The 72,089-nt window shown below is 37.5% G+C and overlaps 3 protein-coding genes across 3 annotated transcripts; 1 reads left to right on the forward strand and 2 right to left on the reverse strand.

Moving 5' to 3' along the window:
- Nucleotides 1-16,441: 16,441 nt before the first annotated feature.
- On the forward strand, nt 16,442-21,662 carry LOC139726136 (uncharacterized). The gene is made up of 4 exons (XM_071637214.1): nt 16,442-16,849; nt 18,331-18,523; nt 19,203-19,445; nt 21,256-21,662. The coding sequence occupies exons 1-4, from the start codon at nt 16,458-16,460 to the stop codon at nt 21,358-21,360; spliced, it is 933 nt and encodes a 310-aa protein (XP_071493315.1). The 5' UTR covers nt 16,442-16,457; the 3' UTR covers nt 21,361-21,662.
- Nucleotides 21,663-25,407: 3,745 nt separating this feature from the next.
- LOC139726138 (protein chibby homolog 1-like) lies at nt 25,408-27,862 on the reverse strand. Its single transcript, XM_071637215.1, has 3 exons — nt 27,673-27,862; nt 26,532-26,650; nt 25,408-25,640 (listed from the first exon to the last, which is right to left on the reverse strand). The coding sequence occupies exons 1-3, from the start codon at nt 27,860-27,862 to the stop codon at nt 25,539-25,541; spliced, it is 411 nt and encodes a 136-aa protein (XP_071493316.1). The 3' UTR covers nt 25,408-25,538.
- Nucleotides 27,863-39,050: 11,188 nt separating this feature from the next.
- Nucleotides 39,051-49,622, reverse strand: LOC139726168 (uncharacterized). The gene is made up of 4 exons (XM_071637245.1): nt 49,093-49,622; nt 47,210-47,339; nt 43,139-43,206; nt 39,051-42,292 (listed from the first exon to the last, which is right to left on the reverse strand). Exons 1-4 carry the CDS (start codon nt 49,430-49,432, stop codon nt 42,039-42,041), a joined length of 792 nt encoding a protein of 263 aa, XP_071493346.1. The 5' UTR covers nt 49,433-49,622; the 3' UTR covers nt 39,051-42,038.
- Nucleotides 49,623-72,089: the final 22,467 nt, after the last annotated feature.

Below are 72,089 nucleotides of genomic sequence, written 5' to 3' on the forward strand. Positions count from 1 at the left end.
ACTAGTAACTCATAATATACGTGATGAAGGTATACCACCACGGACATCTACTCTTACAGCCGCGAGGCCATGGGTTCTCTCCCATATATGTCGTGTATGTACCTTTTGAATTTGTCATATCTCTTTATGCGTCTTACATTCCTATAACAATGCATTACAATATTGTGCAAGCCATCAGAGAGAACACATCAATACGTCACTGCTGCAATTCAATTCAACTCAATTCATTTCAATTCAATCATGTCAATCCAACTCGCCAAATACGTTGTATAAGAACTTAATTAGGCAGGCATGCATTACAATACGTCACCTTGGCCTCTAACAGGTTGGCATAACGTAATTGAATTTGGATAATCATAAATTTGTTATACAGTATCATAATTAATAGCGTCAATATCGTCCTTTCCCTCTCTGTGTCCTTCAATTTCATTTGTTTTCATATTTGTATCAATTTGTATTAATTTGATAACACGAATCACTTTAAGTGATGAAATAAACTCGTGGAGGAATGCGCTATTGTCCTAGTCCACAGGCATGTGAAAGGCATTTCAAGGACATCTTCTGGTATACAGTATAACAAATACAGATAAATATGACTTCAAGGTGTACACAGTGCCTTCCTTGAAATTAATCACTTATTACTTCGAAGAGATTACGTGAAGCGAAAAACCGGAAATTAGATACATCCGTAGACACACTACTGAATGGATTACATTGCGTTTTCTTTTCTTCAATATTTTTGTAGGGCTTCTCGCAAATGGAAAGCGTATCCACTGAAGAGTCTGACTGCGTCTATTTTATTCATATTTTTTATTATTTGTGTGTATGGATATGACCTTATTGTGAAAAGAGTAGAATTAATTAATTATTTGAGGAGGTTTACTGAACCGAAACGGGCATTTATACCTTGGTTGGTACACTAAAATGAACAGACTTCACTGTGTTTGGCTTCGTTTAATATTTTGTTTGAAGAGCTTCTCTTTGATGGAAAACAAACCCTCTAAAGAACACGATAAACACGCTTTTTACTTTTTGGGTTCACTTCAGTTTTCTTTTTTTCCCCTTCCAACTGGATTTTTTTCTTTATATTTAAAGAGCTAACCTGATGCAAAAACTGGTATCAAAATATAAAATACAATTTTCCATCAATTCTTTTTTTCATTGATATGATTATATATAACAGTGCAATGTTTTGATAACTATTCATAGCCAGTAAAAGAGGGTATACACACACACACACACACACACATACACACACCCATTACATGTATCTGGTTCTTGTTCTCTCTCTCACACATACACATTATACATGTTATATATTATGTTACATATGTATATATATATATATATATATATATATATATGTATATGTAGTAAAAATGTCTGAAGGGCAAAGAGCTTTTAATGGGGAACGTTTTAATCTTTACACTTTTAAAACCAGCAAGCAAGCAAGCATGCAATCAAAGAAACAAATAGTTCATACATCCGGATACGTCCTATTCCTTCATGTAAGACGTTTCACATTATGCAGTATTCTTCATGGAGATCCATGTGCACATTCGTGCTTTTTTCCAGGATGGTACATACATCACTTGGTTACCATGAGCACCATGCATGCTGTACACGACATCAATAGCTGTACGTGGACAAGACGGTATATGGTGATGAATATTGTGTTAAAAAAACTAACGAGACCCTGCTCTTTATAGTACATTTTGCTTGTAAGCTCATGAAACCCGGAGATGGGCCCCCACTTTCGAAAATGCTCCGCCGGCGGTGTAGTAGATAATAAATATTTCGTATTAGTCGCTCTCTGTATAAATCGTGATTAGCATAATACTGTAACTTGTGCGGAATAAAATTAGGGACCGCCAGCACTTCCTCGCTACATCCAATACCTCGTTATGCGAGTGTCCATTATATCGCAATCACGCCAGGAACATCATGAAACTGTATATTGTCATGAACTTTATCCTGAAATAGGGCCTACACACTATGACAGCATAACAATAATAACATTTACAGCATAACAATGATAACATTTAGTGTATATCTAATGCAGAGAAATAATGAGATTTCATTTCTCTTTTTCCCTCTACAGAGCCTAATTTGGAAAACAGCGGTATGCTTCATTTTTACACAATCCTTATTGAAGCACAGTAAGTGAACTCATATTGGTGCCTAAACGGGCTCATCCCATCTAGACCGACACCCACGAGTTCGACATTGAAAACAGGTCCATGAATCATACAGCTCACCAGTCATACAGCCCATGAGTTCGACACTAGGCAAATAAAGCCCATGAGTTCGACACTAGGTAAAAACAGCCTACGAGTCCGACAGATACAACACGGGGCTAAATATGTCGGTCCCGTGGACCTTGTTAGCTCAGTGTCGAACTAATGGGCTGTATGACTCGTGAGCTGTATACACTGTAACTCATGTGCTGTATGACTTGTGAGCTGTATGACTCGTGGGCTGTATGACTCGTGGGTGTCGGTCTCGTGACGTGCACCCGCCTAAGTTACACGTGCATATTTTACAGCTTGACATGCTGGTCTGATGATGTTCCTTTTTTTAGTGTATATTCTTATATTTCGAAAAGATACACTTTCTCACTCACGCTGATGTTACTTCCATCATTTTACGTAACATGATATGAATACGAATATGAGAGCAAGATATGAATCATCTTAGTTTTTTTCATTGTTTACTCTCTGTAGAATTATTATGTTACATTTTTCGTGATGTCCATGCTACGAATCCTCAAGGGTTGACTGGGGAAGGGATATAGCATCACAAGCCACAGTATACATTCGTAGAATTAAACTGAGCTGAATAAAGGTAGAGAAGGACAATAGAAATGCCATTTTGATTGGTGCTTGATGTTTTGCACGTATAGAGGAATGCTCAATAATATAGCTAATTGATGAAAAATGATGATGAAAATACTGATTGCTATCAAATTTTGTTATGATACCATAGAGATGTGACAGGAGATGACATCAGTGAGAATTTTAAATGGAATTGTCTGTATTCCATCAGACAATCGTAGAGACTGTACTATCATAATCATTGATTTTATCAATTTGATCAGCTTACGCATCTAGTGGTGCCACCACTTCGTGCAGCAGTGGCTACGGGTTGAGCTACACTCTCCCGATATCAAAGCCGTGTCCATTGATGAGGGAACAAAATGGGCACCTCGTCCAGTCCATTCCGAAGCTCATACCTGTCCGAGTTTTACAGGGAGCAGGGAGGAGGCAGAGCAGTTCCGGTATCCCGATGGGGTATCGCACCTGTCAGTTACCGGGTAGGTTCCTCTTCAGATAATGGTCCCGCTTGATTTAATGATTGATTAGAAACGCGAACTGAATGCATACTGTTTAGTAAAGCATTACATTTATGTATGTATCTAAAAAATCTTTGGAATAGTTTGTGTATATTAATGTCATTTCTCTATTTCATGTATTTGGTAGGCCTATGAATGTGTATGTGTTTGGGAGTGTTTGTGTGTGTGTGTGTGTGTGTGTGTGTGTGTGTGTGTGACCGGAAGTGTGTGAGTGTGCGTGATGAAAAAAAGGTATCAAAAAAGTAAAAGGGGATCAGTTTATAATACCGTTAGAGCACTGAAAAATAAGAACAATCTTATTTTAGAATTCGAAGAAACAGGAAACATAACAAAGCCTGTTCTTGCCATGTCGTCAAACAATATTAGGGTGATGTGTGACGGCTCTTGGTATAACTTCTATTCGCCTGTCTGACATTTTCTCCTCACTTGAAGTTTGATATTCCATTCTGTAATGTGTAGAGGAGATAATTAAAAAATATATATACAATTTCACTACAATACATTCCTCTCTGACAACACCAATAATCATCCTGGAAAAATACAGGAGCTTTCGCTGTATTTGAACTTTTCTCAACATTGTTAATATCTTGTTGAGATATAACTTAATAGGCCATGCAAATATTTGACGATGACGGGCACACTGCGGTGTAGACAAGCTCCCTGATTGAGATAGTGTGTTGAGACTGTGAAGGCGTAATGCACAAGAGAGACTTAAAGGAAGATTTTATTTTTTATTCAGGCCTTCAAAGATGAAACGTATTAACATACTTTGACACACTGTCAGATACGGCTAAATGTGAGTGAATTGAAAAGATCAGCAAGATGTCAACATTCTCACCACAACTGTGTACTGGTCTCCGAGGGATCTTGGACATCCATGCTCAGCTTGTGGAACGACGTATCATTCTACGTCCACAGAATCCTTGGTACTCTGCATGACTCTCTTTATGAGGCGAAGTGTGAAAGGACACGCTACGAGAGGAAGATGGTCAAATCTAGTCTTCAAGTCCACAAAGACATCTACCGAGCTCTTCTGTCGAAGGAAAAGGTCGATTTCTATCGTGACAAGATTGATTCATGCACACAAAGTGGCCTGTTTAAGCTGGTGAGTGAGCTGTCGTCACCAACCAGAAGTAGGCCTACAGTCCTTCCTCACTTTGACTCTCGAGCACAGTTAGCAAATTGCTTTGTGGAGTACTATGAGCAAAAGATTCGAAAGTTGAAGGACAAACTGAAGCTTGATATCTGCCAAGAATTGTCTATTGATCTACGTGATCGTTGTCAATAAAAATTGCAGTTATTTCACGAGGTCAATAAGGATGACATAAGTCGTATTATTAGGTCATCATCCTCTGCATCCTGCGAACTTGATCCTCTCCCAGCACCACTTACCAAGAAATGTATCGGTGAACTGCTTCCTGTTCGTTCTTACAGATATGGTCATTGCAAGTCTCAGGTCTGGTGTTATGCCAGATTTGTTCAAAAGGGTTGTAGTTACTCCACTTCTCAAGAAAGTTGGTGCATCGCAGGAAGATTTTGAGAACTATCGCCCTATCTCAAATCTTAACTTCTTCGGGAAGATTATAGAGAAGGCAACCACAAGTCAAATCATGGACTATCTGATGGAAAACAGTTTGCATATTCCCACACAATCGGCATACAGACGACAGCATAGTGTGAAGACAGCACTAACACGTTTACATAACGACATCTTACTCTGTTTAGATCGGCGACATGGAGGCTATATTGGTATTGCTTGACTTCAGCTCAGCATGTGATACCATTGATCATGCCACCTTACTCGACCGGCTCACAAGGCGGTATGGATTTGAAGGTTCAGTTATAAATTGGTTCTCTTCAAAATTATCTGGATGTTCCCATACTGTGAAGATTGGAAATCATAATTCCCATCACAGATGACTGTGGGGTCCCACAAGGCAGCGTCATGGGGCCTCTTCTTTTCACCTTGTACAGTGCACCTGTATAAGATATCATCAAAGCGCATGGACTTCTTTCGATGATATATACAGATGATCTCCAAATATATTTGACATTTTTTTTTCCACCAAGAGACAGAGAGATGGCGATCACGCGCATAAACAGCTACATCAAAGACATCACATCTTGGTCGTTCAAGAACAAGTTGCTTGTCAACGCGTCAAAGACTGAAATTATACACTTTACATCTAGGTTTGCCTCATCTCCTCCGTTCCCTCCTGTCATCACCGTGGATGGTGTTGGTATCCCTGCAGTCAGCAAAGCACGCAATCTTGGTGTCATCATGGATAAACATCTGTTGATGTCCAAGCACGCAACCTTTGTGTCATCATGGATAAACATCTGTTGATGTCCGATCACATCACCAAACCTGTCAGTCAGCAATTATAGCCATTCGGAAAATTGGACAGATTCGGCAGTATCTCAACAGAAAGTTTATTGAAACTCTTGTGCACTCGTTAATTATGTCTCATGTCGATAATTGTAATATTCTGTTGTATGGCCTTCCAAAGAAAGATGTCAACCGGATTCAAAGAATTCAGAACACAGCAGCTAGATTGATTGTAGTGGGTGCACGCTCTAGGGACTCTATCACACCAATTCTGCATAAACTTCATTGGTTGTCAGTTGAGAAACATGTTGTATTTAAGATACTTATTATGCGTTTTAAAGCTCAGAACAATCTTTCTCCTTCTTACATTACAGAACTTATTCATCATATCATTCCATCGCGAACTCTTTGATTATCATCACAACATCTTTTGTCGATCTATCCTGTAAATACACAAACATATGGTAACCGATCCTTCACATCATCAGCTCTCACTCTTTAGAACCCATTACCTCTTTCAATCAGATGCATATCTTCCTTTGATTCTTTCAAGAAGGCACTTAAAACTTATCTGTTCAAGTATTCATGATTGTATATGTATATATATGTTATGTCATGATCGATTGATCGATTTTTTTTTAACCTATTGCTGAAGAAGAAATTATAGATATTATTAAGAATTTGAACGATAAAAAAAGTTCAGGATATGATGGAATTACAAATTTTCTTTTAAAAAATGTTTTAAACGAAATCATTACTCCTCTTACATACATTTTCAATCAATCCTTATTTAATGGCAAAATCCCCAATAAGATGAAGGTCGCAAAAGTTGTCCCTATCTTTAAGAAGGGACAGAAAGATTTGGTGAATAATTACCGACCAATTTCTTTGTTGACTTCAATCTCTAAAATTCTCGAAAGGGTGGTTTACACACGATTATTAAAATTTCTCACAAATCATAACATTCTGTCGGATTCTCAGTTTGGTTTTAGAAAACATTACAACACAACCCATGCTTTACTTACTTTTATAGACAAGGTAGCTCATGCTATAGATAGTTTTGAACATATAATTGGAGTTTTTCTTGATTTTTCTAAAGCTTTCGACACGATATATAGATCATGAAATCTTGTTTTATAAATTGTGTCACTATGGAATCCGCGGTACCCCCTTAGAATGGTTTAAGAGTTATTTAACAGAAAGAAAGCAATTTGTTAATATCAATAGCCATGATTCGCAATTAAAGCCTATTTCATGTGGAGTCCCGCAGGGCTCCCTCTTGGGCCCACTTTTATTTATAGTATACATAAACGATCTTCCAAAATCATCGCAAATTTTGTCATTCATTTGTTTCGCCGATGACACAAGCTTGTTTTTTTTTTTCACATCGAGACCCTAATGCATTAATAAATATGATGAATACTGAGCTCAGGTCCGTGCAATCCTGGATTTATGCGAACAAACTGTCCTTGAACATAGAAAAAACTCATTATATGGTATTTAGTAATTCTTTGAATGTTGTTCCATATGATATCAAAATAAATGATTTATGTTTAAAGCAGGTTAATAACACAAAGTTTTTAGGGCTTTGGATTGACCAAGAATTATCCTGGAAAACTCATGTTAATTTTGTAAGTAAAATTCTGTCTAGAAATATTGGGATTTTGAATAAGCTAAAACATTTTTATCCTGTTCATATTTTGCAGAGTATATATTCTTGTTTAATATCTCCACACCTCAATTATGGAATTTTGGCGTGGGGAAATGCAATTCACTCATTACTAGATTCCCTTCTCCGTATTCAAAAGCGTGCAATAAGAATCATAAACCACGCCGGATATTTTGCCCATACCAATTGTTTTTTCCATCAAAACAGAATTCTGAAAATTTCAGACTTATTTCATTATAATCTCGGAATTTTCATGTATAAACTAACAACTAATGAATTACCATCTGTTTTTATCCACATGTTCAAAAGGAATCGTTCTATCCACTGTTATCCCACTCGCCAGAGTGACGCCTATCACCTTCCCCGTACTCGCACTATTTTTGCAAAGAAGACAATTATTTACTGGACCCAGATATTGGAATGATCTCCCTCTAGATATCACTTCTTCCTTATCTTTATTCACCTTCAAACGCAAATTAAAACAGTTATTACTTAGTGGATACACACTACCAAGCCTTTAGCAACCTTTTTATGCTCCCAGTCTTTTGTCCTTGTCCGCAGCACCAAGTTACTTAAGTTATTTCATGGTACCGATACATCTTTTAATAATACAGCATTTTTGTTATTCAAACACTGCGAGATTTGTATGCAGTCTGGTTTGTGCGATATCTATGTGGTTCATTAGTTTATTACTCATCTATTTTTTTGTACTGGTGTAATTTTAGTTGGTCAAGACAAACATATCCGTTCTCCGTGTAAAATTATATGCCTATGAACTCGGGAACCTACAGTTTTACAAGCTTTAAAGCTTTTATGTAGGCCCCATCATATTTCTTATACTTACTAGTGACATTTTCATACGATGTGACCATGTACGATTGTATATGTTATGTCAAGCGCATAGAGAATTTTGTTAATTGTTATGCGCTTTATAAATGTGAATCATTATAATTATTATTATCATCTTCATCAATTAATCATTATTACGATTATCACTTCTTCTTTCTTATGTATTAAGATACAATGTCCCCGTCAGAAGTTTCCACCATAACATCCATGAATTTGGATTCCGCAATTCACATAGACTATATATTTTGTAAGTTAATCTTGGCATGTCCGGATCAAAACTGTACAAAGGTATTCTTGACCACTGAAAATCCGAACCCTCGGCTTGTCAAGAAGTACCTGCATCACCTTAATTGGTTCACCGTGGCGTCAAAGCAATTTTTTGTATTCCGTCATCCATCTTAGCATGTCTTCAGGTCCTAAATAATAAACGATTGGTAATGGTTATCAATTTCGCCCGGACAATCGAGTTGATATTACACACAAAATGAGACTTCGGTGAGTTTGAGTATTTCCCATTGTTTGGAATTGTTTTGTTTTGTTTTTTGTTTTTGCAACGTTTCTTGTTGTCTCTCGTTGTGTCCAAAGCTTGTCACGGCGAACCGTGCGGGGAAGGACGGTGCGAAGAAACGATGACGGGTTCTTACTGTCACTGCCCGCTGTCCTCTGCGGGAAGCCCCTGTAAATCGCGTAAGTTAGAGACTGTACTAATTCTCAACAACACACATTTTTTTTTTTTTTTTTGGGGGGGGGGGGGGGGGGAGCATACGCGATCGGGGGATGGGTAGGGGTGGTTGTGTCCCCTTTGATATTTTCTGGGTTGATAGTCTCCCCCCCCCCCCCGTCTCGATTTCAAAGTTTAATGTATTCATTTTTCTACTTTTTGATAAATTTTATTAGAATATGAGTCAAAGCTACAAATTTGTTTTATTTCTTCCAGTGCATCAAGCATGTCAAAGCATCTGATAAGTGATGACTTTATAAGCAAACTTTTAATTGTTTCTAACACTATAGGTGTGCCTACTTCGATACTTGAATATTATAGAACTCCATATTATTGTAAAAATGTCTTACACTACCTCTAGAAAGCATGATCACGTGGTAATCAAACTATATTTTCCTGAAATTTGTTTCATTTGATGAATTATTTATTGCTACAACTTATTCCTAGAATAAAAAAGTAACATTTTAAGATTTTAATCTCAATATTAACTTTGACAATCTATGTGGTGTACGACCTGCATCTGTGGTAAAGATGGAGGTTGAAAAAAAAATCAAAGAAGCAGATCGAAACTTGGGTTGAGGATTTATAGGGACTACTGAAACCAATATAAAACCGGGAAATGCAGATACAGGGGAAAATCAAAGACATTAAACAACAATAATTGTAAGGAATGAATATTAGCCTGTCTTGGACTTCTAGCCGGAAGAACGGATATACTTGAGCATCTATAATTGTTATTCATAATGTATGAAATTACGGAGAAGAGTTCTATTTGAGATTTTCTCTCGTAAACCTGCTGTCCCTAATTACGCAAACAGCGACCCAGACAACTGACTCACCAATCAGTGGCACATCAAACCGAACGCTCCAAACCGACGACACATCTGGTAGCAACACAATACCAAAAGTCGATGGCACAGCTGCGGTTACCATGGCAACTCCTACACCAACCTATGCGCGGGCCACAACCGAGGGTATGAAAAACGGAAACGGGGCGACTGCAAGCTTTCCGAGGTTTTCCGTTTCTGGTTCTCCACATCAAACTACGTATCAAAGTTACACGTCTGATGTGGGAAAGACGCCGCCAGATGCTGGCCAAACACCATACACTGAACACCAAGCGGCAAAAGCCAACGCAAACCTGGGTATTGTCCGTGAAGACATCACAACGACACAAGACGTTCCAACATCTGTGTTTCAGCAGACGATGTCGTTTGAAGCAGCTCCTCAAACTACAGGTAATTCCTGAGTCAATCATCTCGAGCCAGGATCATAGCCATGGATAGACTATGGAATTGAATAGCCTAAAAAGAGAAAACAGACAGACGAGAAATTTTTATTTTTATTTTCTATTTTATGTTTTGTAATTTATTTTATAATTATTTTTTTAGAGTACCCAATACTATAGGACATCTCGCGGAGGAGGGCTATACGCTGGATAGAAAGTTTTTTTTTTATCGTAAATTCATTCATCCATTCATTCATAATTTCGTTTCATGCTGAGAAGACAACTCCACGTATGTGAGAGAGCCACGTGCATGTCGTTGGCATAATATTTCTCTATAAAACAGATAACTCCATGCAGTAAGTCAGGAGTCGAAGGACCGAGTACAAAAAGTCCAATAGAAACTTCAATCTTCTAAGTTATCAAAAGGGATTTAAAGGTTTTGATCAAGAAATAAATTCACAATTAAAATTAAGAAAAAGGAGATGGTTCCTGTATCTCTTTGGAATATGACATGTGATTTCATAGCTGAAAATTGCAAGTTCAAGGGATAGGTAACAGAATTTCTGTCGTCATTTTCAGCCCCTGATGCATGTTCAACTTCTCCATGTGAGCACGGGGGCACCTGTGTACACCTGCATGCTGGCACCGTGTCCTGTATTTGCACTGACGAATGGACGGGAGACTATTGCCAAATAGGTGAGATACTCAAACTGATTGCACGTCTGTTATCTTTCTTAAAGGCACGAATCTAGCCCTTTCTTCACCCTGGAAATATTCTCCTAAACATAATCAATTTCTCATTTGAAAAAAAAAAAATTGAGGTCGACCATGAAGGTCAAAGCATAAATGTTCTGTGACAGAACAATTTTGCCGTCGACTTCATCATTCTCTTTAAATCACAATAACTACAATGAATTATATCGATGTTTGTATTGGTCATGACAGCTATTCTTGAAAATGTATACATGAGGTAAATTAAGTCACCATCAATCTTGTCAATCTTGCCTGGTTATTCATTTTTATAATGACAAATTTTTGCAATATGCAATGCCAGAGAAATCAAATGAAGACTACATGCATTGCGTCTGTAAAGAGTTATGACGTACATGTTTATAAAGTATGTTGTTGCAATTAAAGCGAATGACAAACCTATGTATTTCTTTGATGATATCGGTCATTGCCTTGTAGATGCAAAGCCATGTCTTGCCAACTATTATCTATGCGAATTGTCAGGATCCGATTGCATACAACTATGGCAACATGCAAAAATGATGGAAGACATTCTGATATGTGGCAGTAATCACCATACATGTCTAAAACTTTGATTCCTCTTGCGATCAAATTTTCGCAGCCGTTTGCCCAGAGGAATGGACATTTGGTGGGGGCAAGTGCTATCACGTCCTGTCCACTACTACCTCCTGGTCGTATGCTAAGGATTCGTGCAACGGCGCTCCGGCTGTCATGCTCGGAGGCAATCTGGGGCAGCGGCAGCCGTCGCTGCTGTTCCTCAATAGCGACGAGGAGGCCGACGTCCTCATGGCGCTGTTTGAGTTCAACGCGAACTGGGTTTGGATGAACTGTAACGACGAGCAGAAGGAGGATGAATGGATATGCGAGTCAGATGCCAGTGGGACTATCTCAAACTTCAGAAGTTCGTAGCTGAGTATTTGATAATTTATAGATATTGCCTATTATACGGGGACGTTGTTCGTCAGGCGTTGAATCTAGAGGGAAATTCCAAAGGAAAACCGCAAGAAGCGCGTTGAAAACGTGATTATCAACATGTTGGCTATAGGAGGGATCAGAATGATTGGCAACGGAGTGTAGGTTCACACCAACTGATGGCGTATTGAAAAATGGGTGGTGTAGGAATTCAAGTTCTTTTTAAATTTCAGTAGACTTTGTGCAAAGAACAGAATCCATCTTACATTACTTGAAATGAATAAGTTCTTGATAGAATGCACATATTGAGGTATACGCATTTTCTCCCCATAAATAAGTCCTACCTATACATTTATTTCCGGTCTCTGGTCTCTTTGTTGGTCAAAACTGGTCCCTATAAAAGGGCCTTACACACTTTATCTATTGCCTGTGGAACTGCAGCCAAATTGGGAAATTAAATATTTCGGAGACAGGATGATTTAACTCTTTAAAAAATTCCTTTAAACAAATTATGCATTGTTTGTTTGCGATAGGCCTAGATGTCTTGAGCTATTTCGATAGCCAGGAGCTTCACAATGTCTTACAATATGATATATTTCGTATGTAATCCTTAACAGGGTGCTGATTATTTTCAGACACTTTTCCACTAATCTCGTAAGAAATGGTTAAGATTGCTAGTGCAGAGAATGATGAAAAATGAATGTGGACAAGTATTCAAGAAGAAATAAAAATCCAACTCTTCTATCCAGTAATAACCACTGTGAATATTAATGTTACCTGTAAACTCAGGCACGTGTACCGAGAAAAAAACCAGCAACAACTATATGAACATTCCTAATGGTTGCCCATCTGTTTTTGCTTGGTTTGGTTTCTGCTTTTTGCTTTTGCACGTATACACAACTTTCAAAGTGGTGTTAGAAAAATAATTCTCCCTGTGTTCTTATACCTCGAGAAAGACAATATACACTGCAGCATTCATTGCAGGTATATAAACACAAGCTCAGTTACTGTTGGTGTTTCATTTCCCGCTTTTCCCTGTACATCATTGTTAATCCTGGCACAATTTGACAGTCGAGCTGTCCCTAATGATAAGGTGTGGTACCGCATGTATACAGGCTAAAATCTGTACCATTTCTCTCTTTGTTGTTAATCTTGCATAAAAACAGATTGGGCCACCAACCAACCAAATGACGGCCGGACTGGAAACTGTGTAATTGTGCGAGTGACCAACTTTGGAACTTACGTGCCCCGGAAATGGTATGATAGTGGCTACGGCTGCGGACAGAGGAGTGACATCAAAACGGTTTGCCAAATCATCGTGACGCCTTAGCTGGCCGGTATTCGACAGGACTATGATGGCAGCTGCGGCAGTGAGGGTTTATTGACATTGAGGGTGAATTAACATTGTGTTTGGTATTGATATTGATATTGATATTGATATGGATGTTGATACTGAAATTGAAATTGACATCTGTATTGATAATGATGTTGATATTAAAATTGGCATTGACATCACTATTGAAATTGATGTTAATTATCAAAATTGACATTGATATTGATTGATGCTGATTGTTGTTGAACTTTTGATGTCGACAACTGATATTGGTGTTAATCATTGTTATCGATATTAATGTTGATATTGATATTGATATAAACTCCAACTCCAAATTTTATTGTCCAAGATTGGAAATTCATTTTGCCCAATTGATCGTGGGCCCGGCAGCCACTGAGCAGCGCCAGATCGACGTTGCTCTAACCTTTTCAACTGTTGAACGGCAAACAAGGTAGCAGCAACTCCCATCTTTTAACGTCTTTTGGTATGACGCGGCCGGGGTTTGATGTTAATGTTTATATTGATATTGAATCTGAATATGATATTCATATTGATGATGTAGATATTGATATTGATGATAATGTTAATATTCATACTGAGGTTGCTTTTGGAATTGAACAAGTGTTGAAAATTGATATTAATGTTAATGTTTATATTGATATTGAATCTGAAATGATATGTTGATGATGTAGATATTGAAATTGATATTATCATTACTGGTTTCCGTTTACCAGTAAATCATATTATTTCATTAGAATCAGTGTTTTATTTTTGTAAGACTGAAAATAACATATCGTCTTGCAATTTAAATTATCGTCATAGAATGAAACAACCTCAAACTGATCTGAGTGTTGTTCACTTGAAAAGAAAAATGAATAGATTAAAAAAATGATATATAGAGGAATTTATTAATAAACGATAAGAACGGGAAAACAGACAGAGGAACACTCCTTCAACTTATTTCGATAGCCTGTCACGTCTAGAGAAAATGGCCCTTTGTGTAATTTGCAACGTATACTTACGTTTCTTTGGGATCTCACACCTTATGTTTTGTTCTCCGAAAACAAGATTTTCAAGATAACCGATCTTCATTGTAATCATCTTGGCCAATTTATGTACTAATTATGATCAGTAATGATTCCTTTCCTGCCACTGTAATCAGCATGTTTGCGAAAAGCTGCTCCTTCCATAAATGCCCAACACGTTACTGTAATGTGATTCTCATTTGCCTTTAAATAAGACTATTTTCACACAACCTATACTTACATTTTCTTTGGAATAAGCTCTGTGATAGTTTGAAAGCGTAACTAAGTTTAAGTTCTGTCAAGAATAATTTGAGGAATTGCTTTTTGGTTATCTACAAAAATTAATCTGAATCTCATCATCAAAGTTAGCTTTTTAGCTATGTTAACATTACGAAGTCGTAAAATTGTGCCGATCCTTTCTTTAATGGTAGAAAAAAAACATGCAGTCTATTTATATAGCAATTATTGCTCGGCGGCTCCAACCATCCACTAATTCTCGTCTTGTTATAGTTCTCTACCTTTCTATCTTCACACCACGTGATTCGTTTCTCTATCTCCCTCTCTCCCTCTCTCTCTTCCTTTCCTACTGCGTGACAGTGACTTAGTGTGGGGATTTGTCGGGTGTTTCTTTAGGGTCAGTTAGGATTCCATCTCTTTGTTTCGTAATCCGCTTTTTATGTATAACAGTTTATGATTATAGCAATCATAATGATTTGTTGTATAACGTGTGGGGGGAATGCACCCTACAAGTATTGCAATACACCCCATTTCCGTATACATATTATCTCTTAATATATTCTGCAAACTTATAAATTTCTTATATTGTACATCTAATGTAATTGATGCATTCAACCTGTCAAAAACTTTTGTTTCTGCTGAAATAAATAAATGAAAGAATGAATGAATATTTCTGCGAAGTGTATACCTAGTAATAAAACTCGTCTCATCCTTCAATCTTTACTTACATATAAATGGTTGAGAGACATAAATCTATAATGCAGTAGGCCCTAGGGAGATAACGATAGTATGTTACATGAATCAGTGGACGAAAACGCGAAGAGACAGCAAACATAAATCATGTGTGTTTTCGGGATTTCTCATGATCATTGCGCCTGGACCCTGTCCAAATTCCTGAACAAAAAAAAAAGAATAATGGTAAAAGTCGGCCATTTTCAATGAAAACAACATAAAAATACAGTGGACTTCGCGTTGGCATAATATAAGTTACGAAAAGTCTCTCCAGTGAAATGCAATTGTTTCGCCTCATTTCGGTTTTTTCCTTTTTAATCCATTCTTCATTTCATGTTAGTCAAAAATCGACATTTTGAAATTTATGAAATTGATATTACAATATGAAACATATTTGTGTTTCTTTAAACTAACATTTAGTAGATAGGTCCCATTTGGTACTATAAAATTTTTCATTTTAAAGATGTACTACACTAAGCATTTCCTAATTTTGTGTGATGATCACAGTCCTGACAATTATTTAACTCATTTACAGTCGGGCAGACTTATTCAGTTGATATTCCTAGTCTAAATTTGATACAATTAATGTGATACATATGAAGAGTATGATCGCACAATGAACGTACTCCATTCTTCTTAAGATGAAATATTTGCGATTAAAGCTGCTAAAAAATATATCTAAGAGGGGTCCACACTCTACAAGCATTGTCTGTTCAATGAGTCCTTTTTTTCACACAGCACATATTGAAAATTTAATATTTCACTTTCGTTACCTCAGCAACCTTTGCAGTGTATCGCTACTGTAAGTTTTCAATCATTGCTGTTTTCTGTTACTGAAGAAAGTGAGATTTATGTTTATAATATAATATAATATATTACTTTATGGTGAAAAAAAATAGATTTGAACTTGAACTTGAACCAACTTTGAAAATTCTTTCAATGCGGTCTTAAAACCTGCATATACCAGCAACCAATGTAGATTTTTTTTTGAACATAGCATAGTTTTGACATGAGCAGGTCCAACATTCCAATGTCCTCGGTTGATGGAATCTTACGCAAAGGGAACTACATCATGTACATTACTTTTGCGATAAAAATTTTTGTCCCTCGAAAAACATGCACTGCATGGACGTAGAGGGCGAGATTTTCATAGAAGGCTCTGGCCGTGTGTGTGTGTGTGTTGTGTGTGTTGCATGCTTGCGCAATTTACGCATCGTGGAGTACTGTACGGAATTTTTAGAAACACACTCACACGCTTCTCCGCATCAACGTGCATGTCATGCACACACGACGGAGCGAGGCAATTAATTAGCCACACCAATGCGAAAGAGTGGGACTGCACGCAGCAGCGACGAAATTTCTGCCAAGATGGAAGGTGGCGACAACCTGGAACAGGTAACAGAGACTGTTGGCGTAGATTTAGCCCCACCCTCTACCGACGAATCCAACACACAAGCAGTTGACGGCAAGAATGCAGAAACTGAAAATTCGATGTCTGAGTCGCTTTTAGATGATGATCTTGTAGTAATTCCTAACCAAAAGGAGCAAGCACAGGAACAGCATGGCGACATGACGACACAGCCCGATCTCGTTCCGCCTGCACCTGTGGCAGCGGCACAGGGGGAGCCTGCACCCGCAGCCGTACCAATACCCGAGGTGATGCAGCCAAATCTTGCGGATTCAACAAGCGTTACTTCTGGGACAAGTCCAAGGTATTGTCAGCGCTTCAGTAGAACCATTTCTCCCAAATGAATAAACGTATTGTAAATCAATTGATTTATAATAATTTACGCTAACTGGGAATGTAGATGTGCACTAAAAATCAGGATACAAGTTAAGCTGTTTGCCACTGTCACGACTGTCTGTAAGACTGTAACCCGTGTTAGTTTTAGTGGTTGTGCTGGCTGTTTGCACAACCCACATAAGAATAAAGTACAATTGATAATGATATCCAGAACGTAGGGTACAAATATGATACTAATTTTACAAAATTATGAGCCGCACACTCGTGAATGCTGTAAGTCGGAGCCGTAAAACGTGTTGCGCATGATTCAATTACTAGTAGTATAGTAGTAAATTTGCTATGAACTAGAGTCTAGTCATATTAAATTATTAGCAGTGGTAAAATCAAGAGACAAGTCAAGTTGGTATTGGTAGAGCTAGCCTGACCAGACGCAGTGTGAGTCGCAACACTTGTGTAATTGCTACAGCAGCAGGGCTGTGTATAGTTAAACAAATAGTAACTAGGGCCTCGGGTCTACATTGTGAAAGTAAGGGGCTTTTCATAGTTGATATACAGTGTACATTTGAACATGAAATTCAAGTCCATCAAAGATTCCTTTGTAGGAGGAGAAGCCTCCTTTAATTTATGAGACACATCTCCTTTCATCTGCAAGAATCTTCACTGACTTTCCCATCTAGGACTGTAGGAGTAAAGTAGGCAGATCAAGAAGAAGAAGAAACTGATGAAGATGCCAAAATGAATTTTTCGAACTGAGCTGAGCTGAAAAGTTCTAGACTATATGTTACTATTATGTAACAGATTGAGGTAATTAGTTGGAATTGTGTAGAATCATTTGGAGTGATTCTGGATAATTGCACATTTTTTTTTTCTTGCTTTCTTTGTATTGGTTGTCGCAGTGAATGAAACCTCAGACATCTTGATTATAATAAAAGTCAATTTGAACACCCATTCTGAGTGGCATTGCTTAAAATCTTGTCTAGTCTTTTAGAGGAAGCTGTAATTTGTACAGAATTTGTCTGCATTTTGTGTCTATTAAAAGCCAATTAATATTGGAACTGTGCACTCCCGTTATATAATGAACACGGTTATAACCAAATTCCGGTCACAACAAAGTAAAAATCCAAGCCCCAACATGATGCGCTCTGGTTTTTTATTGTTTATTTGTTCAGTTGTAACAAAATTTCTATATGACACAAAGAAGCTGCTGGTCCCAAGGACTTCATTATGATTTTTATGTTTGTTTGTTTTGTTTTTGTTTTTTAAAATCAAAACATGCAATTTATGCTCACTATTTACTGTAGATTAGACAACTTCTCGAAAAGAGTTTGTCAAGAATAGCTTCTTTTTGAAAACCAGGCATTTTTTCTTTGGGTTTTTTTTTCCTGCCAATTTGCGAACTTCAGTTGCTTTGAAATTTGATTGGCTTTGTCAATTGGAATTGCCCTTCAGCAAGTCAGTGCCACCTCCCGCTGGATCAGCCACAGCACCTGCATCCACCCCAGTCAAAACGACAGTGACAGAACCGAAGCCAGCAGGCCCCAGCAACCCTTCGGCTCACCAAAACCCAGCCCCTACGACGAGTCAACCGCCAAAAGCAGCAAAACCAATCACAGTTTCAGATCCAGCCGATGATGATGATGAGGTAACCTCAAGAATGAAAGATGTGGTGTCAGTTGATTGTGTGTTTCCTTGTTGGATCTCTTTTTATTTTATCTATTTACTTATGTATTTACTTATTTGTTTTATTTTATTTTATTTATTTATTTATTTATTTATTTATTATTATTATTATTATTTTTTTTTTTTGGGGGGGGGGGGAGATGTACAGGATACAAATCTAAGGTTTTAGTGACTGTGATTGGTTCCAGTTTGCTGAGAATAATATATGCCCAAATCATTCATCTTGTGTGTGAAGCAAGCATAAACTGTATTGATACTACACAATGACCGTAATGTGATGAATGACTGAATTAATTGATATAAATGATGTCTTTTTTTATGACTTCTCTCAACATTTATTGGGACTGTGTAACGGGGGGGGGGGGGGGGGTTGCTGAGCAGCCCTCCTCCCCCCCCCCCCCCATCCACTTTTTGGGCTTGTCAAATAAAAAAAAAAATAGAAATGGATAAAAAAATCAAGTAAAAATGCACAACACCTATCAATTATTTCCAAAGGTTCCTTTTTTAGATTCTTCCTGTCTAACTGGGATTTGGGGAGGGGGTTGCCTTTTGTATCAAGTATTAGTCCAAGTGAAGACAAAGCATCTGGAAAGCACCTCCATGCCAATGTGCTTTGCCATCCACTTTTCTTCTCATGGTAGGACTTTGAAGATGAGACCCTGGTCGAGAGGTTGTGGGGCCTGACAGAGATGTTTCCCTCGAGACTTCGCTCTGCGACTGGAACCACCGTCAGTCTCTCCTTTACCGGCCTGCACAAGCTCTTCAACTTCACGCGGAGCGCCCTCTGGATCGGCAGCACCTCCTTCATGGTCCTCATCCTGCCCATCGTGTTTGAGACAGAGATGGTGCACATGGAGCAGGCCCAGATTCAACGACAAAAGCAGGTACATAGACGGCATCGGATATATTAGCACCTTATCATATACGGTGTACATGTCCAGACATTAAAGGCATAATTTACCGTTTGCAGATGAAACAAAAACCCAGCATTAGTGCTTTAGAATAGTTCTAAAATGTGAGTCCAGGATAGAAACAACCACTGTAAAAGTTTGAATCCATATAACCGATGTTAAGTGTTGTTAAATACACAAAATGTGTACAATAGTTATGATACGAATGTTTCCAGACTAAACCGTCTACAGTTACGGTTTAGTGAGAAGAACACTGATATCTCTTCATATTTTAGGCTTTATTGCAAAAATTTTATATGGTTTGATGTTTGTGACACAACAGACTTACACATACAGTTTGTATGCATCAAATGTGATATCTTGAACATTTTTGATATCACTGCTCCCAAAGGTAAACAGGACCTTTCACAAGACAAAAACATCTTGATTTTATTTATTTATTTATTATTTTTTTTATAACTTTGCAATGTCATATTGGATGACAGCAGCAGCCATCTGCCATCTATCCTAAAGGTTAATCGCTGGTGAGGTGTATCGAATGCCAAATGATACCAACAGACACTCATTCATTTTAAATCTTGGTGTCATTTTTTATATACATTTTCTGAAAGTTGAAGGAAAATGAGCCCCAAATATGTATATGAATTGCAGGACTGCAGCAATATTAGTAGAACACATCATTGAGGTTTGAGGAAAATCAGACAATCTGTTAAAAAATGCAGCCATTGCTGGATGAGCAGACAACAACGCTTTGTGACATCACACACTGACAATGAAAAAAAGAAACTATAAGGAAAATTCAACATAATATTGCCACTTTCCTGAGCGCAATTAAAGCACACTTGACTTATTACCTCTTTCAGAAAGCATGGGGAATAATATTGACCATAATGTATATGAGTGACAATTTGAAGGCATGTGTACTTTTCATGAAAATTTCAACTTTATGGAGTTTTCTTTGTACAGTCTTTATATCCTTGTCTATGCATGTATGACATCATGAAGTAGATTTCTCATCCAGTGTAGTAGATGTCTCATCCAGTGATAGCTTCACCAAATTAAGATTTATGTTGTATCACTTTTCAACAGATTGTCTGAATTTCCTCAGTTTGATGATAATTGTTCTACTTACAGTGCTGCATTCACTCCCTCCACATTAATATTTGGGTTTCATTCCCCTTCAACACTTCATGGATTTAATTCTATCACTGTAAAGTATGTCCCCCAAAAAATTACAATCAGATTTTCGCATTGATAACACCCAATATGATTAAACTGTCTAAATGCTACTCCAGGGTCTTAAAATATAACTTTTTAGCTCTATTTTGCAGAAAACCCAATTTGATTTGGTTAAGCGGTCACAGAGAAATGTGGATTGGTGTACAGCATGTCATGAGTGTGATTTTTCCAAGTTAAACACTTCAATGATATTGTGTGTGAATACAATATAATACAATAGAACTTGGAGGGAAGAGATTCCCGACATCCTCTACAAAATTACTCATTTCTCTTTGACCACTAAAGCAAATCGAATGGGGTTTTCTGTAAGATGTGGGCAATGAGTTATAGCTTCATACCCTGAATTTGTATTTAGAATGATTCAATATTTTAAAGATATCATTGCAGAGGGTCCTGTTGTAATTTTTTTTTTTTTTTTTTTTGGGGGGGGGGGACATACGGTATTCTCCTGTGGTGCAGACTGTCTTGTGCGAGAGAACTACAAATAACATGTCTCTTTTAACTCATCAGTGAATGAACATTCTAATATCATCTGTCTCACCAGATACTGCTGGGACCCAATGCAGCGACAGCTGGAGGAATGCCAGGAGGTCTGACCCCGCCCATACCAGGAGTTGCTGTTGCCCCACCCCCAATGGAAAGTAGATAGTCATATAATATTATGTATCAAAGTCTTTGTATGGGAGGGCAGGGCAGATTTGTACAGTGCAGGCCTTGTGATTTCATGTGTTTTGGATGTACATTAGAGATGTTTTGTTTCCTTTGCTTCAGAGAAGATCCAACAGTTACTGAGAGTGCTGGACATGTAACTTTAAATTCATTTTGAGATATCTAATTGAATTTCATGGATGTCTATAGCCCTTGGTCACTTGCATATTGGATGTACAGGTCAGCTGATGTATTCTGGTCACTCTCAAAATATGCAGTGTCTACACTGTATTTAGAAGCAAAGAAACTGAACTCGATCTGAAAACTAGTGGATGCATATTGCAAACTGTGCCCCTTCTTATTCTTGAGATGAGAGATAATGAAATTGTCCATTCTATGTTTCATTCAGTGCTCTAGTTGAATTCTCACACAAAGCATTGATTTTACCTAGCAGATGTTTATTTCGTACATGTGTATGATTATGTCTTCTCTTCGAAACTTTGTGCTGCATGTCTTTTTCGTGCATACATCATGCAGCACATCATTGATCAGTGCAAGTGGTAACCGGGTAGTGTCCTTTTTTTACTAGGCTATTTAGGCATCTCCCCTTAATGGTGATATTCAAAGGTGTACACAGACCGAGACAGACTGATACCATGCTTTAATAGCTTTTGAAGTAATGAATGATAAATAACTGCAATCCAAGATTACAGATTGCAAAACTAGACAGTATAGCAAAAACCTAGCACATATCTTAACTTGTGCACTAATTGAATGAATGTATGAGAAAAACAGAGGTAAATGAATTGATATATGTGTACACACTGTGTATGAATGTACATGTAGAAACTGATTGGTTTTTATTTTGCTTTCCACAACAGTCTGCATATAAGCCATTTATACTTTCTGGTATGCTTGTGACCCTTGAAATTCCTTAAATCTTGAAGGTTCATGTTCAACATTAAAGGTATTTCGTGCAATTTTTTTCTTTATTTCTGTGACCTAGACGTCTTTTTTTTTTCATATTGATTTTGTTCTCTTCATCACATTGTAGGTTTAAGGAGTGATTGATAGTTAATGATGTCAAAATATGTTTTCATGTACATCTGATGCATGGGGAAAGTTATCCAGTTCTTTGCTGTTCACTTTCCTTCCTTCCATTTAACCTCCCCCATCCCCCCTCCCCCTGTAATCTGTATCCCTGGCATACTAATACATACATACCACAGTGGAACAGCATTTGTCTATTCCATGACGTGTAGGAAGCAGGTAAATGAAAGGCGCATAGGGGCATATTGATATGCTTATTGTTGATGGTGTATGTTTGAATGGTACTGCTCGTATTATACTGTACTACTGTACCACGTTATACTAAGTTGAAAGGGAATAAATTCAACACATTTTATTGCTATGTTTGTGTATTATTGTTACTTTGATATACAGTATTCATTGAAAGATATCGACACATGTAGAGACATGAAATATGCAAATGGAACAATACTATGTACGTAAGCCAAGACAGTGACACTATTTTTTTGTTTATAAAAACATATGTTTATTTACTCTCTCTCGACGTATATGTATATTTACACACACACACACACACACACACATTGCTCTATTCCATTTCATAGGCAGAAGTAGATATGTACCAGTATGTTTGTGGTCTTTTGATTTTGTAAAGCTTTTGGCCATTTTGGTTTGCTTTTTTTTCGTGTTTTTTATTTTTTCAAAGAAAAGTGCTGAAGCCGAGGCTAGCTGAAAGCTGGGAGAAGCAACGACCAATGTGAGGAATTTCTCACTTACACCTATTTCTCCCTACATGACAAGTTAAGCATAGTTTACACACAAACACACACACATAGACTATGTGTATATATATTTATATATCTATATCTATTATATATACACTGTATATATATATATATATATATATATATGTATACTTACAAGTTTAAATGCAAAAACCAATGTATATGCATTTTCATACATTAAGTTTGAATTTGCAGAAAAACAAAATGTAATTAAAACATGGTAATTCACTGTTCAAAAAATTTGCTGTTAAGTGCATAACGTACAAGTGAAATGATATTTTTTCCAATTCGATCATTACCTTGAAAAAATGTGAAAATGACATTTTGGTCTTTGCATTCAAACTTCATCTTTATCTATCCATCTATCTATCTATCTATCTATATATATATATATATATATATATATATATATATATATATATATATATATATATATATAAAGATATGTAATGCGTATCAGATCTGAAAAAGTGATTTTTTTCCTTGGTATTTCTATAAGCAATAATTGGTTTCTTGTTCTGATGTTGGATGTGATTTGTTCAACGCTAACAGTATTATGGTATGTGAGCTTGTATTGATAATTTCATCTAAATTAGTAATTCATTCTCTGGAGGACTGGTGGATATTTGAATTTATTTGGATGTAGGTTTGCCATTAATATATGACTTCAGATGTTATGCCATTTTTTTTCTTTGTCTTGTGCTGAAGAGATAATGAGGGAAACTATTTTAAGGTCATACAGCGTACAAATTGTACTTGAGCATTTGATGTTGCCACATTAAAAAAAAAAAAAAAAATTCTAATATAATCCTGTCAAAAATTGTCACGTTTCTCACACTCCTTGCAAAGAAAATAGGCAGTAAAATGTACTTATAAACGAATGTTGAACTCTCATAACTTTTTCCCAGTTCACAAATAGGATTTTATTTTCTTCAAAAAAGCACTCAAAAACGTCCAGGTCCACATGAATGGCAACAACATAGTTTTTCACATTGCTTCCATAGAATACATTGGTAACAAGCAATCTGGAATAATACATTTGCACTCCCAAAACATTCTGCATTTGAATACAATATCTACATACAGTATTTACGCATCAAATTTAACCATGGCTACTCTTATCTTGAAAAAGCACTGCGAAGGTTGATTTTCTTCCATCTAATTATTAGTGTTGGCAGAAAAAATCCCAGTGCTATTTACAAAACACATACACACATGTACACACACATTAAATAACACAATATACCTTGCAGATTAAATCAAGAGTAAAATCTTTTTCATAACACCATTAACCTATATTCTAAAGACTTAGCCTCACTTCATGACCAAGCAGGGAGACAACCTGCTCCTTTTTTTCAAGTTTTCTACTACCAGTATCTGCATCTGCATAGAGGGTGTACACCCTGGAGGCAGCACATCAATGTTTGCATGGCTCAGTGTAAGTGAGAATGTACACATGGTCCTGTTTGCACCTCTTACCTTCACTGTAGTACCATTCTCTTCAAGGAATTCATCTAATGTCAGTCAAACATCTAATTATAACATTTTTAGTGCTCAAAGTTTTAATCTTCATAGGAAATGACTACAGATAAAGCATGGAGGTGGAAGAAAATCTGTCTACTCATATGAATGTTGACTTACATGGAAGTGAACAACATAACAAAAGAAAAGAAAATTTCAGGACTTCTCCATTGTGTCAACCTACACAACTTTGTCAACTAATACCAACATCGATTAATGTGGAGGTTACTGTACAGTGTACCTCATCAAGTTTTGAGTAAGTACCTGATTATGGGTGCTTCTCAGTCTCAGTATGGTATTCTCATGCAACATAGACAACTAGATCAATCAACATGAAATTAAAAAAGAAAGTAATGTGGATCTTATAAATGTGCAGTTGCTCTTCACATACTTTTATTTCTTCTCTTTTTTTTCTCCACAAGGTTGGAGAGTGGCCATCAACTGAATATTCATCTTCTCCCTGTACATGTGTGTAAATTTCATATGCACCCTCACTTTTCTTGTTTCCTGTATTTTTCACTCCATTCATCTGCCCATATAACAGTGGGGTGGGATTTTACAATAGTGTACAAGACTAAATGCTTTGAGTCACGGATACAGATGCCATATACAGGCAAAGCGATGCACTGCCAGCAAAATTCTGACGGCTCGGCTCCAAAATCAATCGGTGAAAGCCCAAAGCTGTCCAGCAGCCAACCTCCTAGGAGGTGGATTTAATTGAGTCTGCGCTCGTAAAGACAATGTGATGTCTATCTCCTCGTTCTCTCCAGTGGATGGTGTAAGGATGGGGGAGGATCCATGCCAGTAGGGTGAGAAGGGGAGATAAAGTCCAGACTCATCTTCATCACCTCTTCTGGTTCTTACTCTTCTTCTTCTGGTTTGATGGAAAGCCATATTCTCCCAGATCCTTCTCCATGAGGTGCTTCTCGGCAGTGGTTTCTGCCAGCTATTCCAAAGAAAAGAAACAAGCACAAATCCACAAAGATGTTTACAAAAAATTAAAAAATGGACAATAAGACAAGCACACATCCACCAAGGTATTAAAAAAAGATATTATATACTGATGAAAAGAGCACAAAATATATTTTTTTAAAAGAGAGACAGAGAGAGAGAAAGAAAAAGTCCCAAGAATAATACTAAATTCACATTATTAGCTATGATCATGTGGCTCAAAAGTCAGAGACAATTCATCTCTTCACTATCCTTCAAATGGGTGTTGAATCAAAAGCCAAAATTTGTTGAAATATGGACACAGTGGACTTGTGAAACATATGTTCCATATTCTCACAGACATGTGTTCTGGGGGGCGTTTCATCAACGAGTTCGTCGGAGGCTTTCACCGACGAATTTGCTATCAGCCAATCAGACGCAAGGATTTACACTGACAACTGTTAAAAGCTAATGAAATCCTTGGTCTGATTGGCTGATAGCAAATTCGTCGGTGAAAACTCCGACGAACTCGTTGATGAAACGCCCCCCAGATGTCAGTTTATCAATGACACTAGTGGCCCATGGAAACCACGAGTTGACATATAATGAAGAGTTGCTTTAAGCCTGTCATGGTTAGAATATTTAAATTTTCCTATAGAGCCTTAATATCAACATCTAACACAGATTTGGTAAATGCACAAGATATGTCTTCTTCTTAACCGTTGATGATGAGTCCCGTGTATACTCGGGCAAGTGTCTATGGAAAATGAGTGTTGTAGCAAAATTAGTCCGTACTCAACAGGTTAACATGTATTCCAAATCAAGTAATCTTTTTTTACTCTCTCTCTCTCTCTCTCTTGCTCACTTTTGAAAGACAAGTAATGGTCAAAGGTAACATTTCACCTACCATATCGAGGAGAAGTTCAATCTTGAGTTTGAGGAGGTTGTTCTCTTCCGACAGGGACTGGTTCTGCTTTCTCAGCTTGATGAATTCCCGCTGACTGATGCCACCAGAGGGCCCAGATTCTGATGGCAAAATGACACCAAATACATTGTTGGGATAACCAGGCAGCACACTAAACCTACAGACTTTAATACCTAGTCTGGAATACTGAAAACCCTGCCAGTCGATGTCCAGTGTAATGTTCACACTGACACATGAGCAAATTTGTCAATAACATCAATATTCCTAGACTCTATGAAATGCTGACACACAAAACTAAAGAGAATATTCTCTAGTGAAAACAAAACAAAACAAAACAAAAAATCCCCTAACTTCTCAACCCAGAGAAAAAAATTCAAATGTGGCCATCCCCTACATCTCTGCATATAATTATTACTGATCAAATACCAAAGCAGATTGTGTTGTCAATATTGAAATTCTTTGTCAACCAAGAAGTGAAATACAAAATTGTAACAAAAGTGTGTTAGTGACCTTAGTGTGTATCCATTGCACCAAGTAGTAGATGTACTCATGCACAATAAAATATTCACATTCTCTTCTTGTTCTATTTGAACTACATGCATAAATTTGTATTCACGTGCAATACTATTACTATTGTAATAAAATCTGATAATTTACTTTGCATTTTACTTGTTACAAACTGGCAGGGCTTTTTGAAATCTTAGTTTGATCAAGAGTGCATGCTTGCAATAAAAATCACTGAGTATACCCAGACAAGGGAGTTTGTATTACTGTACATTAAACTGTATTTACATGTATTTATGCATGTGTCTATCACATGACATTACATACAGTGTACATGCTCAACTGAGATGTCAAGATCTAGTGGATATCTAGTGCGCTTTATTTCAAAGGTCTGTGGTTTGACTTCTGCTATTGGATTTAGCAAGCATACCAATGAAACATTTCTCCATGGAAGTTATGGTGACACAATAAGAATTAAGGTAATGATACAACTATATTCATTCATTGATAATGAATTTGAAGCTTAGGACATCTGTGCCAAACAATAAAGAAAGGGAGGAAGGAGAAGTGCTGATCAGTGAATAAACATATCAAGGGTTTAAAAGGTAAGTTATCTTACCAGCTATCCACATGCCATTGTCTTCATCAAACTTGAGTTCCTGTCCACCAAGTTTGACCTTTGGCTGGCCGTAGGTCATTCCATACTCCTCCTCCCTGATGGAGCTCTCCAGCCGATTCAAATTATTCAGGGAGGCTGACCGACGTGGCGGTGTTTTCTTGGTGTTGAACTTGTTTCCAAGCAAAGGCATTTTGCCTTTTTGTAAGTCTGGTTTGAATGACAATGATAGAAAACATTGATGCTGAGCCACTTGTCTCCCCCTTTTTAATAGAATGCCAGTAACACTTGACAGAAAAAGTCATTCTATTTTGACACAAGATCTAATATACTCAAACATTAACACGTTGAGGACAAGTCCTGAGTATACTCGCGCAGGTGTCCATATGGGAAATACGCATCATAGCAAAATCAGTCCGTCCTCAATGGTTTAAAATAAGTCAATAGGTGTAGAAAATTGCTAATCTCAGAGCTCACCGAGTATGAACTATGATTTTACTTTGTGATCATGAGAAGTAGTCTTAATCCGCTGAGGACGGACTGATTTTGCTACAACACGCATTTCCCATAGACTCCTGCCCGAGTATATTTGGACTCATCCTTAAGGGGTTAAAGACTATCTACACCACTATACATGTTGTAATATGTAATTCAGACAATTTTGTCGACAGGTTTAGTATACATGTACAGTAGTACAATGCATTCAAGATTTCTATTCAATGTACAAAACTCACTTAGATGTTACGGAGTAGCACTAAACGTCTAACAAGCACTTGCCCAATTGCCTGGGACGAGTGGAAATCAAAGTCGGGAAGGTGTTTTGGAACAATGAGAGAAAATGTTGCCCATATTGGACAAGCAAATGGGCAAGCAAAAAGTTTGAAGCCACTTATTTTACGTGTATTCACTTTCCCCCTACACATCCATTAAGTCGCCCGTACAGAGTCCCACAGCTTACAGATTATGACAGTTTAGTGATGCAACACATTAAATTTCATTTCAGCAAACTTTCAAGCACTTGCACGAAATGCAATGCAACAGCAACACCACATCAAACCGAGTTTATTACTCCAACATGTTAAAGCAGGCGAATCAATGTGTGCTGTTCATTCAAATTAACAGGTTTTGTTTTATTAAGCCCTTGAGCTTGACACGCAAGTAAATCTCTCACATCACTTTCCCATTTTTTTAATACTTTTTTTCGTGCAAGTGTTCTGCAACAATTTTAAAACCTGCCTGCCCGACGAGGCAAGTGGTAAAAAAGTTTTGCAGCAGCCTGCACCTCGATCATTCCCCCCCCCCCCCCCCCCGCCAAGAGTGGCAAGGACAGTTTCTAGGTAACGATGTTCAAATAATTTAGTTTGTTGACTGTAGAGCCTAGAGGTTCTATTTTATGATTACTAAAAGTCGTGAGACCTTCACAGTGCGGCGCTAGATATGTACGCTGCGCGCTGCGACTGCTCACATAATGCCACAATGGACAAAAAGAAGATTGATCATATTGATAGTCGACGTCGATCTCGGCGCTTGCTTTCCGAAGACGGATTTGGTTCAAATTTACGTGAGTGATTCGAAATAAGCTATCAAGTATATTCTGTGACTTTGGTGCTATATGGGTATGCGGAATTTGAGCTTTCTTCTAATACAGGTGTATCAACAATGAGCATTACCACAGAGACTCCAACTCTCCTGTTTTCGACGGGAGATCTCCCGCCGAAAACCCATTTTTGCACGATCTCCCGTTCTCCCGTTTGAGATTTGATTTCTCCCGCCCTAGCTCTGTGTCTCCCGGTGGAAAGGATTTCTTACTTATTTCTATCGTATGTTGAAAAAATAAGCCTAAGACAGCACCAGAGAACATCTAGAATCCTAGGAACTTTGCGCTTCGCACACATCAACTTGGAGTCTCCCGTTTGCTAGGGGTTTCGGGCGGGAGAATCTCCCCACTACCTACACAGCTGAACACAGCACAGGCCACAGCGGTGCACCGGCAAACGTAGCCCGACCAGACGCTGAAAGTACACTGTGCGACGTACCTACGTACAGCGGCGACTGGGCTGTGTATAGTTACGGTAAACAGTGCTGGTCAAGTGCAGTGGTCTCTTACTAACACAGAATATTACGAGTCGGATTAAACTACTTGCAGCCTGTTAGTGCTAGCTGTCTCCAGCTGTCATAGTCGTCGAGAGTTTTCAACGCCAACAATTTAGAGAAAATACAATGCCATGCCAAGTGCACAATTGCCGACAGTTTAAGATGTACATGCTACACATTCAGTTCGTCAGTTGCTAGTCAGTTGACGGTATTTTGTCACTTACCTCTCGGTTACCTGACCCCAATCTAACTTCCAGACTCAAGAGTCTATCGGTAAGTCACGTCAGGGAACGCAAAATTTGGTGTACGCGACAAGCCGTAAGAGGGCGGCCGTGACATCCGAGGATCAGTGCCGTACTAGTATATTAATATACGGCACTGCCGAGGATTTAATACGCAGAGCCTTCTTTCCTGAAAAATGAATATTAACGTAGATGAATCATTTTATAATACCATGAGTTTACATTCCCACCTCACACACACACACACACAAAAAGACGTATCGGCTGATAATCTGACCCCCCCCCCCAAGAAAAAAAAAACCCAAAACGCATACATTGTTTCCAATAATTTTGTCATATGAATGAAATCCGGAAAAAAACCCCAAACAAAACAAAACAAAAAACGACAACAAACAAACAAACATTAACAAACAAATTTCTGCAACAAGCACGCTGTGTGAGAGGACCAATTCATATCTGTTCAAATGTATACAAATAACTGCTCAAAAGGAACGTGTGTGGAGCTGTCATCCTATAAAGAGGCATTCTTCACATAATGCTGGGGCTGTCGTGAATAAAAATGGTAATTAGGCCCTAAACATATATATGTATATATATATATATATATATATATATATATATATATATATATATATATATATATATAATACATATGTATATATATATATATATATATATATATATATATATATATATATACATATATATAATACTGTACCCCCTGTTTTCTCTTTCTCCTTTCTTTACTGTATCATTATAGAATATCGGTGATTTCTAATCGTATTTATTTTTGTTAGGTATAACTGTAATCAATGAAGACATAAATTAGAAAAAAAACCACTAAAATCTATTATCACGTTTTTTTTTTTCAAATTCAAAATGAAAATAATGCCAGAGTATACCCACCACTGACTAATCAATCAATTTCTGAAATTATGTAACCAGAAATCACTGTATAATCCGGCCGCATGTAATCAAACACTCGCTTCTTCCATCGGTAACTTCACAAGTATGATGCGACAATAAAACGGGTATAAAAAAACACGTCCTTGGGGCATGCCTTATAGTGACACAATGAGCGTCAAGGGATTTTCGAGCAGCCTTGATTCTCGCGTCTGATTCCTGCCTTTTCAAATTGTAGCAATTCGACACAGATCATTCCCTCGCCATGTCTTTTGTTAGTCACATTAATATGACAGAAACATGCAAGTTATGCTGAGTCAACAGGAAGGTGCATTCCAATGTCTTTTGTTAAACATTTCCGTACTTTAGCAATGATTGACAGATGAGGTCATCTCAAGAATATTAATATTGATTGATTTGGAAGGATTTTTTTTTGTGGGCGTTCCCAAGTAATCTGCAGAAAAATAGAAGAAAAAAAATCGTTAAAAATATATGCAATGTTTCTAGATATTTGTTTTACCGCAAAAGTGATGTCGAGGGTATCATAAATCAACACTAATCAACATGTATTTGGATTTCAGAGCCCCTTTAATCTTCTCTCGTACTGTGTCGGTTGATTGCATGACGTCCCGTCGACGAAATAATGCGTTTTTCCGAATATTTATATTTCTTGAGCCCTTCAGAATTGTTTTAAAATACTGTACATGTACAATGGCAGGATCGTGCTTGTGAACATTCTAGAAAAAGAAACAGTATAGATGCCTATGAATTACAAGTACAGTAATAAATTGGACTGCTATACATGGTATCTGTAATGAGAACAACAATGATAACTGTAATAAAGATAACTAACTTACTATAAACTAATCAGGGGGGCTTACAAACTAATTAACTAGGTAACTAACTAAATCCCTCATTGATGAGGAATAACAATGATGATGATTATGATGATGATAATGATTTTTGTGTGTGTTCAACATTCTTTATTATGTCTTTAAACATTGTAACATTCAAAGCGTAGGTTGTCACCTGAAATAAGAGGAGACGCATTCGTCAAGACACAGACTAATTCGACGTGTCACAATCTAAAATAGATGTTAGGCCCTACAAAATATTTCCTAAATATATCTTTAATCAAAGTCTTTTATATTTGTGTCTAAAACAATCATTTCTATCTTAGCTATCAAATTCTCTCATTCTTCTGTTTCTCTTCCTTATATTATCTTTCTCTCCCTCCTCTGCATCTTCTCTTTCGCCCCTCCATGTTCCAATTGAACTCAGCTCCCTCCGCGCTCCCCCCCCCCACTATGGAGTGAAATGAAATTTTCAACAGGACTCAAATAACAGGACAGACGTTCTGCCTTTAATGGTTTGGACGCTGAATCAAGTTTGATCCTCATCAAGGTTAGAAGGGATATTAGGAGTTGTCGACGATGAATGTTTCCAAATTATTAATTGACCTCTCTTAAGCGATGATGCTCAAGATTTGGTAATATCGATGAAATGAACATTGACCCTATCTTAACAATTGTTATCACAGATAATTAGCGGTCGATGACAGTGAGTGTCTTCGAGGTAGCTCTAAGAGGTGGCTTTTTGGGTTGGGGAAAAACGATCAAGAGAGAATTAACTGTGACGCTCGATGTCTTGTTGTTGCTTTTATTAATTGTTATTACAGAATATTTATTAGGAGACGATGACAATGAATATCTTCAAACCTTAAAATCATTGAATATAGCGTAAGGGGTAATTCTTGTTATGGCTGACGAGGATAATCCATCGAGTGAATATTAATTCTCACATCCGACATCTTTGGCTTTAATATTTTTATTTTGTATCTTCTTTGATTATTTCATTTTTACTGGTACCATGACAATATTCTATTCCTTAAATTCGCCATTTACACTAAGATCTTTTTTCAAATTTTATTTTTCAATGCCAATTCTACAAAAACTTCAATGAGGTAATACAGCCATATCCATTTTAGAGACATACGATGTATACGAACAAGCATCTTTTTCCTATATCTCCCAAATGACAGTAATGTATCACCGTCCTTTAAAGCGTTATAACTTAATGAATCCAGCCAAAAATTGTGAAAATGTACCTGTAATAATATGCTGTTCTATTTTGTTTTCATTCTGTTTGAGAACCGTTGAGGATATTTCGTAGCAATCAAAAATCACGCCTGTAAATTGAATTTGTGACAAAAATTATCTCACAAACTAAAAAATAGAATAAAAGCAACCAAACAGAAAAATGGAACCGACAAAGCATGGAGTTTAATGAGCAGCAAATCCTTACAGCGCGTACCTTGTTCATTTTTGCAGAGTGATTAATGTGACGATGGAGATGGATTAAAGTCGTGAAGCCGCTCTCCTGCCTTAACATCTGTCCACTGGTTGGCGGGACCAGGATTGGGCGGGGGAAATTGTATAAATACGGGGGATCCTGACCAACGTGCTACAGACTCATCCTTAGCGGCATCATCATAGATCCACCTTCCACGTTTTCTTCTGGTCTCGCCATCGACACAGGTCTTCCACCAATTTAACAGGTAAGAATCTCCGAGCGAAAGTTAAATGTGTTCATTTATCTTAATGTCGTGCAATAGGTGTATCAATCTCTCTAATGTGTGGCAGGTTGCCTTTGTAGGGTAAGTGGATAAGACAATGAACTCTAAATTACGAGATCTCTGGTTCGAGACTCTGGCAACAGTGGTTGTGTCTTCAAGGGCAGGCACTCTATACCCATTGCCTGCCTGGTCCTCGGGAGGCCAGGGGGACTTAGAGCTGTCGGCCCTGTGGAAACTCGCTCGTAAGAGTCCAAATGCTTCTTTTGTGGACCACTTTAAATAAATCCAGACAGACAAGCGAAATATGTGAATCAAGGTAAACATGCAATAGATGATACTGTCTTTCAGTCAAGAATCCCGACCGTTAAGTTAAATTACTGGTGAAATATCCTCTTCTTCCATCGAAGATGTCAAAACAGTAGCAATATTACATAGATTGAAAAGTTTGTTTTTGCTAATGTTACTACCCCATAAATTGCCTATTCAACAGCAATAAGTCTTTTATCTTGTTTTTAGATTCGATGTTTCTCATATACATGTACTATTCGTACCGTATTGAGTAACAAAGACTAATTCTCGAGCGATCGATGGGCGACAGGGCACTAATACCTGGGAACATCTGAAATAGACGGTTTCAATCTGTAATATATAAAAATTGGTGGCTGCTTCTTTTCAAAAAGCTTGTAGCAACGAACGGCATCTCATTCACCTGCTCACTCCAATTCTAATTTCTTAGGCAGGATTTCACTTGACGTGCATCAGTTAATTTGTTGCTATATATAGCGAACCTCAGGCAAGCTTTATGGTTGTTCTGCACAATCTTGTGTGAATAAAACATGCACAAAATTTCAGTACATTACAAAAAAAAAGTTATATTCTAGTATGCGAGCCATATGAAAATAGATGTGTATCAGTATCTGACTAGGGTTTTCCGATATACAAAACTCTCTATGATTTTATAGCAAATATTATCGGAACGGCTGGTGAGCAGATTTTAAGCCGCATAACATGCCCAGTAAATTTGCCTGTACGTGAATGGTTTTCAGTTCACTTGATAAAGTGCAGTCGATACTGGACACTGCTGGAATTGACTAATTAGATATAGAATCATGGAAGTGTGCCTGCAGCATGTGCAGCAAAGACTGAAGAAATGTCTTTGAGCTGAATTCTGCAACCTAGAAATGGATAATGATGCTCCATCAAATACTCTCTAAAAAAATCGAGTGAAAATGTTCACTCTTGAAGGAGCGAATAACAGAAAAGAGTGAATTTTAAGCGAAAATGTTCATGTTCACTAATTTCGAGTGATCCCTGAGGTCACTCTAAAATGAGTGAAAATTAGCATTTTCACTCAAAATTCACTCTTTTCTGTTATTCACTCCTTCAAGAGTGAACATTTTCACTCGATTTTTTTAGAGTAATAGATAATTCAAACTCTATAGTGTATCACTGATACCAACTTAACTGTGAGGTTCTACATCTTAATATTTCATATTCTAATCTTTTAAAAGAATGTTCGTGATGTTTACAGAACGGTCCAAATGAGGTGTTCATCTTGTACTTTGATAATAAATTGTCTTTTCCTTTTCTTGCCGACGCCTTCGACCACAGAATGAAGGTCTTCGTCTTTGCCATCGCTGTCGCCGTGCTGGTTGCTTCCGTGGCCGCCACACCCGAAGAACTTGACGATCTGGAGCAGGCTGTGTACGGCTCGGAGCCGATGGTGAAGAGAGGTCGATTTGCCTGTGAGTTCTGGACTATTTTGTTTTATTTCAGTCATGAAGTTTGTAAGTTATTTGTTTGTAAAAAAAAAGTTATTTGTTTCTTAGCTCAGCTTTGATCAGATGTCGTCAAATGGAACAACAGTCTGCCTTTTCTACGAATACTTTTGTGATTTTTATCATAACCAGTTTTTTTTTTTAAAGCTATTATGTAATTGTATGTAAAGTGCACTCTCGTTATAACGAACACAGTTATATTGAAATTCCGGTTACAACGAAGAGAGATAAAAATTCAGGCCCTAACATTTGCCTAACATTATCCGCTCTGTGTTTGTTTCTACTGTTTGTTTGGCTAATAACGAAATTTCGATATAACTAAAGAAAACCTGCCGGTCCCGAGGAATTCTTAATAACGGGGAGTCTACTGTTTATGGGAGGACAGTAGCGAGGCAGGTCCATATAATAAAGCCACTGTTTACCATTGGGACCAGTGATCTAAAAATGTTCGAGTCATCACATTTTGATGCATAATGTGTAGGTCAGTTGTATCATAAGACATCCTACCATACACAAATTTCGCCATAAAGCCTAGAATATAAGGAGATATCACTACTTTTCCAAATAAACCATAATTGTAGAGGTTTATCCTAGGAACAATTTTGATAAAACTATCGTTCACATTTTGTATATTTACCAATACTTAACATTGATTATACTGATAAATATTTTTACATTGGTTATTTCTATCCGTAACTTACACATTTTAGAACTATACCCAGTGTAAAACCTGTCAGTTCTCTCTCTCAATATGCCTCCACTTGCCTTCCTCATAAAGTCTGCACCGGACTCCACGGTGAAAACTGCATCTGTGACCGTCGCTACAGGCGAAAGGACAACAGGAGATACCTCAGTTGCCGCGCCTCAGGTCTCGGTGAAATCGAAAACATCTAAAGCGTAAGTCTTTTGAATAAAATACGGTATGATTCGTATTGCAGGGCTCGACACTAACGGTGGCCCGGTGGCCCGGGGCCACCAAAAATGAAAGTCGGGCCACCAAATTTCAAAAAAGAGCAAATTTGGTGACCCGCCTTGGGCCACCAAAATTTTTTTAAAAGTAAGTCAATAAATTCGTAACTTTTTGCGCCAGAAATTAGCAGTTAAATTTGTTCAAAGGATGGCTGAAAAGAACTGAATGAATGACTGAGAGTGAGTGTTGCAAGTTTGTTGAAGTCTATTTATGAGTAGATATGTCCAACTTCTAATTCTTACTGTCATAAATCTTAAATATTTGACTCATTAAAAAAAAAAAAGGACTTTTAATGTTTTTTATTGTTTTTTTTCGGGACACCAAATTTTTCTCTCGGGCCACCAAAAATTTGAAATTTAGGATTTTGGTAGCCCCATCGGGCCACCAAACAAAAAAGTTAGTGTCGAGCCATGCGTATTGTACATGGAAACGCCAAGACATGAAGAGAAAGAGAGCATGATAGGAGGTCGAAGAAAGCCTAAATAAAGGCGGATTCTTGCTTTGCAAGAGTTTCTCAGCACTCAACATACACAAACAAGTTCAATGAAATACACATTGTAATCTGTCAATAGAAATACATTGTATCACCACGAGGCCTATGCCCGACAGACAAGAGACAATACCTGCACAACATGCAGTTCACCATAATCTGGAATGATATAATTATGTTACCATCAGGAATATTGTTTTCATTGCACAGTTACTGACTGGTATATAAGGCGCGAAAGATGCGTTTTGAAAGGTGATCCATCATATTATTCTTGCAGCCTGTTACACACTCGTTGAAAGTTATTTGCATCTTGCCTTTTTTGACAACTTTGCGTTGTATAAGACGATTGAATTAATCAGAAATAATGACGATACTCCGAGACAACGTCGCAATCATATAATTTTAAGTATTAAAAGAAAATGTCCTTTATGGTATACCTTCATTTATCTTTTGTAGAGCACGAGAATAATTCTAGCTCTCCGCACTATGACAATCCAACGTCTAGTCACCATGGATACTACCACTGCGCCCTCTGTAGTCTACCGTGTCGCCAACGATGCTCATTTCTCCCAAGGTGTGACGAGAATCTCCAGCTTATGACAACAATCCTACTCAAATTACCCTGACGTTCGCAGCCGTGCTCCTTGTCGGACAATCATTGACTGTTATCGGTATGTTTCCCCGAAACCAAATGTACGCTTGTTATGAACGAACACAGTTTGCCATGTGCACAATATCAAATAAAATATATTGATTGTTAAATAAATTTCAAAGTATGACTTTCATATAGTTTATTCGAATTATCGATGCTGATGTATATAAATATATGTATATAATATGATATTATATTACATATAAAGAATTAAATATATATATATATATATATATATATATATATATATATATATGGGTATATGTATGTGTGTGTATATATATATATGTGTGTGTGTGTGTGTGTGTGTGTGTGTCCGTGTGTACTGGTGTCGTGTAAAAAAGAAAGTTATTCATTATTCTTTAACTTCACCAGTAGTAATTATTCCAGAACAATTCAAAATCACACATGATGATATCAACGGCCAAGCATATTAACGCTGCTATTTGTATAATTCTATAACATGAAAACATGTTATATCTATATTATGCATGCCTTTCATAGTTTCCCAGGACCGATGACACCTCCCCGGTGTCACATCACACAGGTACACACACACAGTACACAAGAAAGATGATACGGACTGCTGGCATCATGGATAAATTCATGATAGATATCACAAAGAAAGGCGCAAGCTGTTTATTTTTTTTTCATCGCCTCAGATTTGTGTTTTCAAGGAAAGTCAGAGAAACATAACGGATACTTTCATCACACAATCACTTTGAACATGCAGAACACAAGTATTTGGACATACACTCAGAGCGTAGCATAAAACAAAGTCATGGTCATTGATGTTCAGTCTCTTTTCCGCAAAGGATGATATGATATACATTTTACATTACAATATTAAACATGTACTAAGGAACAGGAACGTCGATCAGTTTTCACGATGGGGGGGGGGGGGGGGGGGGGGGGGGCAAAAACACAAAGTTGGAAGATCTATGCGTCAATCTCCAAAGTGTAATGAGTACACATACATGTATATGGAAGAAAACCTATAACGGGGGAGGGTGTGTGACAGGTATCCCCTCCGACGCGAGGGAGATTATGCATTTTCAGAATTGAAATTAAACTATCTGTGTGAAACATTTGGACAGCACACTATAAAAAAAAAAACAAAACTAAAAAACAAAACAAAACAAAACAAAACAAAGGCAAAAAAAAATCCTTTCGGGATTTTTTTTTTTTTTTGGGGGGGGGGGGGTGGGCAAAAACGTTTGCCCCTTTACCCTCCAGGATCGACGCCCCATGCATAGGAATGAGCTTTTGCATGTTTATGAATTTTATAAATGAAAATACATCGTAAACACAATTTTGATGGAATTTGGGAAATTGCCAATTCTAAAACGGAACTTTTTCATTTTTCTGAAGTGATAGATCTGGTCCACACCTTTGATGAAACATTCGGAAATCTGTCGGTCTATAAGTGTACTAGTACTATAAAAGCCTATGGTAAAAGAATCGAACGCAGGAGGATGTGAGAGGGGTATTCCCTTCCCATTCGAGGGAGATTTTGCAGTTTCAGAATTGAAATGCAGCAATCTGGTGCACACTTTTGGTAAAATATTTGGACAATTTTCTACCCCCCCCCCAAAAAAAAAACTAACAAAAAACAGAACAAAACAAGAAAATTTGCGACATCCCAGGAATTGCGGGGGGGGGGGGGGGGGGCAAAACGTGTGTGGATCATGTCGTTTGATTACCAGCGTCTTTCTCCACTTTCATGACTTAAGACATTGATGCTACTGTGGTGCGGTACCAGGTAGGCACTCCAGACTTTTAAATTCTTTCTCCCAATTTTCTGTCTCCTTGCAGATGCCTTTTCTCCCTATTATCTCCTTTGTGACATATCGTCCCAACTCGTAACATATTCATCTTCACCTATCTCTTTCCCCTTCGGACACCTCTGAAGGGTAAAGGATACCTTGCAAATCCGCCGAATTTGCAAACGCCACTTACTTTCACTGTTTCAGTCACGAGCCTACCGAATTGCTTCCGACTATCTGGCTTCTTCGTTCTGTCAGTTGTACTTGAACACCGGAGCGAAGCATGGTACTAGCACTTTGCTGAGCATGGTGTACAACTTATCATTACAATTATTGCACAGTTCCTGCTTCATTCTAGTTGGTTTTATTTTCTTCCACTCCTGTGGTGAAAGCGAGATTTACTGGGAAACTTCCCAGTGTATGCTCTATTATCTGTGATTGAAGCACATGTACCATCTTCTTGACTGGGACTTTATCAAACAACTAACCATCACTTCCTCCGAGAGTGCAATAATTATGTTAAAAACGACATGACAATGCATTGGAAAACAAAGAACAACAGAAAGAAATACGTGGTTAGTAGGTACATGATACAAGTTAAACATATAAACGTCGCTCTTTGTAAATCGTTGGGAAATTCAAAGCAGTCGTCGATATCAAAACTGTAACGCAGAAGCAACAACATCATCTTGTTGCCGTCATGTTAACGCTTCTTCTTCTTCTTCTTCTTCTTCTTTTTTGGGACAAGAAAGTTCTACACTATGCGACCAAAAAGTACTTTGTATATAAAAATTGCTAAGGGAAACGAAAGGCACTGAGCCTTCTGACTTGCCAGACATCAAACCTCACATAGACATGCAATGGAATGCTAAACATTTCTTGTTTGCGCCAATCTAACAATATGCAATTTACAAACAGACCATATTTTTCCTCTTCTCCTTGATTTTCAAACTTACGTTGGAATCCGAACACTCCCTGACTGTATTTAGAAGCGCGTTTCTAAAGCCTAATTATCACAGTTTCATCCTCAACAAACATCCAAACTCCAAATACATCATTATCAGACAACTAAATGAGTAACTTTTATGAGTCTGACAAACTCAATTTGTTCGGAACAAAAAAGAAGAGAAAAAAGGCAAATCAACTGAAAGGCTGGTATTAACTAACTGCTATGAAGTAAAAAAAAAAAAGAAAAACCAAATATTTAAAGTGATATCTCCACAAAATCAATCACCCTTCCCCTTGTTTGTACTTCTCCCATAATGTTTTGCGCTGTCTTTTCATTTTCAGATTCTAATCCAATGTTCAGCCAATGAGAAATCAAACCCTTTACAGACACAAAGTACAATGCAGAAGATAAGACAAGACAAGAATTAACATAATTATAAACGATATGATACTCTATTCTATTCAATTTTGATCCTGTTTTGTTTGCAATTAGAAGAACTTGCACAGAGTGATTCAATACTCCCGGCACTAGTAGCTCTGTGACACTGAAATCACGGTGACACAGTTGTGCAGGTTGACACAGAAAAATAAATACCTCGTGAATTTGATGACATGATTCTGACGGAAATAATCCATCTTTGATATTGCTGTGCTGCCGACCTTTTTCATTATAAAGCTGCAGCGAATTATTGTTCAATCATAATCATAACCATCATTATCATTATCATCAATTCCATTGATTGCTTCACGATACAAAGGAAGATATATACTCTCTTGTAGAGAAAAAGATAAATGTTTTTCCTTCCTTAAACTAAGATTTTCGTGCGCCTCTGTCCTTTTGAACTGTCGCAGCAGTATTAACTGACGCCACGTCGTGTTGATGCCACACTATTTAGCACAAAAGAAGAGCAACACGGTCTGCCGTGAATCTCTATAACTATCCCAAGAGTAGTTTTTTTTTTCGTTTTGTTGCTATATAGTCTGTGATGTTTCATTACTCACAAGTGCACTTGGAACATTAAAAGTCCTTGGTGAATGAAGTATTTTGATCCACGTGCAAGGATATGTACAGTCAGTAAGTACAGCCAAAATAAAAATAATGACACACTAAACATTCTAAGATCACACGCTGCTACGTAGTGTTGACAAAACCAATGTCAGGCAGGGAAACTCTCGATTTAACGGGAGCCTGTGAGGGTACTGTGTAGGACTCCCACGATGAAACAAGCAGCAAGTGAGTTGGATGTGATCATATAATATACATAGACTCACAATCGTCATTAAGAACAATCTGCTGTTGCTTTTGCAATGAAATAATACTAATAAGGTATATTATGGCATCACCCTCTTTGATGCTCATTACTTTTTGCTATCTCTTGGTTCTTTGTGGTTGCTAAAATGAACACATCCTGAACCCCTTGAAGGAAGGTAGTTACTACTCTGTTATTGGGAAATAAACCAAATGCTGTAGGTGCCCTTTCAATGCGATAGTTTCGCCCGCTATAGACTCCCAAAGGACATGCGAAACGAGATACAGTGAGGTACTATTCACAATGACGTGACGATCAGCGAAACGCTTATGTGGTTTGATCCAAGAAACAGCGGAAACCACACCAGAAGCGGCATTGTCAACTTTCGTGCGGAGTTCGAAAGATATCGGTGATGGTGTTGAGTGGTTTCCCCTTTGGTCGTGCCATAAGCAGTCTTGGATCAACATTACCACAGTGCATTTACTGTAATAATAATCATTATGAAGCTTGCTCTGTCATGCACAATTTCTGACATTGTCTGACTCCCATCCGAGTGTCTGAGTGTACTATTACGTCTCATGCACTTCTATTCCAGCCAACCCGAAGGTTGATTTGAAATACAACTGCATTAGACTAATTATACATGACAGGCATAGAGGGAAAAATGCTCGACGGCATTTACGGCCATTCGAGAGGACATCTCACAGAATCGTGCATTTGCTATTTGCCTCCTTGTTCTTCATGACACGGTCGCCGACGACCAGGCACTGTCGTAGTGCCTCCAGCGCGTCGATGTGCTTCTTGTCGTCGAAGAAGTGCGACTCGATGGTGTAGTTCTCGAGCTCGAACAGGTAGTTGATGCCCATCTCCTGTAGCCCGACGCGGAACGTCGACACGACATCCCTTCTGACATGTGAATTACGGCAGTTTGTGATGATCACGATTGGGGGTTCTCCTAATAAATGTGAACAAGAAAAAACAAATAAAAGAGGAGCAGTCGGTTCTCTGATCATTTATGTCTCCACTTTCTCACACAGTCAAAATATTCCGCCACATGGATAGCCCATCAGTAACATGTTAATGAAGTACATTGCTCTGGTACACGGACCTTGAGGATTAGCCTCTGCACAAGAGATGTATTTCCCAATTTATTCCACTCCATGACATCAAATTTTATAAAATGGGTTCAAGAATGTAGCCAAACAGAAGCGCTGAAATGAGACAGGTCTTTAGTTCGTGAACAGACGTTATAGTGGAGATGAAGCGCACTCTCAAGTATCCGCAATGTTGTACGATTCTACCCTTGAGCGCCCTGCATCTCCACCGACACACTCACACCTCTGCATTATAACACTACTCCCATGGCACCTTCTTAACTTGGTTCATATCGGAAAGTGTCAGTTAAGCTGAAGTTCAGCGACATTTGACTAAGACATTTCACTTCTGTTGTTAACCAACTCTTTTTCTCCCTCTTTTTTTTCCGTACATGTTTAATATCCAAGATTAAATGATCTTGGGTAGCCTTATTTGGATCTGTTCTCTACCTAATTTTATGCACGCAGAAACTGTGAATCAAAATTCTTGTCGAATTAAGCCCTTTCAAAATTCAAAGAGTTCATAGACATAAACACCGCATATGATGTCCATAATGCCGCTGCATGTGTTAAAGCAATGACAACCATTGCATTTCTTCCACGTCGTAAACTCCTCTGCAACCTTATAGATAATTATGAAAGATAAAGGGAAATGAAATGAGAAACCCGTTCCTAAATTGAAGACAGTCTTTCATCAAAATACGTACCTGTCATCTGTTGAATTGTAGTCACAAGCTCTCTTAGATCTTGCGGCTGCATATTTAGACTCCTTGCGCTGTAAGAGGAAACGATACATAAATGGATTTTTTCCCTTATCCGGAAATACTTTCGATCTTACTAATGGAAGGTGTAAGTACAACAAAAAATAACCTATAAGGTGTGGTTGCATTCTTTTATGGAGTGTTCCCTCTTTTAATTGATAAAATCGAAAATTATTGGACATTTACGAAAGTTAAGGGTGTTTTGGCGTCTCTGAAGTGAGTTTTTTGAGGCAAGTGTTTCAAAGTTATTATTATTGACAACATTTTTGTAAATGACTCATTTTCTAACATCACATCTGGTATTATAGTTTCTGACGTCACTGATCATTTTCCAATTTACGCCCTTGTGTCCAATTTTATGACTGCTAATGTTTCTCACACCCACAACCCAGGTATTCGTGTAATGTCTGAATCCAACCTTAATAAACTTAGGGAGAAATTAAGTTCAGAGGATTTGTCCACCGTATACAGTCAAAGCGACTTTGATTTAGCCTTTGAAAATTTTATGAATATTTTAATCGCTAATTATGATTCTTGTGTTCCTCTCAGAAGACCTCACCATTCTAATTATAAAAAAGTGCCAATACAACCATGGGTTACAAAATCTCTTCTCAGGTCCATTAACCGCAAGAATAATTGTTTTCATAAGTATCGTAAAGATCCATCCCCTTTAAACAAATTGAGATATGTTCGTTATCGGAATATATTGACATCCATAATACGTATAGCCAAGCGAAATTATTTTTCCCAACAGTTTGTTAAATATAAATCTGATGTGAAGAGTACGTGGAAGGTGATTAATGAGGCGCTCAAACATAAAAATAATACTGATCCTCCTAAATATATTTCAGTGGACGACCGCCAGATTAACGACCCAGTCATTATGGCGGAATCTTTCAATGATTATTTTGCAACTCTTGGTCTACATCTTGCCAGTAAAATCCCGAAATCATCAACTGAATTCCATAGATACTTAGGTAATAGGAATTCTCAATCAATATTTTTTGAACCTATTGCTGAAGAAGAAATTATAGATATTATTAAGAATTTGAACGATAAAAAAAGTTCAGGATATGATGGAATTACAAATTTTCTTTTAAAAAATGTTTCAAGCGAAATCATTACTCCTCTTACCTACATTTTCAATCAATCCTTATTTAATGGCAAAGTCCCCAATAAGATGAAGGTCGCAAAAGTTGTCCCTATCTTTAAGAAGGGACAGAAAGATTTGGTGAATAATTACCGACCAATTTCTTTGTTGACTTCAATCTCTAAAATTCTTGAAAGGGTGGTTTATACACGATTATTAAAATTTCTCACAAATCATAACACTCTGTCAGATTCTCAGTTTGGTTTTAGAAAACATTACAACACAACCCATGCTTCACTTACTTTTATAGACAAGGTAGCTCATGCTATAGATAGTTTTGAACATACAATTGGAGTTTTTCTTGATTTTTCTAAAGCTTTCGACACGAGAGATCACGAAATCTTGTTTTATAAATTGTGTCACTATGGAATCCGCGGGACCCCCTTAGAATGGTTTAAGAGTTATTTAACAGAAAGAAAGCAATTTGTTAATATCAATACCCATGATTCGCAATTGAAGCCCATTTCATGTGGAGTCCCGCAGGGCTCCCTCTTGGGCCCACTTTTATTTATCTTATATATAAACGATCTTCCAAAATCATCGCAAATTTTGTCATTTATTTGTTTCGCCGATGACACAAGCTTGTTTTTTTCACATCGAGACCCTAATGCATTAGTAAATATGATGAATACTGAGCTCAGGTCTGTGCAATCCTGGATTTATGCGAACAAATTATCCTTGAACATAGAAAAAACTCATTATATGGTATTCAGTAATTCTTTGAATGTTGTTCCATATGATATCAAAATAAATGATTCATGTTTAAAGCAGGTTAATAACACAAAGTTTTTAGGGCTTTGGATTGACCAAGAATTATCCTGGAAAACTCATGTTAATTTTGTAAGTAAAATTTTGTCTAGAAATACTGGAATTTTGAATAAGCTCAAACATTTCTTTCCTGTTCATATTTTGCAGAGTATATATTCTTGTTTAATATCTCCACACTTTAATTATGGAATTTTGGCGTGGGGAAATGCAATTCACTCATTACTAGATTCCCTTCTCTGTATTCAAAAGCGTGCAATAAGAATCATAAACCACGCCGGATATTTTGCCCATACCAATTGTTTTTTCCATCAAAACAGAATTCTGAAAATTCCAGACCTATTTTATTACAATCTCGGAATTTTCATGTATAAACTAACAACTAATGAATTACCATCTGTTTTTATCCACATGTTCAAAAGGAATCGTTCTATCCACTGTTATCCCACTCGCCAGAGTGACGCCTATCACCTTCCCCGTACTCGCACTATTTTTGCAAAGAAAACAATTATATTTACTGGACCCAGATATTGGAATGATCTCCCTCTAGATATCACTTCTTCCTTATCTTTATTCACCTTCCAACGCAAATTAAAACAGCTATTACTTAGTGGATACACACTACCAAGCTTTTAGCAACCCTTTTATGCTCCCAGTCTTTTGTCCTTGTCCGCAGCACCAAGTCATTCAAGTTATTTCATGGTACCGATACATCTTTTAATAATATAGCATTTTTTGTTATTCAAACACTGCGAGATTTGTATGCAGTCTAGTTTGTGCGATATCTATGTGGTTCATTAGTTTATTACTCATCGATTTTTTGTACTTGTGTAATTTTAGTTGGTCAAGACAAACATATCCGTTCTCCGTGTAAAATTATATGCCTATGAACTCGGGAACCTACAGTTTTACAAGCTTTAAAGCTTTTATGTAGGCCCCATCATATTTCTTATACTTAACTAGTGACATTTTCACACGATATGACCTTGTACATTTGTGTCAAGTATATTTTCTTTTTCTTTTCTTCTACAATCAAAAGACATGATTGTATATATTTTGTATTCTTGTTTTGTTGTCAATAATTTTGGAATGTCATTATTGAGAAATGGAAATATGAAATAAATTTGAACTTTGAACTTTGAAAGTAGAATTGATTTATTATTGATCACACAGTTATGTCATTTGATCCGCTAGAAGGAAATGACATCGAAACCATATCAAGAGGTAGGTAAGCTATGAATTACACTTGAGGATTGCATGGAGATCACTGGACAAATGTTTTCATGATTGGCTGATGAGCTGCCGGCCACATTAGAGGTAAATTCCACTAATTTGAACAGCGACTTCCGCATTTGGAATTGAAACGCTGCTGCTGATGATGTAAGTACTGACCACGCAAAGAATCACTTGGTTAGTATTTTCCATACTGATCGTCCTGCCATGAAATCTATTATTATGTTCACTTCATTTCTCATTTTTTGATATTGCTGTTACAGTTCGACTATTCTCTGGTTGTTGTTGTAGTTGTTGTTTTTGCTTTCCAATAAGGGGTCAAATCAAGGAATACACTGAAAAGGGAAACGGAGCCGGAGTTACTGGCTAATAGTTTCCCAGAAAATATAGATAACACAAACCTTCTTCAAGGCAGCTCATTTACGCCTAATGCCATCGAATATAACAATATTTCCGTATTCGGTATATAGCTAGGTATAGGGCAAGTCTCCGGCAAAGCTTTGTGGTTGCTATAAGAGCACGTTTTGTGGACAAAGCATCCGTAATATCTGAATATCACAGAACCGGTCTATTGCATGAACTTGCTATATGAACAGTCAAATAGCAGACACACATCAACGGAAGCGGGCACACACGTCTCTTTTTAATATAAGAAGGTACAGTCTTTACAATGTCCCCTGGTGGCTACAACGACAAGAATAAACTTAAAGGTGATCCTCCGAACTGAAATAAACCACGTGCTTTTGTTTGCATTTCCCAATCTAACAAATAATAACAAATAATGACAAGTACTAACAATGGTAATAATGAAAAAACAAACAGAATCATTGCAGAAAAAAAATATATAATGTGTATGAATCAATATTTACCTAACGACGAGAACACAGGTATGGATTTCGCAGTCCTGAGACGAAAGAAAAGTTCTCTTCAGTCCGGACACCAATCTCTTATAGAAGCCGCTATCCCATTCCACCTCGTGTCCGTCGCCATACACACCGGCTGTGCAAATGAACATTACTGTCTTTATTCACAATAAGCCAGTTCGGAGTTAGCTCATGTGCAGTGGTACTAATGACTATTTTTTTTTCTCAGTTGGCTAGGCGCTTTACCTTTGTTTTTGTTTTTGTTCTTCCAAAAATGACATCCTGCATAAGCCTGCCCGTCGTGGTAATCTATGAAATTCATCAATCATGTTCAAACAAAGAATGAATATGAGTAGACCAGGTAATCAGAGTGGTTTGTTGATAACGATTGTGGAAGCATCCATTTCATTGTTTTGCATCGAATGTATTACAGTATGAAACCTTTTCTATTAATACTAAAAAAAGGGAAAATACCAGACTTTCTGTAAGGTGGATTTGCTGACAAGCACCATTTATGAGGATGTCATGAATAATCATTTTATTGCAAATGCTTATCTCCATTAATTTGAATATAAACATGTCTGTTGGTACAAATGACAGTTTTCTGCTCATGCGTGAAGTGGAATTGCGTACAAAAGCATTGGCACATTTACTAATCATCAACTGATCGAGATGCCTCTTCATGTTCAAGGTGACTTGAATGCATAAGATAAGAAAACATGAAATATGCAAAACTGATTTTTTTGGTTTGATTTACGTGTTCATTATACAGAGATGTAGTCACAATAGCATACAATGCATGCATATCATAATATTATGATAATAACTAAGATGGGGTAATAAATGTCATGACATCACAATGTACAATCTCCAGTGGCTAAGATTGCCCCTTACACAAACTTTCACAGAATATATGTCCCTCTTGAAGTGAATTAAACAATGAAACGTCGAAACCCTTCCATCAGTGATTGAAACTTTGTCAAAAAAAAAACAACAACAAACACACAAAAAAAACTTACACTGAATTGTTTAATGCTAAGATATTGGCTTAAAGCTTGATTTGCATATCACTTGTTTTTGATTGCACGAACCAAGATTGATTGTGAAATGATGAAACCTTTCTTACACCCCCTCAAAAAAAAGAGGAAAAAATTATAATTTGAAGTATGTTTTTATAGTTATATATATCATATAACTTGTGTGTAATCGATTACACCCGAGACGGAGATTTCTTGTTTATATATCTATTCCTATTTTTTTCCTTTTTTAACTTTCAAATTCCGCGGAATATCCGTCAGATATACGCTCGATACAGATATTCCTGAAAGCCATAGGGCATAGTGCAATTGCCACGGAGTTTTATTTACTAGTAATGTCTGAGAAGACTGTTGTGGATGTATACATAGGCCCATGTGCTTTTACTCAGGCCCTACCTTTTAAATATCTTTTATTACTATTAAAATCTAGATCTAGCTCTCATAGCTTCGATTATAACCCAGCCGTAGCTCAGATTGTATTTACAATCATTCTTCATAGGGCCTATACTGATCCCAAATGAGCACACAGCTACATTAATTTTATAGGATAAACTCTGGCAAATATGATTCCAAGTCCAAAGAACAAAGGTTACCCTGCCTGCAGTTCGAGTTGGAAGGACAAATTTTCGCCATATTCAAGTTGGCTTAATGAATAGAGTAGATCAAACTAATGAATTGGCCAAAATTTCTTCAAATCCACGATTTCCACGTGGCGTGATACCATCATAACGATTTCATATAACATTATAATTATGAGAAATCTTATACATGTATGTTTCTAAACTGTATCATTTTACAGTATGTCCGATATTGAACTTCTATATGCTAATATACCCTGCGGAAAATACCTACCAACTTGATTGCCCAGTTCAACCATGAAGTTGCCTCCGAGGCTCCGCATGCCTCGGTTGTCGACCAGGCTGATGAAGTCCGAGATGTCATAAGAGTTGAGGACCCGGGTCTTCGAGGCTTCCTCAGCAAAGCCTTCGGGGGCTTGATTGTCCCAAGTATCTCCCGTGGCGTACAAAACAGAGTTGATGAAAGCCGACTTGCCGACACCTGGTGGACCAAACAGACCTATGCGAAGGCGCGCCGGTGGATGTTGCGGTCTTTGCCTTGCTGTTCGCATGGTCGATCCTGGCTTGTAACTGAATATGGCACTCCGCAACTCGTCAATTCTACTATGCGCCATGATCAATTGATAAAGATTTTAGGGATAGGATCGGACGAGAAAACCAACTCTCCAGCAATGTAACCTCTGAAAGATGAGAAATAATCCGAAGAAAACGTCGCATGAACTCTCTTGTAATCACGATTATAACACTTGAACCCTACAAAGCTCAGTACGGGGCATCGAAATGCGAATCTTCGACCTCTTGAACACTGAAAGGACGACACAAATACGAGCTCTTAAAAATCAACGCAATCTCCTCTCAATCTGCTGCTATTTTTAGGCACTGGGTTTTCCCACAGCTCGCTGCTATCAGCTGGCTATGGGGAATTTTCACAAGATGATCCGTGTGCAACGCTTTTATGGTCTGTGAGGTTGCTGTGTGCTATGTGTTCGTCTAGAATTAAAGTCTTCTAATTGTCACTTGACTTATCTTATGCCTTTATCACTTTCAGGAACAAAGAACTGACAGATAAAATCCCAAACAAATCCTGCAGTATATGGACCAGCAACCGTTGGCATCGTAGTACCACTACATTCAGGAAATGAGCAATACACATGAACTCACTGTAGTCTATTATTTTACCAGGGTATAACGAGAGCGGTGTAGACGCACATGAAACGTACATACCACGCATTCACAGACATGGCATACACACATCAGGCCCTCTGCCAGAGGTTATCAAGTATGACCTGGGAATGTCCTTTCCGGTGCTATGAGGTTTACAATGTTGCAGTGCAGCTTTTTTAACGTATATTTTCTGCAGTTATTGATAGGCAATTTAGTTGCCATATAGAAGAACCGAACAATGGCTGAAAATAGTCAATTTACGAGCCCATTTAGTATTAAGGCCCATACCAAACTAATTGGCAATCCTTTAACTCTAAAAAAAAAAAAAAACAGTTTTCTGTATATTAAATCGAATTCTTGTGTAGCGTTGAAAATTCCCAAAGAATCGAAACGCTGGTTATAGTTCAGTTCAATGTTATAAGTTGCATTCACAGTTGACATATACCAAGATATATACCAATAATATTATGATGTTTGATTATTTACGTTGATGTAAGACACGTTAAATAGTATTTTCTTTATTCTAAAACAATGACAAAATGTATTTTCTAATGTTTTACATATCATTTTGAATGTTGTTCCTGCTATAATATGCTTTGAATATATTTTTGGAGAACAAAATTTGTAAACAATTAGTAAAAAAAAATTCCAGATATGAGCAAGAAATGATTGAATTGAAAGAAGAACGATATATCGGTATACAAATTGAGCATACCCACGGTAGAGACAGATACTAAGTACACCTAAGCTACCTACTATGAATATGACAGTATGAAAGTATGCACATTGTATGCACATTTGAATCACCGCTGGATGAGGAGACTACATGTACAAGAGTTCATAGCATCATGTGTGGACAACATAAAAGAAAATAATAAGGGAAATTCCACCCCCCCAAAAAAAAAAAAATCATTTTTCATGAAAATCACACATTTCATCAACTTGATCATGACATTATGTTAAGGGTAGTAATTATTCCCCCTGCTTTCTGAGAGCGGTTAGTCAAGTGCTCTTTCATTATGCTACAAAAGTGAAATCATGTTTAAGTTTCCTTATATTTTCTTTAAAATTGTTTTCTGCATATTTATGATGTCATAAATCCACGTAGTCTCCTCATCCAGCGGTTTCAACACCAAATCTTTGAATATGCACAACTTTTGCATCGATTGTCCGATTTTCCTCAAATCTTCACTGATGTGTTCTATTAATGTTGCTGCTTTCACTCAATCCACATTGCTCTTTGGGTTTTGGTTTCCTTTAAAGGTTCTCACCTCCCTGGTTCAGTCCATGATATGTGTTGTCATCTTGGTGTACATGGCACGTTTGAGGTAAATCCCGACTCTGAGAGACATTGCGCAAGTCAACGAGCGCCCGGGATTCCCCGCGAGTAAGATAAGGGTGTGTAAGACAAAGAGAGGTGTTACCATATGCAAGATAGATGGAGAAAGATGTACTGCTAGGCTCTCCTTGGAAGTAATGCTCGTCACCACCGAGCCAGGTGCATTGACAAAAGAGAGTTTACATGTACACAGTATGCAGTAATCAGGACTATAGTGCTATCACAGCAGTAAAGGAGACTTCCCCCCTGTACAGTTCGCTCTCTCTTTCAATGTGCTGGCTAAAGTATACATTTCTTTTACTAATTGTTACCGTAATGATAGAGGCATTATTACCCCCCGTCCTCCTTTCAGAAAGAGTTAAGTCAAAGTGCTCATCATTAAGGTAGAAAAGTATAATGTAGGTCCTATGTTGATTTTCGTTTCCATAGAGAAGTCGTATATAATTTCTTTATGATTATCGTTGTCTTTGAGAGACGTCACGAAATGTTGCAGTCGTCTCATCCAGCGATGGCTGTAACAGATTGTCAGGTTTTCCTCAAACTTTCGCTGCGTGTTTATCTACCATAATACAGATGCATATGTCGTTTCCCTCAATCCGCACAGTACATTTGGGTTTCAGTTTGTCTTTCGAGTGGAAAAGGTAAGTTGCACTGAATCTCTTTGGACAAGGAAGTACTATATACACGCTTGGGTGGCTTTCAAGAACACTGTACTCCTTCAAAAGCCGATTTGGAGTTTCTCTTTTAAAATCTACTCAACCCTTGCATTACTTACGCTATATATATATACGGCGTTTTTTGTGTTGCCTAAAGTGCTCGTATTTATCTCCGCAAGTTAGTCTCTCAAGTAAGGAACAGTTATACTCAGGACATGGCTGATAGAAGACAAATGAAAGTATAAGGTCCAGAATATATCAGTGACCAGCTCTTAATTGTGTTCGTATGTTAACCCGCTCGATACGGGAACTTGGCGGCCTGTGTATTAAATCTACTGGGATTTCAGAATTCAGTATGGAACGGGTTAATAGCGTTATACTCAGAGATACGTAGATTTCAATCTCGCACAACACCACGAAGGATTTTGTGAAAAAGAAAACTGCTAGAAGAACAGTTAAAAAACAAAGAAACCAACATTCAGGATACCTTTCTGATTTATGAGGTTTTAGAGCATGTTTGAGAAATACTAGTGAGCAGTCATAGTTTCTTTCGATTGATATCTATAATTAGCACGGTGTAATTGTTTCGTCATACCTTGAACACCTGGTTACTTTTCACCACGACATGATGAAGCAGTACACAGTTCGTTTAATGTTGTCTGTCACGGATGATTATGCTCCAACTACAATGCTCAAATGTGGACTGTGCGTGGTACAATGCACATTACACTACAAGGCGCTCGTCATCAGAAAATTGGCAATTATGATACACTGCAATGAGTTTGTTACACCTATGAATAACTTACGACAGCAGATGGACAGTCAGTAAATGACACTGATATCAGTCCGGACAGCCCATCAAACGGTTTGAGAAGGAAATGCGTTGTAAAATTAACGGTTTCATACGTGTGGCTGTATAAGGTATATCAATATCAAGTATACTTGCTTATTATGAACTGACAATCCTCGACGTATTAAGAGCAAATAATTCCATAATCAAATACTGACAGTGCTTTGCCTAGCATCTACGATTTTTATTCTAGATACGCACGTCTAATTTAACAAGGGAATATCACCACTCCTCTTCCACAAAATAGAGAAATAATGTAATTTTGGGTAAGCCTCTCATAAGCTTTGATGTTATTTGTTTAGCGGACAAGGCATGCAGTAGAACTTGAATACATCATGGAAACCGTCTAATTTAGCACCTTCTGCACACTAACAGTTTGAGTTCAATCATGTGCAAAGGTTTGTAAAATGTAAATACGTGTACTGTGTATATAGGTATAGAGCCATTGTTACACGGATGCAAGAAAGGGCAACAGAATAGTGTAGGTTAAAAAAAAAGAGGGGAAAAGCTGAACCGATCAGCAAATGATCACTGCATTTATTGACTGACGCCTTGAAAAGGCATTGTACATCAACCATGTCAACGAGATGGCGGCATGCCAACATGACAGGTATTCTGACGTTTCCATATCACATTAAGAGTGGCCTTCGGACTCTGTGCATGTCTCTGTATAGACGTATATAGCGTTCCGTGTAAAGTGGTGGTTACCCCGATGTGATAAAAGCACAACATTTCCACGGCACAGTCCTTTTATTTGTCTGGCAGGTAAATATGGGAAGTGTGTGAATCGCGTTTTCTCCACACGAATGGCATGACAAGTTGAAACAAGGATTGCCCAAAGAAACTTCTAAAATGCCTTAAGGTCGATTAATTGACAAAAACCATCCCAAACTTTCGACTTTTCAGCCCACTGAGTATTCGAAATGCTTTCTTCATCATACAAAACAAGAAAAGCGAGAGAGAGAGAGAGAGAGGGGGAGAGAAGTAAAGATGAGGTTTAATTACTCTTGACCAAATCAAACACAATCAAGACCGAATGACTTACCACGCAAACACTGTATAGGGCTTACACTAAAAAAAAAATTCTCCTGCACTTAAGTAGGCTATCTGCATGGTTCTTTCATTCTACTATTAAGGCTTTGGAACTTTGACAACCATGTCATGCATGTGATTAGACACTTATCACTTTAGCAGCGAAGAACTCAGAGCTTTTGCAAGCCGTGGCTGATGTTTTGTTTGGATAAAGCCTTAATTGGTTTAAAAGATAATGAAAACAAACCATCAAAGAAATAACTAAGGAGTGATGTTATATTACATTGATAAAATATAACGATTCGACTAAAACGCGTTTTCCAGTCGTCGATAAATGACAAATTTTTATCCCTAAAAAATGGATCTTTGGATGGAGAAAATTGAGTCAGACATTTCATGTTTTGCTAGCCATTGTTATTCCTAAACAAAATGCTCCTTATCGACGTTATCATTTAGTAACCATTGTAACCAGAGAGGTTGCATATTCTTTCCCTCGCCTTCTTTATAGTACATTGTAGTTCCGTTCAGACGGTAAAGTGAACTTCGAGGATAATGCTAAATATCGCAAACAAAGACACAAACAATCTTAAGCACACACACTGGATTCTTTTCTTCATCACCTCTCAGATTATGTTTCCAAAGAAAGTCAAATGAACTACGTAACATCATGGATATCCTGTTTTTAATGCAATTTATTTCACGGTATCACTTGAACATTCAGAATACAGGTATTTCGACACACACTCATAATTGCAACATGAAATAGATAATGGTTATTGACGATAATGATGAATTATGTTCAACAAACAAGAAACAGAAGTAGACCGCCAAAAAAGACTCTGTGGGGTGGTCAGTGTGAGAGTGAAAGACTGTATAACATGCTCGAATTTGCACGTCAATAGAAAGGAGACGAAAAACAAAGAAGAAAGAACCATAAGTTAGATACGCACATTATAATACAAATTATATACGTCGATGGGCGTTGCTCATGGTAACTCGTTGAGAAATACAAATTGGTTGATATGACCAGGGAGGTGGCTCCCTGATATGACGAACTACGACGTACAATATCACAACGTTAATAACATTTTCTTGCCGTTGTGCTTGGGTGAATTTTTCAAACAAGATAAAGATCAACAGTTCATTGCGACCAAAAAACATAAATAAGATAAATAGAAACCAAACACAATGTATCTAGACTCTTGAGACATCAAATATACCGGACCTAAGGAATTGCCTGCATAAACGTTTCGTTTTAGCACCAATGCACGAACAATGAATAGGAGGAACTTGCAACCCTAAACGTAAGCTCCCATCTAATTCTCGTGAGACCAGTATCAAAGGAATCTGTGCAAGCTATTACAAAAACTGGTAAACGAATTCTTATGCTAACATGTTTTGACACACTACCTTTGCCCATCGAGTATCTTTTTAACATTTTCTTTTTACTCGTACATCTGAATGCAAAATTCATCCGTTCAAAAAAGGATAGAAAAAAAAAACTGTAGAGAACCAACGGCTATCTTAATAACGCTCCCTTATCAAAACAGCTGTCAAAGAAATGATTTTTATTGCCATGGAACTAAAAAAACACATCCAACCTATTAATATCTCCACAAAAGGTCCCATCACCTTGTTATAATAATGCCTGAGTTTTCTTTTTTCATATTTAAATTTCAACCAACATGACGAAGATGCAAATCAAAGTCTATAGCAGACACAAAAATACAATGTATATAGGCCTACAATATGCACACTAATTCTGATAATTGTGCTTGTGCTCATGAAAACAGTTTAAACCACACACATGTCAGACAGGATCGAAGACGAGACAGGACGAGACAAGACAATACAAGATATGACCAAGCATAAAAAACCCCAACCAATATAACATGTAATAAATTTTGATCCTGTTTTGTGTTCAAACTCGTAAAGCTCTGTAAAGAGCGAGTCAAGACTCCCGACACTAGTGGACGCTCTAAAAGTGAAATCCCAGTGACTGAGTCGTGCAGATCGATCCACAAAAATATACATGATAAATATCGCAGTTGGAATATATCTATCATTCTACATCATTTGCACAATGTTCATCGAAGCAAACATACATCTCATTACAGAGTACTTCTATTTAACACCAAAGCTCTTGAAAAACAGGCAATGAACTGTCATGACTTAAAACGTGGTAAAAATGATGTATTAAAAAAACGACAACACTATAGTATCTAAGCAGACACCATTTTTCCGAAACCCTGGCAGCATTGAAATAGGAATGTTTCTTGCAATAAAATGGTCACTTTAATAACATTCCCCAATGCTATCTTCTAATAAAGAAAAACGGGATATTTATCTTCTCAATTTCCAATCATAAACGTCCTTTACTACAAGCATTGATGTAATACAATTTACGGCAGAATTATTGATATCATTAAGACCAAATAATTCATTTTCCGTCGTATAACTGTAATTTCTAAACAGGTAAACCTGCGTGGGTATCAGTCAATTTTCTCTTATTCAACCCATAATAATCGATGTGTTGCACTCACTCAAGAGATTATTAAAGTTTCCACACACACACACTACGGACATTCTATTCTTTCAGCATTGTTCAGTCAACCTCATTATCGTTAACATCTTATTTCTATGTAATAATTATGTAATTCAATATTTTGAACTGAAACCATCGTAAATCAAAACGTGATGTACTATATTGACGGGGACAACATTGAAGTAGACCTTTACAATGATATACTCTATTCTTAAACGAAGCATAATAGATATGGAAACATCTTTAAAGTTGTTTAATAGCCAGACTTAAGAAGAAATCCATCCCAGAAGTAAATAAACTTCAAAAGAAAGAGAAGCAAAAACTCCCTACAGAATGATACAAAAATGACAAAAATCGGATAAGAAATAAGGAAGATATGACATTTTGAAATTTCACATTTTTTCGGAAAGCATTTCTTGACCAGTCCTTTTGAATATTCAAATCAGCAAGTTGGCGATGTTATACTCTCATAATATATTATTCATTTCTTATACAGAAATAACAAAAAATCTCATATCTTAGCTGTACAAACATAAAACTTGTTTTAAAACCACCCAAAATAAAAGAGAACAAACTCTATCTTGGTATGGGAACATGCTTTTACTTGTTTTAGCTAAAAATTACCCGAGTGTATACATGATGTATAACATACATGAAAAATTGCGAGGGTATTATGACATCATCAACTCACTAATTTGAATATTCATAAGGACTGGCCATAAAATGTTTTTCGCAAAAGCGTGAAATTTTAAATTGTCATATTTTCCTTATATCTATCCCATTTTTGTCTTCTTTATATCTTTCTGTAGGGAATATTTTTCTCTTTCCTTTGAAGTTTATTCATTTTTAGAGTGGAATTCTCCTTTGAGGCATTTTGTATAATGTGCAATATGGCTCATGCAATGTCCAACAATTAAAATCTGTTGTTATTTGATTTTTCTGCATAAACTTATCACATTATAGCATCATCATCGTGTTTGCTCATTTTCTGTTATCTCCTAGTTTTCTGTGGTAACTGGAATGAACACGTCCTAACCCCTTAGAAAAATTAAAGGAGCAACCCAACACTGATCTTTAGATGAATAAACAGAACTTGTATCTCTCCATTGTAATAGTTAGGCCTGCTAGACTCCCAAAAGACCGGCGGAGGCAGCAGTGCTGCAATGAGGTAATATTCACAATGACGTGACGGTCAAAGCTAAAAGCTTATGTGTTTTGATCCCAGTACTTGCGGAAACTAGACCGGAAGTGACACGATTGCCCTTCATGTCAAGGCCAAAAGATATTGGTGATGACAGGGAGGTGAGAATCGTCTCACCTCCCTGGTGATGGCACATGGTTTTCACTGTGGTCAGGCCTATAGCCTTACTGTAACATTACTGTAACAACAACTATACTACGGAAAGCGCTCTGGCACCGTACGCACAATTTCTGACCACAGCATCCGAATGTATATAGGCTACATTTTGTCCTCACTATAGAGAGGGGTATGCTCCTAATGCAGCTAACCCGAAGGCCGATGCGAAATACAACCGCATCGGAATAATGATGCATGAAGGGTAAGGCATTGGAAGTACTGCACGACTTCGTTGCAGCCTTTCCAGCTGACAAGTCACAGAATCGTGCATTTGCTGCTTTCCTCCTTGTTCTTCATGACACGGTCACCGACGACAAGGCATTGTCGTAGTGCCTCCAGCGTGTCGACGTGTTTCTTCCTGTCGTAGTCGTGCGACTCGACGGTGTAGTTCTCGAGCTCGAACAGATAGTTGATGCCCATATCCTGCAGTGTGACGAGGAACGCCGCCATGTCGTCCCTGACGACAAATGGGCAACAGCAGTTTGTGATGATGATGATTGGGGGCTCCCCTGATAAATGTAAACAACAACAGCAGTCAAAAGAATAACAATCTAGCTATTTGATAGTAGTAGGGCGTAGTCGATTTTATGTCTCTACCTTACACGCAGACGGTATACTCCGCTTTAAGTTATATGTAACTGAAGAACATTGCTTTTATACACGCGGACCATGAGAATTTACCGTAGACCCTCTTCACGAGCGGATCCAGGAATTCCGTAAAGAGGGAGTGCCTTTACGACATTAAATGGGGGGGGGGGGGGGGGGGGGACGCACGCACCCCACCTCTCTATTTTTTTCTTTTCATTTCTTTTGTTTTAACAAAAATAGAGGGGGGGGGGCGGTGCGCCCCGCCTGGATCTACCACTGCTCTTTGCACAGCAGAAATATTTCCTCATAATATTGCAGCCCACAACATTAAGATCCTCATGACGTTTTCACAGCACAGTTTATGGCGGAAATGATAGTTTAGCTGGAATTCAGAATGTGTATAGGCTTATATCTTTAGATAGTGAACTACGACGAAATCCCGGTTGGTATACATTCCAACATAAGCTTAAAAATACATTTCTTTTGCAATATTCTGGTGATAATATGAATTAATTTGATTTAGCAAATGATTTGAAATGGTGGATACTGATATAGATTATTTGGCATGATTGTTAAGCAGGTCTAAACATGGTTTTATCTTATTCTTTTCTTTCATTTTTCTTTCCTCTTGCAGCTGCAGGTACCGTCATTTATGTCTCTTGGTGATTTCTCCTCTTCCTCTTTCTCATTCTCTTCTCTTGTTGCGTGTGTGTGTGTGAGAGAGAGTGCGCGCACGTTTGTCCAGGTGTTCTTGCGTGCGTGCAGAGTGTTTGTGTGAGTGTTGTATTGATTTTCTTTCGGAGAACCTACTCCTACAAGCATCTGCTTCTATGGAGGTTCCATCTACACGCAATTGCATTTATCCGTCAAGAATGTACCCCTGAGAACAATTTATATTGATTTGTACTATTAAGTGCTTTTGTAAATACTGAACCTATAACTTATAATTCATGTGTCACTTGACATTCACTTTTGTCATTGACGGATGTTGTAAACACAACACTGTATGATTTGTGTGGAAACCTAATAAATGAAATGAAATGAAAATGAAATATTTGAATTATGATACCTATTTCTAAATAAAATGTTCATTTGGTTCGTCTTATATAGATCTGTCCGTATCAGGACAACTCCCCCGGAGGACTAGTCCCCCGGGGACTACTCCCACCTGACAGCTCCCCCGGAGGACCACTCCCCCGGAGGACGTCTCCCCCGGAGGACTACTCCCCCGGAGGACGTCTCCCCCGGGGGACAACTCCCCCGGGGGACAACTGCCCCGGGGGACTACTCCCCCGGGGGACAACTCCCCCGGAGGACAACTCCCCCGGGGGACAACTCCCCGGGGGACAACTCCCCCGGGGGACCACTCCCCCGGAGGACCACTCCCCCGGAGGACCACTCCCCCGGGGGGCAACTCCCCCGGAGGACAACTCCCACCTGACAACTGCCCCGGGGACGTCTCCTGGGGGACAATCCCATAACTGAACAGAGATGTTTCTTATTCGTGTCCTAGAAATTAAAATTAAATTCATCTGTGTAAAAACAGTATTCTTTTTATATAGAATTTAAATTAAAGTTAACGTTACCTAAGACACGTCCATCTTTATAACAAAGTTTTGGAAATATCAGCACAAAGTTTTTACTTTTGTACACGCTATATGTAATGTCGAAAAAAGTAGAAACGCAGGTCCATTTTATCACTGAAAATTGGTCCAGAGATAAACACATTGACGGAAACACGCTTTTGAGGGGAGAGTTCATTCCCTAGCATGTACCTGTTATTCTTCATTATTTTATAATATTTTAAGAAGTCCATTCTTTGATGATTTTCTTTTTCTTTTTGCAATTCATGATTATGATAAGGAATATGTTAAATGAAAGAAAGATATTATTCAGAGGGGTGAAGGCTCAAATTTTTGAGTTTCTTCAGTTTGTCTCCCTCTACAAAGGAATATGTTGTTAGAAATACCCTTTTAATGGGGTTATGATTTTCAACTTAGATTCTTATGATAGTTACTATCCTATATGTCACTGTCAGTAATACTTTATTGTGCAGTTTTCGTTTGTTATGTTGACTGTGAATTTATCTGAACATCATTACAATTCTTAATGTCGGAGAAATAATTGACAGAAAAAATATGAATATTCTGTGCCTGAAAAGACTTGAACGTGTAAAAAGGTAATATCTTCCAACAGCCCTGGGAAAGCACACCCGCACGACCATCACAAATCTCTCAACCACAAAGATGGGATGATTCGAGTTTCAATTAATTGAAAATTGAGTTTTGTTTCACACAGTTTTATTTGATAACGTTTGAACATGGAAAACAAAAACAAAAAAAAAATGTCTAGCGTAACAGTAGTTGAAGTTAGTATGCAAACAACACTTTTGCACGTAATGGTATACCGGATATTGTGGTATCAGATAATGGTACACAGTTTACAAGTGACCAGTTCAAAGAGTTTGCTTGTCAGTACCAATTCAAGCATGTCACGTCTTTATCACTTTCTACATAGCAATGGGAAAGTTGAAAAGACAGTACAAATCGCAATGTCTAATGAAAAAGGCAATGAGAGATGGAACAGATCCAGATTTGGCATTTCTTGACTATCGGAACACACCGATCGATGGGCTAGATGCTAGTCCTGCACAATTGTTGATGCAGAGGAGGACAAGGACCACCCTGCCAACAGCTAGCCAGCTGCTGAAACCAAAAGTAATAAAGAATGTGCAAACAAAGCTGACCAAGAAACAAAAGTGCGGTAAAATTACTTTGATCGAAGCGAAAAAAAGCTCTCTCCACTCAAAGAAGGAGAAAAAGTGAAGATGCGAATGTCAAACAATCTCTGGAAAGATGCTGTTGTTGTTTCAAAGACAAAGTTTCCAAGAAGTTGCATAGTGGAATGTGAAGGAAAAATGCTCCTGTCAAAACAGAATTGACATCAGAAGAGGTACAGCGGAAAACAATCCTTAATGCAACAAAGCTAGATGACTCAACATAATATCGTATCACAAGAGCAGGTCAAAAATATGGACCAGTGTAAAAACTTATCTATTTTATAGGATAGATACCGGAATTTGACGGGAAATGAAATGACAATGATCACGGGATTGTGATAATGTTTTATATGATGAACTATTCATCTGGAGAGTAGAGTTGGTTACATTTTGAGTGCAATAAAAGTGTTTCATCTAACTTATCCAAAGTAACAGCTCTGTTGATTATTATAAGAGAAACAATGATTAACGTTTCTTCAAAGACAAATATAACACATTTCTAAAAGTGAACAAAAGTACAGTTTACAAAACAATCACGAGTATTCCTCCAAGTGTGAAGAGCGAGATTGAACTTACGTCGTTATAAGAGAGCGATGTAATGTGTCATACAAAGCCGTGATATCTCAACATTGAAGTGAAGTGTTACTCACTTTACAAGTATCAGTAATGTTTGTGTTTATAAGATGTGTTGCTATGATTACACATGTAGTAAAGTTGAATGTAAGATATAAGATATGGCAAGTCAAACACGCCCATACAAGACGTATTTCCATTATTACTCAAATAGGACAAGTATAATTATTGTGTGAACAACGTATCAAATAATTGCCATAATAATCCTAAAAAGACAATGGCTTATTAATCAAGTTTCAGTGGTAGTTGATAAATGAAAAAAATCTGTGTGAAAAAGAGAAACTTTACTTTTCTAAAGAAAGGGAGATGCCAAATGTTTGAAATTAGTACAGTTTGAACGCACAGACTAGTGCCTAGCTATGCAGCACCAACCAATCCCCATAGAGATGATGCTGTTGCTATGCTCTATAGTAACCCCTCTCGAGAAACCCCGGAGGTAGATGTACTACCAAGACCTAGAAGAATAAAAACATATCAACCTATCACCTGCGTGTTAACAAAATGTGCACATATACTTTTTGACCAGTGTCCGTTTCTTCCCTTGGGCATCCGATGCAATCGATATCGCTAAAGCATTTGCATTGTTCAAACTCGTCATGATTGTAATACAACAAATTACTGCCAAGATCGTGTGCTTATTCTGACCGATTAAAGAAATAACTAAGGAACTCTCTAAATAACAGCCTCAATATTACAGTCGTCATCCTTTGATATCTCTTAGAGATGGGCTAAAGAGGGTGACATTTTCAGAACATGCTCATCACACCTTAGTTTGATGACTTTGTGCCTACTGACACCATTTTTGAAAAAAAGAACGAAAAATGCAAAATCCAGGGTGCCCCGGCCGAAAAGCTGGTCGCCGTTTCGGCTTTAAAAAGACATTTCTGGTTATAACTCGGCTATTTTTTGGTCAATTGTGATGGTTTTGGTGTCTAACCCCATGTTTTGGGGGTCAAGGAAATGGATTATAATGATAATTTTAGTGTAAAACCTAATCTTCCACATGATACTAACCTTTTGCCCATAAAATTTCCTTGCCCTTTACCCCTACCCCAACTGCCATTTTTTGCACTTTTTTTCTGTACTTTTTCAAGTAGTATTGACTACCATACTCTTAATAACAAGTTCTAGCTATCAATCTGGTGTTTTCTACCAACAATAGTACAGCAAGGGTTACGTTATACGTGTGTCATGCAGATACCGGTATGTGGCTGGTGCATTCAGGATGCATGGTAACTGTGCAACCAGTGCTAATACTGTTTCTGCATTATAGTGCCTAATGCCGGTTGGAAGATATTACCTTTTTACACGTTCAAGTCTTTTTAGGAACAGAATATTCATATTTTTTTTCCTGTCAATTATTTTTCCGACATTAAGAATTGTAATGATGTTCAGGTAAATTCACAGTCAACATAACAAACTAAAATTGCACAATGAAATTACTGACGGTGACATACAGGATAGTAACTATCATAAGAATCTAAGATAAAAATCATAACCCCATTAAAAGTGTATTTCTAACAACATATTCCTTTGTAGAGGGAGACAAACTGAAGAAACTCAAAAACTTGAGCCTTCACCCCTCTGAATAATATCTTTCTTTCATTTAACATATTCCTTATCATAATCATGAATTGCAAAAAGAAAAAGAAAATCATCAAAGAATGGACTTCTTAAAATATTATAAAATAATGAAGAATAACAGGTACATGCTAAGGAATGAACTCTCCCCTCAAAAGCGTGTTTCCATCAATGTGTTTATCTCTTGACCAATTTTCAGTGATAAAATGGACCTGCGTTTCTACTTTTTTCGACATTACATGTAGCGTTTACAATGGTAAAAACTTTGTGCTGAGATTTCAAAAACTTTGTTATAAAGATGGACGTGTCTTAGGTAACGCCAACTTTAATTTAAATTTTATGTAAAAAGAATACTGTTTTTATACAGATGAATTTAATTCTAATTTCTAGGACACACAAAAAAAAACCCCATCTCTGTTCAGTATGGGATTGTCCCCCAGGAGACGTCCCCGGGGCAGTTGTCCTCCGGGGGAATTGTCCTCCGGGGGAGTTGTCCTCCGGGGGAGTTGTCCCCCGGGGGAGTAGTCCCCCGGGGCAGTTGTCCCCCGGGGGAGTTGTCCCCCGGGGAGACGTCCTCCGGGGGAGTAGTCCTCCGGGGGAGTCGTCCTCCGGGGGAGACATCCTCCGGGGGAGTAGTCCTCCGGGGGAGACGTCCTCCGGGGGAGTTGTCCTCCGGGGGACAAGTCCTAGACCCAGATCTGTCCTCTGCCTTATTTCCAGCATACATTAAGCTGGGCTCGACATTAGTGGTGGCCCGGTGCTCCAGCGGCCCGGTGCTCCACTAACAAAAGACCCGGCTCGCGCTCACCTGAGTAATTCACCTCCCACGCATTTTTGCAGACTATTACCTGAGAACATTGCAAACTTAAGAAGAGGGGCAGCTTTAAAGGGAACCCAAACCCAAAGAGCAATGTGGATAGAGAGAAAGCAGTAACATTAGTAGAACACATCAGTGAAAGTTTGAGGAAAATCGTGCAATCGATGCAAAAGTTATGAATGTTTAAAGTTTTGGTGTTGGAACCGCTGGATGAGGACACTACTTGAGGTTATGACGTATGAGTGGACAACAATATATAGAAAATATAAAGAAAAGTCCAAAAAAAAAATCATTTTTTCGTGAAAATAACACATTCCATCAACTTGATACTGACATAATTGTTAAGGATAGCAATTATTCCCAATGCTACCTGAAAGCGGTTAGTCACGTGCTCTTTCATAATGCTAGAAAAGTGAACTTTTGTGGAATTTTCTTTACATTTTCTTTACCGTAGTTGTCCACTCATACGTCATAACCTCTAGCAGTCTCCTTATCCAGCGGTTCCAACACCAAAACTTTACAAATTCATAACTTTTGCATTGATTGTCCGATTGTTCGATTTTCCTCAAACTTTCACTGATGTGTTCTACTTATGTTACTACTTTCACTCAATCCACATCGCTCTTTGGGTTTGGGTTCCCTTTAAAGGGATAGTACAGTATTGGTGGAGATGAGAATTGAGCTTTCAAGTTTTTGCAAGATACCAAGAACACACTTATGAAATAGCACAAAGCATACCATTTTAAGAGGAATCAAAGTTTATTTGATGAAAATCGGGTTTGGAATGACTGAAACATTCAAAAACAAAGTAAAACAAAGCGATTCGTAATTCGTAAAGTGTGGGTCCCACACTTTATTAGAATCGCTCTGTTTTGGATATCTTAGCCATTTCAAAACCAATTTTCATCAGATAAACATTGAATTCTTCATGGGATCACATGTTCTTTCATATTTCATATGAGGTTTCTCATTATCTCACCAAGAAATGTTAGAAACCTGAAATTAGGTCTCAACCAAAACTATACGATCCCTTTAAGGGCTTCCATGTGGGCATGGTGGCCATTTGCATATTCCATCACACTGGTAAAACACCTGCAAAGTACAATGCACCAAAAATGTTGACTATGCAGTTACAAAAGAAAAGAAAGAAAGTCCAAATGCAAAAAGTGGCTCACTATCAAAGTTGGTCCCCGTTCAACACTTGGATATACCATAAATTGTTAGCTCGAAAAAAATTCGGGCTAATTCTCTTCGGGCTGATGTGAATAAGAAATGAAATAGCGCGCTACTTTGCGATCTCTAAAAATATACCGAGCTTGGATTTTTATCGGGCTGTTGTGAAAACGACTTTTGATGTAATGATCGTCACCGACACCTGATTATGTGCATCTTAGTACATTCCGGTGTCTGGGCAATAACGATTGTGTGATCATGTATCATCATAGTCCACTTCCTGGACTGTATTCGTAGCATTATGTATACACTGACATGCGGTGTGCCCGCGTACGTACGGACGTACGTTGATGGTGTCTGTATGTACACTGTATTACACAAAATCACCCCTCCTGACGATTTTTTTTTTTCGGGAGTACCAATTGGTGGAGTGTCGCAATCAGCCGTTGGGCGCATTGTGTGGGTGCATGCATGTGTATGCGTGTGTTAGTGTGGGGAATGCGGACTATTAAAATCGTCCAGTACTCTGGACTAGTATCATCACTAACAAAAGGATCGTATCCCTCATCTTTGTTTTGCTCTTGTTTTGCTGATATGCCTTTTTTGAGACGGAAATGTCTTTGAATAAATACAGATGATGAGGAGCAGTAAACTTGAGATCATGACAAATTTTGTGCCAAAAGATGGGTAATTGCTGATTCGCACATTTTCGCACATGCTTAATAACTTGCCAAATGGGAAGATATATTTGTTCTCTACCATTGAATACTATCCCTTTTTGCTCTGGAATAAGCGGGAGAAAAGTGAAATATTCAAATCACAAATGACAATCATTCTGCCAAAATGTTAGCTTTCTTTTAGAAACTGCCTGCTTCTCGATCCCAAGCGAAATTGTTTGAGGTATGATTTCCTAACATACACCACAACTGCACATTCACTTTACTTGATTTTTCTGAGTTATTTCCTTCTGCGCATATAGTTTTAGATTTCTCGAATCTCCGTCTTGTTCTCCCGGCTTGCTGGCGGTGACGATCATGAGATCAAGCAGTGAAGCATACTAAGAATGTCTTTGTGGCGCTTTTGAGATGTACAGGTGCATGATTTAATTAACAATACGATGAATGTCCATGTGTAATAGGTCCACGAGAAAACCCATTTTCATATTGAAGACAGTCTTTCATAACACGTACCCGTCATATATCTAATGGTTTCCACAAGCTCTCCTATATCTGGCGGCCTTACAGTCAGACTCAATGCGCTGTAAAAGAAAACAATATGTAAAAAAAAAATGGAATGCTTCCATGATAATAAATATAATAATGATGATGATAATAATAACAATAATAATAATAATGACAATGATTATAATAGTAATAATAAAACAATGATGATAATAATAATAACACTAATAATAATAACAAAAACAATCATAATGATAAAGTACATTCATAATGCGCCGTTTCTTATCTACCATTACTGATACCCGGAAATCCTTTCCCAATAGGCCTACTTTGATTGAATGCTACAATCTGGTGATTTCAAGGTGAGTACAAAAAAAAAAGAAAAAAAGAATCAATAAATGAATAACCTATGAAGGTATAACTGGGTTCATCTTTGGAGCGTCTCATATCCTTGCAAATTGAGAATTATTCGACAAATTGTTTCTTTCTTTCTTCATTTTAAACACATCCTGCAAATTTGGTGAAAATCCAGTGATCCAGTCGTGAATTATTATCTTACGTCCTCTATGTGCCCTATGACCTTTCACCTTATGACCCCCAAATTCCAGGGTTCCTTTCTTTTTTCATTATAAATACATCCGAGAAAATTGGTGAAAATCCGGTCATCCGTTCTTGAGTTATTGGGAGATTAAGTTTACTAAATGTCCCTTATGATCCCATGACCTTTAAACTTTAACCCTTCTTACCTCATTATGAACACACCCTGAAAGTTTTGTGAAAATTCGTTGAAGTTATTTTGTACACGTATATACCAAACAAACTGACAGAGGTAACTTTAAGTGCTATACTGCTAATGCTAATGCAATAATGATACTACTACTACTACTACTACTACTACTAATAATAATAGTAATAATAAAATTAGAACATCAAATCTTTTGAGAAATGAGTACATGTATTATGATGTGTATGATATATATACCTGACGACGAGAACACAGGTGTGAATTTCGCAGTCCTGAGAAGCAAGAAAAGTTCTCTTCAGGCCGGACACCAACCACTTAAAGAAGTCACTGTCCCATTCCACCTGGTGTCCCTCGCCGTACACACCGGCTGCGGAAACGAACACCGCAACTTTCTGTATTCATAATTTAACTCTTACCAAAAAAAAAAAAAAATTAGCTGACATAATTACGAATATCATATTCTCCAGCAATAAGGCCGCACTAATTTTCACAGAAAAGGAGCAATAAACTCGAGGTTCGGCCCATGCGCCAGCACAACCAAATCATGGCCTGTTCAACTTAGCGAATAGGCCGCTGAACAAAACAAGATAATGATGGGACTATGTGCCAATGATCAACTTGATATCATATAAAGAATCAATAAATATTACAAACAATATTTCCGCAATCAAAAAAGAAAAAAAACTAGAAATGTCGCTATAGCGACTGATATGCCTCCGCCATAATGCATGATTCTCCCAATAGGTGTATAGTACCATGTCTTCACAATGTGTGGTGACAGTTTCACATAACTGGCAAAATATTGAAATGACAGGTTTGTCAGAAATATCTTGAATGTTCACTTTCCTTGAACTGGGTTTGCTATAATTGTCTAAAAGTGCAGGTACACAAATTTGGGGAATTGGAAATTTTTACTTGACTTCTGACCGACCCTTTTATAAGTTTATGCATTAAGTAATTTCCAAGGTATGAAGAAAGAGTGTAATTACAGTACAAAATAGATTTTTTGGTGGCCTTTGACCTTTGACCTTCTGGCTCGAAATTTCCCAGAGAATCTCCATTAGGTAATGCATGTATATATTAAGTTTTAAAACTAATAATGCAAGCATTGCATGTTCTAGTATATGAGGGAAATAGTAAAATTTTGAGGAGTTGACCTTGACCTTTGACCCCCTGACTATTGACCCATGACCCCTAAATTCCTTAGATAATCCCTGTCAGTCAGTACATGCGTATGTACCAAGTTCCATGAAGGTACATTGAACAATTTGTGAGAAAAGTGATATTGCAACATTTTCACCTAACCTTTGACCTTTTGACCTTTGACCTTATGACATGAAACTCCCTCTGGAGAATCTTTACGCAGTAGTACATGTCTACACAAAGTTTCAAGAAAATACCTTCGGGCATTGCATAGATATGGGGGAAATGCAACATTTTTAGCATTTGACCTTGAACTTTTGACCTTTGGCCTCTAGCCAATGTCACTAAAATCTACTCAACTAATTGCCCCATCATACATCATCCTTGGCCCAAGTTTGGTGAAAGCTGCTTCATCCAATATTGAGTTATCACGTAAACAGATAAATTTTAGGATTTGACCTTGATCTTTGACCGTTGTCCAATTTCAATAAAAAACTAATCAAGTAATTGTCCCATCATACATCATCCTCTGACAACGTTTGGTGAAATTTGCTCAATCCAGTCTTGAGTTATCGCGTAAACGAATACAATTTTCATGATCTCACTTTGACCTTTGACCTTTGGCCTTTGGCCGATTTCACCAAAAATCTAATCAAGTAATTGCCCCATCATACTTAATACTTGGACCAAGTTTGGTAAAATTCCAGTCAATATTACTCAAGTTATCGCGTTAACGAAAGCGGACGGACGTACGGACGTACAGACATACGTACGAACGTACGGACGTACGGACGTAAGGACGTACGTACGTACGGACGGACAACCCGAAAACATAATGCCTCCGGCACCACTTCGTGGCGGAGGCATAAAAAATGACAACCTTGTTTGTCATCACGTACTAACCACTAACAAGCTGGAGCCGTTCTAGCCACTACATTACGTATATAACCTGTCCTGCATATCGCATCATAATGTCACACAATGATCAATCTAATGCAGCACAATTTTAATACTCCACTATTGTACAGCAAGCTGTGTAGGCCTGAATGAAAACAGAAACGTACAACACGCTCTTTTATTCCGTATACTGAGTATCGTCATATTTTGATGCATGAACATCAAGTGCATACACTTAGTTTTCCTTGACATTTATACGGGACATGGAGTTTGCGTCATCTAGTGTTCATATCGTCAACACTTAGAATAACAACCACCCATACACACAGATTACACACTCTCAAAAAACTGAGAAATATGCAAAACCAGGTAGAAATACATACAAAGTTCCTTGTTAAAATTCAGAAAAAAATGACAGTCTTGATAAGAATAAAAGAACGGATGCACGGAATATAGTTATGAAAACATATAACATTCAAAGGATTTTAAACGTTTGACGAGTTCATTTTACAGAGATTTCAAAATTGGGTAAGAAAATGAATATCATCACCTTGTAGGCCTAAGTATTAAAGGACAAGTTCACCTTCATAAACATAAGGATTGAGAAAATGCAACAATATTAGTAGAACACATCAGTGAAAGTTTGAGGAAAATTGGACAATCGATGCAAAAGTTATGAATTTTTTAAATTTTTGTGTTTGAACCGCTGGATGAGGAGACTACTTCAGCTTGTGAGTCATATGCGTACAACAGTATAAAGAAAATGTAAAAGAAAATTCAACATATTTTCACTTTTTTCGCATAATAAAAGAGCACTTGACTTGCCTCTTTCTAAAGGCAGGGGGAATGATATACTACCCTTAACATTTGTCGGTAACAAGTCAGGGGAATGTGTACTTTTTTCAAAAGATGGAATTTTGTGAAATTCTCTTTATATTTTCCTTATATTGTTGTACGCATGTGACATCTAAGTTATTCATACACTGCAGTAGTCTTCTCATCCAGCGGGTACTGCACAAAGACTTCAAAAATTCGTAACTTTTGAACGGATTGTCTGATTTTCCTCAAACTTTCAATGATGTGTTCTACTAATATTGCTACAATCTCTCAATCCTTATGTTTATGAAGGTGAACTTGTCCTTTGAATGACTGGATACGTTTGTCTCATGCCGAATCTTCACAAAATGATTTCTTCCTTTTTGAAAAGAATTAAAGAGCAAAACAAGATCACTTTGTCTTCAGAGATTGCAGCTTTGTAAAGTAATGCATTGCTTTATAATGAAAAGATATTTGCAAAAAAAGGTCTAATCCTTATCCGTATCGACTCTTCTTTTTTGTGGTAAAAACCAAGTTGTGTAACTATCATGATAAATCCATGCAATCATCATCATCATGAGGTTGTGTCTTTTGCGCTAACATGATAGCAGAGCTGCGCAACATATCATAGTTTTCGTAAAATAAGTTTTCCGATCTTTAGAATTTTGGCCATTTTGTTTATTTGATTATCCCTGATTTCTCAAAGCAAAGCAAATATTGAGTGGCTTTTCACTTATGCAGGTGGAGTAGGAATTTATGTAAGATACACCGTGATTTTTGCCTTGGAAAGCGCTTCACTTTCCATAACGGGTATAACACGTAATCCCTCTAAGACGACATTGAAACACATAAGTTGTGCACAATTTAAAATTATCACTTCGTCGTTATTATCTAAGAGGTGAGACCACATACATAGCCAAAATCATGGGTCTGCTGTCACCTTTTTGTGGAAAATAATGTTTTCATTAAGTAGTAACATGAATTTAATCAATAAATGTCGGTATATGTCTATTCATATTCATATAGTCAAGGTGGTCTAGCAGTTTTCGATGGAATCACGCATAGCAGTCCGAAATGTCAATATTCGAGGACAAATACAAAACAAGACAAATCAACCCTGAAATCAAACCTCTCGCGCGTTGCAGTGGCGTACGCTATATAAGTACAAGGCTGTAATATTGCTGATAACAAACTGCAACAGATTCCTTGACAGCTTCTTATCACGATTCTACTCATATCAATTTCTTGATATTTTATGTTCGCTCGTTACCTAAAAATGACATAATAAGCGACCTGCATTAACTCTTTCTCCTCAATCACTTCAGTCCAGGTCAAAGACTCCCTTATCTCTGTTGGAATTCTATCTTAGCATCTAGAATCTTGCCTTTAAAGCATGCTTAGTCTTTTAAATTTTTGCTCTTTTTCATTCCTCATTGTAAAGAAAAAAAAGGAAGCTAAAAATCAAAACAAATTCAAAACGTATTTAAAAACTTGTAGCAAGTAGAATTTTCAATAATTCTCGATTCTTCAAACGACTAACATTCCAAATTCATCAATACCAAACGTTTATATCGCAACATAACAAACGTAAAAGTTTCAAAGATATGTATATGTACAATTGGATTATAATCAAAATATAATTTTACAGGATCCAAAAAAAAATAAGTCGTTAAAAAAATCAAGGAAACGGCTTTGTGCGTCGTGCAGCTTTCATTTTGCATTTTACGAATTTTCCTCAAATTTTCAGTGATGTGTTCTACTAATGTTGCTGCTTTCACTCAATCTCTGAAAGATTGAGGGAAATCAGACTATCGATGCAAAAGTTATGATTTTTTGTTATTGTAAAGTCTGGTGTTGGAACTGTTGGATGAGACGACTACTATAGAGGTTTGACGTATGTTTGGACAACAATATTCAGAAAATATAAAGGGAATTCCATAAACAAATTCATATTCATGAAAATTACACATTCCAT

The sequence above is a fragment of the Diadema antillarum genome, unplaced genomic scaffold (genome assembly GCF_040938485.1).
Source record: "Diadema antillarum isolate AM-2024a unplaced genomic scaffold, OU_Dant_1.0 seq00000079_RagTag, whole genome shotgun sequence".
Classification (NCBI taxonomy): domain Eukaryota; kingdom Metazoa; phylum Echinodermata; class Echinoidea; order Diadematoida; family Diadematidae; genus Diadema; species Diadema antillarum.

Bases quoted from the DNA above. Each gene is read 5' to 3' on its own strand.
- LOC139726136 (XM_071637214.1), top strand. From the start codon at position 16,458: ATGCGAAAGAGTGGGACTGCACGCAGCAGCGACGAAATTTCTGCCAAG. The intron at 16,850-18,330 runs GTATTGTCAGCG...ATTGCCCTTCAG, and splicing joins ACTTCTGGGACAAGTCCAAG to CAAGTCAGTGCCACCTCCCG. The intron at 19,446-21,255 runs GTACATAGACGG...CTGTCTCACCAG, and splicing joins AGATTCAACGACAAAAGCAG to ATACTGCTGGGACCCAATGC.
- LOC139726138 (XM_071637215.1), bottom strand. From the start codon at position 27,862: ATGCCTTTGCTTGGAAACAAGTTCAACACCAAGAAAACACCGCCACGT. The intron at 26,651-27,672 runs GTAAGATAACTT...TTTTGCCATCAG, and splicing joins CAATGGCATGTGGATAGCTG to AATCTGGGCCCTCTGGTGGC. The intron at 25,641-26,531 runs GTAGGTGAAATG...TCTTTGGAATAG, and splicing joins TTGAACTTCTCCTCGATATG to CTGGCAGAAACCACTGCCGA.
- LOC139726168 (XM_071637245.1), bottom strand. From the start codon at position 49,432: ATGGCGCATAGTAGAATTGACGAGTTGCGGAGTGCCATATTCAGTTAC. The intron at 47,340-49,092 runs GTAGGTATTTTC...TCATTTGCACAG, and splicing joins TGAACTGGGCAATCAAGTTG to CCGGTGTGTATGGCGACGGA. The intron at 42,293-43,138 runs GTACGTATTTTG...CACATTTATTAG, and splicing joins TACAATTCAACAGATGACAG to GAGAACCCCCAATCGTGATC.